This window comes from Cimex lectularius, unplaced genomic scaffold (assembly GCF_000648675.2).
Source record: "Cimex lectularius strain Harlan isolate CLEC.00 unplaced genomic scaffold, Clec_2.1 scaffold14, whole genome shotgun sequence".
Taxonomy (NCBI): domain Eukaryota; kingdom Metazoa; phylum Arthropoda; class Insecta; order Hemiptera; family Cimicidae; genus Cimex; species Cimex lectularius.
The window spans coordinates 2,859,042-2,929,167 of record NW_019392637.1 but is presented as its reverse complement, the minus strand read 5'-3'; the positions used below and the strand labels follow the sequence as shown (position 1 = coordinate 2,929,167).

At 38.3% G+C, this 70,126-nt stretch overlaps 7 protein-coding genes across 13 annotated transcripts in view; 5 read left to right on the top strand and 2 right to left on the bottom strand.

The window, feature by feature from the left end:
- The window catches only part of LOC106671927, a 2,531-nt gene extending 2,431 nt beyond the window's left edge, over nt 1-100 (top strand). Inside the window, exon 4 of one of the 2 annotated variants that reach the window (XR_001341185.2) lies at nt 1-86. This exon is cut by the window's left edge and continues 14 nt beyond it. Coding sequence is in view for 1 of the 2 variants with exons in the window: in XM_014402911.1 (XP_014258397.1) it covers nt 1-83 (83 nt within the window). In the remaining variant the exon portion in view is untranslated. The other variant, XM_014402911.1, reaches the window with a different exon arrangement.
- A 12,491-nt stretch (nt 101-12,591) lies between these two features.
- Nucleotides 12,592-17,568, top strand: LOC106671926 (gastrula zinc finger protein XlCGF26.1-like). Its single transcript, XM_014402910.2, has 6 exons — nt 12,592-13,008; nt 15,210-15,351; nt 15,420-15,535; nt 15,609-16,226; nt 16,338-16,608; nt 16,668-17,568. The coding sequence occupies exons 1-6, from the start codon at nt 12,923-12,925 to the stop codon at nt 16,866-16,868; spliced, it is 1,434 nt and encodes a 477-aa protein (XP_014258396.2). The 5' UTR covers nt 12,592-12,922; the 3' UTR covers nt 16,869-17,568.
- Nucleotides 17,569-20,824: 3,256 nt separating this feature from the next.
- On the top strand, nt 20,825-26,925 carry LOC106671928 (actin, cytoplasmic A3a-like). The gene is made up of 5 exons (XM_014402912.2): nt 20,825-22,539; nt 23,854-24,093; nt 24,152-24,290; nt 26,076-26,702; nt 26,768-26,925. Exons 1-4 carry the CDS (start codon nt 22,216-22,218, stop codon nt 26,699-26,701), a joined length of 1,329 nt encoding a protein of 442 aa, XP_014258398.1. The 5' UTR covers nt 20,825-22,215; the 3' UTR covers nt 26,702; nt 26,768-26,925.
- A 30-nt stretch (nt 26,926-26,955) lies between these two features.
- On the top strand, nt 26,956-37,447 carry LOC106671939. Of its 2 annotated transcripts, none has more exons than XM_014402940.2 (3): nt 26,956-27,264; nt 36,553-37,168; nt 37,234-37,447. In XM_014402940.2, exons 2-3 carry the CDS (start codon nt 36,586-36,588, stop codon nt 37,275-37,277), a joined length of 627 nt encoding a protein of 208 aa, XP_014258426.1. In that variant the 5' UTR covers nt 26,956-27,264; nt 36,553-36,585; the 3' UTR covers nt 37,278-37,447. The 2 variants fall into 2 exon arrangements, with proteins under 2 accessions (XP_014258426.1, XP_024082363.1); XM_024226595.1 differs by lacking the exon at nt 26,956-27,264 and adding an exon at nt 35,275-35,517.
- Nucleotides 33,867-53,698, bottom strand: LOC106671938 (rho GTPase-activating protein 39). 5 transcript variants are annotated; one of them, XM_014402936.2, is made up of 21 exons: nt 53,324-53,698; nt 44,949-45,050; nt 44,736-44,874; nt 44,026-44,175; nt 43,444-43,565; nt 43,302-43,389; nt 42,335-42,554; nt 42,073-42,278; nt 41,893-42,005; nt 41,166-41,410; nt 40,466-40,750; nt 40,299-40,412; nt 38,689-38,792; nt 38,187-38,294; nt 37,925-38,068; nt 37,619-37,845; nt 37,454-37,552; nt 34,834-35,268; nt 34,621-34,771; nt 34,399-34,481; nt 33,867-34,319 (listed from the first exon to the last, which is right to left on the bottom strand). In XM_014402936.2, exons 1-21 carry the CDS (start codon nt 53,335-53,337, stop codon nt 34,208-34,210), a joined length of 3,261 nt encoding a protein of 1,086 aa, XP_014258422.1. In that variant the 5' UTR covers nt 53,338-53,698; the 3' UTR covers nt 33,867-34,207. The 5 variants fall into 5 exon arrangements, with proteins under 5 accessions (XP_014258422.1, XP_014258421.1, XP_014258423.1 ...); XM_014402935.2 differs by having other exon boundaries at nt 43,293-43,389; nt 53,324-53,697; XM_014402937.2 differs by having other exon boundaries at nt 38,187-38,267; nt 43,293-43,389; nt 53,324-53,697.
- A 1,565-nt stretch (nt 53,699-55,263) lies between these two features.
- On the top strand, nt 55,264-59,603 carry LOC106671949 (RNA polymerase II subunit A C-terminal domain phosphatase). Its single transcript, XM_024226575.1, has 7 exons — nt 55,264-55,768; nt 55,825-55,984; nt 57,387-57,512; nt 57,568-57,809; nt 57,890-58,265; nt 58,330-58,780; nt 59,463-59,603. The coding sequence occupies exons 1-7, from the start codon at nt 55,560-55,562 to the stop codon at nt 59,579-59,581; spliced, it is 1,683 nt and encodes a 560-aa protein (XP_024082343.1). The 5' UTR covers nt 55,264-55,559; the 3' UTR covers nt 59,582-59,603.
- Nucleotides 59,604-59,850: 247 nt separating this feature from the next.
- LOC106671950 (45 kDa calcium-binding protein) lies at nt 59,851-63,334 on the bottom strand. The gene is made up of 4 exons (XM_014402962.2): nt 62,921-63,334; nt 60,450-60,853; nt 60,234-60,394; nt 59,851-60,165 (listed from the first exon to the last, which is right to left on the bottom strand). The coding sequence occupies exons 1-4, from the start codon at nt 63,154-63,156 to the stop codon at nt 59,989-59,991; spliced, it is 978 nt and encodes a 325-aa protein (XP_014258448.1). The 5' UTR covers nt 63,157-63,334; the 3' UTR covers nt 59,851-59,988.
- Nucleotides 63,335-70,126: the final 6,792 nt, after the last annotated feature.

Below are 70,126 nucleotides of genomic sequence, written 5' to 3'. Positions count from 1 at the left end.
TATGGCGTCAAATGTCCCCACTCTGCAAGCTTCCCTTCATCGAGCAAGCGAGAAGGGCAAGATGTCGAGGATATATAAATTAAAATGCATTAAAAAAAGACTCAGTTTTGAATTATTTTCCCAGCGTAAACTCGAATATAGCACAGTAATATGAGTAATTTTTTTAGGGGGGGGGGTATTTGGAAGAGTTCTTTAAAATTAAATTAAAGAAATCGATGATAAGGTTTTTCATAATTTTTTAAGCAGAATCTGAATCCAAAGTCAAAAATGTTATTCAACATATGGTCTGTGTTATACTTTTGGTCATTGGATTCCAGGACTTTTTAAGATTGTACTTAAGTTACGAATATTTTGTAGAGCTTCGTTTAAGAACTATTAAGGTTGGTAAAAATAAAAAATTATCCTGTGGCCACAGTTGTTTCTTAATTCCATTAATTATTAATGAATTTTATTGTGAATAAATGTAAACAGATATCGTGTTTGTTGATCGACCTGCAGGTAATCTATGTGGAGTTTCAATCTTCATGGAGGTCAGTAGACAGGTGAAGAAAGGAAAAGACTAATTGTTGGGTTCACCAAGCTTTTGGCAACTTATAGTGCCATCATCAGGGCTTCCCCAGGAGTGCAGAAAACGATTAACATGGTAAAACTATAGTATGGACGTCTTGGGCTTAAGGTTATGAAGCACATGGCCAGCAAATTACATTAAACATGGTGAAAACAGTCATCTCGCTAATAAAATCCGTATGATTGTGGTTTCAACTTTCAACAACATAACAGTGCAACCTGAGGTGACGGTGTTCGTCTCTCTCTCTCCCATTAATTTTAATCCTATGTACAGTCTTTATAAATAGCTATAATTCTNACTATCAATGAGATTGTTTAATAATTTAAATACAAAAACAATATCAAAGTATCTCTTCTTAGTGCCAGTTCGAAAAGTTTAAATTCAGAGCGGATTCCAGGGTAGGCAGAATTCGGAGGAAGATAGAGTTTGTAGGAAAATTTTTTAAAAAATTTGTTTCGTACAGATTGAAGAATTTTTTGATAATTTAGATAGAATGGGTTTATGTTGTAAACTGGTGTAGCATATTCTAGTATGTGTTGTACAAAAGCTTTATAAAGATGGACAAAACATAGAGGATTTTTAAATTCATAGGTGTTCCGGATGATGAAACCTAGCATCTTCATAGATCTATTTTTTATTGAAGAAATATGTTCTTTAAACTTGAGCTTTTGATCAAAAAGTACACCAAGATCCTTTTGCGACCTCAACTCGCGTTAAGAGAGCATCATGGAGAGTATAGAGATAAATAAAAATTTGTTTCTTATGAGAGAATGTAATTGTGTAGCATTTGGAAACATTAAGAGCAAGTTTGTTATTAGAGCACCAGGTTAGCACATTATTGATAGAATTTTGTAATTGTAAGTCTATCTTAACTCTTTCCTGAGATTTTAACGTTTTTGTGATTTTACTCCAAAAATAGATTTGTTTTTATATAAAATTGTAATTTCTCAACTTTAGCATAATTAAAAAACAAATCTGACCTTTATTTCAAAAACTACAATAAATTTTCCACAAGTTAACATTTCCGTTGAAAAATTTGCTCTTCTGAATACTCAGTAGCCGCTCAAAGAATAAAAAATGGCAAAACCTATGTTTTTTTGGAAATACTCAATTGTGGCTCGTGCAATCATGGATGTCACCAAAGTTACATTACTTTGTAAATATTTCAAGGACATATACATTTTTTTTTTTTTAAACTTTTCTTTGTGAAATATCCTTTGCAAGGTTGAAAAACATGATATTGAACATTGTGGAAAATTTAATGTAGTTTTTGAAATAAAGGTCAGATTTGTATTTTAATTATGCTTAAGTCGAGAAATTACGATTTTATGTTAAAAAAATCTGATTTTAGACTAAAATCACAAAAATGTTAATATCCCAGGAAAGATACCTTGTTCTGGTGGCACTGAACTAAATTCTATTTAGTGAATCAACCATGGCAGTATTGACATTTAACCCTGTAACACCCTGTACGAGGGCCGCGGTAGCCGAGTGGTTAAGGCGTCAGACTCTCGGCTAGTAGATCCTGCGGTCGTGGGTTCGATCCCCACCGTCGCCTCTGGACTTTTTCTGATGCCTAAGGGGACTCGTGGCTGTAATTGAAAGAAATTGACACAATGGAAGGGGCGGGATCAGATCTCGGCGACCCTGAATTTGGTCCCAACCCCCTTCAAAAATGAGTTTCTTCGATGGAAGAACACCGGTACAACGGGGGCTCAAGTTCACATATGTGTTGCGAGCCCTCCCCCAAAATATGGAGCCATGGTTAAAGTACAATAAGCTGCAGTGCTCAGGAAGGAACTCCTCCAGTCCCTGGTATCCAAGAAAAAAAAAACACCCTGTACAGAAATCTCTCTCATACACTCACTCTATAGTTGACACTATATAGGAATCTTTCTCTCATTCACTCACTCTCACACTCACTCACTCATTCTTTCATTTTTTGCTCACACTACTCACTCATCTCTCACTCACTCCCTAACTCTATAGGTATCTAGACAGCGAAGTAGAGGTGTAAAAATTTTTTGGATAGAATTCAAACAATTTAATCGATAAATTCGAACAAATCAGTCATTAATAAAAAGAGGACATGTAAGGATTTTTAAAAAAATATTATATTATTTTTATTTTAGGAAGGGAATAATAGTCTGAAGAACAGGAGGATGTTCTTGACTTTGTCTTCTACTCAATTATGCCAGCAAGTCTAATTAAATTTTGAAAAGTTCAGCCCAGCAGGAAATAAATTAACTAGTTAAAAATGTCAAATAGTGTGGTAAATAGAGTACATAATTTAATTAACTATATAACTGAACATGTGTTTATTAAAAAAAAAATCATAATAAAACAGTACAACTGATCACATGTTGGACAAACTTACACCATTACATCTATCACACTTTTCAAGTTCCACAGAAATGTACTAAACAGTCACATCTAACAATCAATATAGATAAAATAATACATAGGTGAGAACTGAGACTGAGGGTCAGATATTTCAACGGGGGTAAGTGATTTCTGATATTGTCAATATGAGCTGTTGTTGCAAACCATCACCACCACCATGCTGTTGTGGAAGCAGTACAGCAGGCGGGAACAGCAAGTACCCGATGTGCGGCCCGAACAATGAATGTACCAAATCGTACAAGCCGGGTTGCAAATGCGTCTGCGAAGAGCAGGATGTCTACGGAGCGCACATAGTCAACGGGCGAGTGAGGCATATATGCGCCAGCACCGGGCGCAACGGGCTCAACAACGACTGCCCTTGGTGTAAGGACCCGCCACCGGTTATTGACCCGCCCGATAAGCAGTGCTGCGTCTGCTACCCTCAGCCCCAGCCCTTCCTAACGATGCCCCAGTACTGCTTCATGCCGTCCAACTGCGGTCACGGCAGATAGGGAGCAATCACAACTGAAACCAATATTATCCTATCAATACAATCAGTATTACGTTTGTCCAAACAGTAATTAACAAAACTTTTCAAGCATTTACTACTAGACAGAACAATAATGTTGCGTCCCTTGTGAACGTCTTGTGCAAACAACAGATATTTATATTTTCAAAAATGACAATAAAACAATTTATTTTTAAACATTAGCTTGACTTTTATTTATATTAAAATTTTTATGGTTGGTTAATTGTTTCAGTTAATCCAATAACTATCGATTAACGGTCACTAATCTCTACACATTATTTTAATTGGTTTCATTTATCCTTTTAATTTTTTTATAAACTATCTTACTTTTAATTTTATGTTTGGAATTAATTAAAGAAATCGATGAACGGTCTACTGACCTCCATACAAAGCAGAAACCAATTCTGAGTTTCTGTTGGTAACACAAAAAAATGAGTGGTATTTAGTGACTGTTAAAGATGTCATCATTTTTTCACACCATACGTGTATTTGTATAATTTAAACAATGTTTATAAATCCCAGGCCCTGAAGATATCTCAATAGAGATCAAAACGTTGGTAAATACAAAGAAAATGTTTCTCTAAACCTACGTTACATAAAAATTAGTGAATGCATCCAAAATCTTCAAAACCTGGGGAAACACAACAACCTGATTATATCTTGGGTGCCAGGGCACAGGGGAATTTTGGGTAACGAGAAGCAGACAGACCGGCCAGAGGAGGATCTACAAGACCGTACATAGGCCCCGAACCTATTCTTGGGATAACAAAAACAAATGCACAATCCTCCATCGCAAAATGGATCCAAGCAAAACAAAAGGAGAAGTGGATAAACTCTAGCGGAGCTAGACATAGTATACTCATGATGAAACAACCCTCACTGAGACTGGCAAAAGCACTGCTGCAATTGGAGAGGGCCAAACTCAGAGGAGTGGTAGGACTACTAACCGGTCACTGGTATCTGAGAAAACATCTTCACAACATGGGCGTATACAGCGATAACCCCATTTGCAGATTATGTAACGAGGAGGAGGAAACAGCCACTCATATCATCTTCGAATGCAAAGCAACAGCTCAATGGAGGTTTAACCTAACGTTTGATAATGCAGACACTTCTTGAATTATATAAGCACTAAATAGATACAATGTAGACCAACATCTCACAGGATGGGTGAAAACCTACCTGAAAGGACGGATGGTAAATATGTGCTTAGGTAGTAGCATTCTTAGAATCAATGTCACAGGAGGCTGTCCCCAGGGAGGCTGCTTATCCCCTATTCTGTGGTTAATCACAGTAAACAGTTTAATAGAACTTCTAAATAATTCAGGTTTCTACAGTCAATTATTTTCAGATGATGGTACCATAATGATCACAGGCAGAGATCCCCTGACTCTTTCACTGCTGATGAAGGAGGCTATGGGGTTGCTTTCTGAGTGGTGTTGTGATAAAGGTCTTTCAATTAATCCAGCTAAACTGGAACTGATAATGTTTAGTAGGAGAAGAATACTAGGTAATTTCAAAAACCCTAAATTTCAGGGCGTCGAATTAAAATTAAGGGATTCAATCAAATTTTTCGGGGTGACGCTTGACAGGAAACTTGTTTGGAAAGGACACATTAAAAACATATACAGGAAAGGCACATTATCTATAGTGCAATGTAGGAGAATTGTTGGTAGAACATGGGGTATCAAACCTTGGGTGGCCAAATGGATATATACCGCTATTATACTTCCTAGATTTCTATTCGCAGCCCTAGTATGGTGTAAAGGGCTAGAAAATAAAGGGACTATTAACAAATTAAGGTCATTTCAAAGACTAGGTTGGTTGATGATGACGGGAGCATTTTTTACTACACCCACCCTAGCACTTGAGATTATAACCAATACTACACCTCTACACATAGAGATTAAGGTCAGAGCACTAACCAGGTGCTATAGATTAATTAGTGAAGGCAGTTGGAACCATAAGGGAAACAACATAGGTCACTCGAAAATCCTACAATTATTGAGTAAGGTCAACGGCCAACTATTAAGCGTTAGCGATAAAAAGGTTAAAACCCCTTCAGGGAAAAAATACTTCCAGGTAGTTACTCCGCGTGAATATAACTACAGCGTGGATGATGACCATAACCTAGACTGAGGGAATCAAATTGCAGCAGCGATAGTCAATGACCTGATACTTCTAAGAAGAAGGATTGAGCCTATTGACTGACTAAGGAACTAGGAAACAATAAGCCAGAAGGCTGCAGTGCCTGGGGAGTACAAACCCCACTTCCTAGTATCCTTTTCTACCATACCATACCAAACCTACGTCACACCAGGCCGCATCTGACAATCTCCGAATAAACAGAAAAATTTTGTTGTTGAATTTTTTGGGCTGACATGTTTAAAATGATATGTCTAATAGAGACTCGCTGGCATGATTGGGTCGAGGACAAAGTCGAGAAGAACGTCCTCCTGTTCTTCGTTCTATTATTCCCTCCTAAAATAAAAAGAAAATTCATGATTTTAAAAAGAAATCCTTACCTCTTGTTACTGACTGATTTATTTGAATTTACTGATCATATTTCCAATTTTACCACCCGAGAACAGGACGATTGAGATAATTGGATAACAGCCACTCAATCAAAGATGCCAGAAGCCTGAAGTTGGTAGCTTTAAGTCATTGTCTTTAAGGCTTTCAGCATACTTGTTTTTAGTTGATAATTGATTACAATCATCCATCTAATGAAGAGGGTATTTTAATAGACATTTGAGGATATTTGGAGATTTTTTTAAAAAATAAGAGAGCTAAAGAGTGAACTAAAAGCTATGGAACTTTTTGAACCAGGATTAGACAAGTAGTTTTAATTTAAAAAAATACCATGTTTTATGCAGGTTCGACTAGAAATAGAAAGGGGTATTGGCTATGATGCAAATACTTTGGATGAAATGTTTGGACTCATTTCATGTTAGAATACTCAGAAGAGTATCAAGTCTTAAAAACCAGATGGAACTGACAATAGTTTTGTAATTAAGCTTATTTTTCTAATTTCGATTTACTTTGTTTTCCTAATAGCGTAGAGGTCCCAGTCGTCTAGAATGAGAATTCCAGTTTTTTCGTCAAGATAGATATGAATGTAATTGGCCTGTGTAGATTCAGAAATGGGTGGTATGGTCAGTTGGGGTTGAATTAAAATGGGAAAACCTTGTCACCAGCATAAGTGTGGTCAGTTGCATCTAGGTGGGTACAAGTATAATGAAAATATGAAGATACTCTCCTCCTAAAAGATTGATCCTTGAACATAATTCCTTCGACCTTCTCTCTGACCACAATTTGCTTTTTGCTCTCAACACTTCACAACTATGTGCATCATGTTGTATACGACATATCCTTTGTGCATAAAGAATACTGTAAGGGAACCCTGCTAAATGTGTCACAGGCTATGATATGCTGTGACATGAGGTTATCCTATACAACCTAAAGCATGTCCCACCTGATACTTAATCTTTCGCTTGTACTTCACTGGATATTTTTGAGTTCACCAAGAGTACTACTGTCCTGATGGAACGGAGGGCCACAAGGCAGTGTGCTCAGACCAATTCTGAACCCCCTACACTTTGCAGTACTATTAAAGTCCAAAGTTTGTGCTTTAAGTCAATTTCAGACTTTGCTGGTACTGCCGTACTCCAGAAACCTGAAGTCTGTGGCTTGAAATCAATTTCAGGCCTTTACGGTACTGCAAGTACTGCTAAAAATTCTTTTTCTAATCATTTTTATATTACAAAATATAGTTTTTGAAAAAGTATCAAAACTTAGTGGGTCTCATTAGAAAAAATAAAGTCAATACTCAAAGTGGTTGTCACATTGAATATAGAGAAATTTTCGAATAAATTGAATTGAATAAAGAAATTTGAACTTTTACTTGGATTGTAACAATTGTTTCCCCCCGACAAATTTTACATATTGTAGAAATATTTTACAAAGGGCGAACATGATTTATATTGAACTATGCTACATTTGAGTGCAAAAGAGATGAATACTTTAAAAGAAATAATTTTTGAAGAATTTGTATCATGTGTTTTTTTCTTCTGTGTTTAAATGATTAAATAATTTCATAACACAAACATTTAAAAAATATATATACTGTTTTTTTAAGCTCTCACTATTGATTACACTAGACAAAAAGCATATAGATGCAATTTAGCAGTTTGGCAAAGTGAAATTTCTGAAAATTATTGAGAAGATAGTTGAAGTAAGTTTTTTTTTTTTTTCTTTAAGTGGAATATAAAAGATGGCTTGTCAGGGCCAAGTAGAACAAAACACGAATGTCATGCCCGCCCAAAATATGGTTTCTGCCAACAAGGAGGATGTCGCTCATCCTTATTCTCAGATGCCCGTCGAACCGAATGGCCCTGTTGCGCCTGTTGTGAACCAGTGGCATCCTGTACAAAATACGAATGCTGAAAACACAGTCGGACCAAACGGTCCAAGCCATCAGATCCAGTCGAATCCGCAACCGCCAGCTTTAAACGTGCCTGGCAATGTAACCTCAGGCCAGCCGGTTTCTGTTCAAGAAATGAACCCAGTACAAGTAAAGGAAAACCAGGCGCAGCAGCCAGCTCAAGAGGCGCCTACAAACCCAGGCAACCAGACGCAGAATGCACCTCAGCCTTGTGTTCCGATGCCGGTGCAGAACAATATGTTCTGCCCTACGACACCTAAGATGACTCCGTACCATGTCGTACAACGTGGGCCACCTCAGGGTCAGTGCGTACAGGTTCAACCTCAGTTTAATCAATTGCCGCCTCAGGAAATAATACCACAGGGTCAGTGTGCGCAGGTTCAACCTCAGTTCAAACAATTGCCGCCTCAGGAAATAACACAAGGTCAGTGCACGCATGTTCAACCTCAGCTTAATCAATTGCCACCTCAGGAAATAGTACCGCAGGGTAAGTGTGCACAGGTTCAACCTCAGTTCAATCAATTGCCGCCTCAGGAAATAATACCTCAAGGTCAGTGCACGCAGGTTCAACCTCAGTTCAATCAATTGCCACCTCAGGAAATAGTACCGCGGGGTCAGTGTGCACAGATTCAACCTCAGTTCAATCAATTGCCGCCTCAGGAATTAATACCTCAAGGTCAGTGCATGCCGGTTCAACCTATGTATAAACAGTTAGCACCTCAAGAAATTATACCTGTACCTCAGGGTCAGTGTGTACAGACTCAGATGTTGTGTAAGAAGATGCCTTCTCGGGACGTACTTCCTCAAGGTGTACAGTCCCAAATGTGTAAGAAAACCCCTTCTCAAGATGTTCTTCCTCAGGGTCAATTTCATTGCAAGAAGACACCATCCAGGGATGTAATTCCTCAAGGCCAGTGCATACAGGCCCAACCTCACTGTAAGAGGACACCATCTCAAAACTCTCTCACACGGGGTCAGTACATGCAGAATCAAACTCAGTGTAAGAAGTCGCCATCTCAGAATTCACTGGCCCGGGCTCATAGAGCAAAATCTCAATTATGCATGCCATCAGTGCCCCTGGCTGGGTACGTGTATCCTCCGGGACAGACCTACATTCCAGTGGCTCAGTGCATACCTCAACCCCAGTATATGGAGGGTATGCAGAACACGATGTGTCAGGCGGTACCACCTTCGTTTTTCTTAAGTCCTCCGGTGAAGAGCCAGTCGAGAAGCAGCCTGGCAAGCAATCTGAATGACGTGAATGCAAACAATAATATCAACGTTGTTAAAATGAAAACGCAGCGTTTTTGCAACTGCAACCGGCGCAATGGGTTGCAGGACATTTGCCCACCCGGAGGTTGCACCATACATTCTACATCCACCAAGTCGACAACCAACATTTACCATCCAATTCAGAAAATGAAAGCTGGAGATTTCTAATGTGAAAATTTAACTGATAAAATATAATTGTGTCTTGTGGATTTAATTAATTTGGAAATATTTTAAGCTAAGCGCAAACATTTAGGTTAGAATTTTAGTAAATCAGTAAACATGACTTCAATGGTACTCTGAATGAAAATGTTTTAAAATAAAAATTTCAGACTTTGATGGTACTGGAAGTACTCCAAAAGAAATTGATTTAAAATCACAAACTTCATGTGTACCTACAGTACCAGCAAAGAAAAAATTTCATCTTTAAACAATTTCTGGATTCTGGAGTACTTGCAGTACTATCAAAGCCAGAAATCGGTGGCTTTAAGTCAATTTCTTTTTGAGTACTTGCAATACGTAAAGATCAAACTTCAGGCTTTGATGGTACTGCCAGTATTCCAGAAGTCTGAAGTTTGGTGTTTAGTCAATTTCAGGCTTCTGAGGACTACTGACAGTATGAGCAAAGCCTGAAATTATGTTAAACCATGAACTCCATTCTTCTCAAGTACTGGCAGTAACTGCAATGCAAGAAATTGACTTAAAGATCAAATTTTAGACTTTGCTGATAGTACAAACACTCAGAAGCCCAAAATTGACTTAAAGCAACAAACTTCTGGCTTTGATAGTACTGCAAATACTCCAGAATACAGTACTGCATGTACTGTAAAAGCATGAAATTGGCTTAAAGCCACAGACTTCAGGTTTCTAGAGTTGTGGCCTTAAGTCAATTTCCTGATTCTTGGGATTACTGGCAGTAAACTTAAAACACAATCTTCAGACTTTGATGGTACTGCAAGTACCCCAGAATCCTGAAATTGACTTAAAGTACAAAATTCAGACTTTAATGGTACTGCCAGTACTTTAGAAATCTGAAGTTTATGTTTTAAGCCAACTTCAGGTTTTGCTAGTACTCCCAGTAGTCAGAAGCCTGAATTCGACTTAAAACACAAACTTCAGACTTTGATGGTACTGCAAGTATTTCAGAAGCCTGAAATTAATTTAAAGCACAAAATTCAGACTTTAATGGTACTGCCAGTACTTTAGAAATCTGAAGTTTGCGTTTTAAGTCAACTTCAGGTTTTGCTAGTACTCCCAGTAGTCAGAAGCCTGAATTTGACTTAAAACAGAAAATTCAGACTTTGATGGTACTGCAAGTGCCTGAAATTAACTTAAAACCACAAACTTTAAATTTTATTGGTACTGCAAGTACTTCAAAATCTTTAAACTAAAATAACATGACATAAAATATTTTTAATTAAGAATTAAACTAGTATGCAACACCCTGCCTGGTGTTTTAAGATAGTCAGAAGAGATTTTTAATGTCATGCAATCTTAGGATCAAGTATGATCGATGTATTGTGTGTGTCCATGAAGAAGTGTAATCTTAAATTAAAAAAAATAAACCTATGCATGGCGTTTTAAACCTGGTAATTTTTGGATAAGGCCTTCTGTGTAAATTAATTTAAAATTTGAAAAAAAATTAATGACCCTAGTCTGGGTTAAGTGATTTGAAGTTATCAGAAAAACTGGCATGCTAAGGGACATTTAACTTTAATTGAAATATTCATTACCGATAATTATAATTGTATTTTCTATATTGAAAGAAAGGCAAATCATTAAGTTGTTTATTGTCGATATTCAAAATAACATGTTCATTGGGTGTTCATACAGCCAGGGACGCGACACTTCTCCGTCAGACCGTTCTTCCTCGAACAGATACACCTTCGGTGACATTTGCCCGCTACTATCCTGAACTTAGGATTCGCCACTTCTACGATACCTGCACTCGTGTCAAGTGTATCAACCGCCGGTGATTCCGGAGTGGAAAGAGTCTTTGCATCGTTCAGTGAAGCCATCTTGTCCTTTTGTGTATCAGTTTAAAAAAAAAGTTGAAATTTTTTTCAGGTTTGGTTTTTTTATGTCAGTGATTGATGTAGTGTTGTCGCTTGAAGTAAAAATTTACAAGTGTTTTGTAATGAAATATGTTTTTTTTTGTTTTTTTGGTAAGTGTATTTTTTGTTTTTAATTATTTATGAGCATGTGTTTAAAAAATTAATCACATGTTGCATTATTCACATTTCATAATTACAATATTTTATTAGGGATCACAGACACAGAACAATGCAAAACTCTCCACTATTCTAATACTTCAGAATATACTATTAAAAAAAAAAAAAAAAAAAGAACAACGGTTGCTGCACACATTAAAAGAAGAGTAGACGAAAGAAGAGGCAGAAATTTGAAGATTTGAAAGGGTAATAAATATAATTTCAATATAAAATGGCAAATATGATGTGCTCTCAGAATTTCCCGAATGTTCCTTGCAATGTAATTGCTACTTCTCCTACGGTGCAACCACAGTATCAGTGCTTTCAGCCTGTGCAACAGCAGCAGCAGCAGCCTCAGCAGCAGGCTAGTTTTATCCCGCAGAGTATGGCACAGGCGATGCCAGCTGTGAGCCAGCCGGTCAGCACTGTCATGGACTGGCAGCAGGTGCCAAAATGCTGTGCACCGCACATTCACCCTATGACGGAAGTGCACAATATCGAGCCCGTTCAGAAATTCCAGCAGTACATGCCGTACCAGGGCCACTACCAACAGGTGAAGAGCTTCCAGCCGAACCAGCAGATGGAAAACTTCCAACCGAGCCAGCAGATGGAAACTTTCCAACAGGCCCAGCAGACACAGGGTCAGACGAAGCAGTCCAACGGCCCCAACAAGTTCATAATCGCCGGCAAGCTCCAGTGCGACTGTGTCTGTAACAGGCGCAACGGTCTGCAAGACGACTGCTTCAACTGCGACAACCCGCTCTTCGTCAAACCTGTGCCTGGACAGAACGACAACTACCAGGTCGTAAACCACATCCCTTCTCAGAACGTGCAGTCAAACCCGATCGTACAATACATGGCACAAATTCAACCATTGCCGCAACACATGCAACAGCAGATCCAGCAGCAGATTCAGCAGCCACAACAGTTGAAACCCATCCAAGATATGACAACTGTTCAAAATCCTGCCGCTATGATGTGTCAATACCCACTTAACGTCCAAACCGTCCAGAATTTGTAACAATACACTGTCTTGACAACAAATCTGTTTTTTTACTGAACAATTAGGTACATAAATAAAGTTTAAAAAATAATTTTTACCATTTTTATGCGATTTTTCAGGCAAACCGAGTACGATATTCTTGGCCCTTCGTTCACCAGACTCCCGCCTTATTACGTCTGATAATTGTTTGATAAAAGTTTATTTTTAAAACACCCCTTTAAGTTTTTCTCCCTGGTTAAAACTAAATATGCGAAAAATGATTTTTCTTTTAATTGGGACAATTTATGGTTCTTTTATATTACCCGGTTGACGAGTCGGATTTCGCCCCAGTCTTATCGCGGAGGCCGGTTTTCTTTAAATACAGGCTGAACACGAACCGGCCCTCTGTTTTAGGGGGCCTCCTCCTGGGCCTTGCAGAAAAGGGTTGCCGCCCCTTTCTCCCCATCCTCATTCCTCGCAGGACCTGAACCGGGGGTGGAACTCGGGAGATGAGCCCCCGTTGAACGGTGGACCAGAGATGGACGAGTGCCAGACAGTCAAAGAAGAACCGGACCTGAGGTACGGGACAAGCGAGGACGACGATGAAGACACGGACATCCCGAGGTAAATGCCATATAACAAACAGGTTGGATATGGTTATGGAATAATGGCTATTGATAACTGAAAACATAGCTTTAAATTAACGCCCCAAAATAAAAATGGATAAGTCGTAATAGAAGACTATGGCAGGGAACAATTGAAAAGACTAGTTGAGTCCAGTGGTCCCCAAACTTTTTTGACCCATGGACCCCTTTTTATAGTCAAAACCTGCCTACGAACCCCCAAGTGAGTATAAAACTTACAAATGAAAAAAAAAAACATTGTTGAAGTATTTATTGAAATTATACGGTATATATTATGCAGGGTGGGCGACCAAGACCCGATGTATGGTATGGTGGAAAGGATACTATGAAGCGGGGTTGGTATTCCTCAGGCACTGCAGCCTTCTGGCTTATTGTACCTTCCTAGTACCTTAGTTCAGCCAATAGGCTGCAAATGGGGTCATCGCTGTATATACCCATGTTGTGTAGATGTTTTCTCAGATACTAGTGACCAGTTAGTAGTCCTACCACTCCTCTGAGTTAGGCCCTCTCCAATTGCAGCANAACGTAGATTTAGAGAAACATTTTCTTTGTATTTGCCAACGTTTCGATCTCTATGGAGATATCTTCAGGGCCTGGGATTTACAAACATTGTTTACATATAACAATTACATTTTGGATGTGGAAAAGTGAATTTATACAATGCAAAATATATTTTTTTAACTTACAATTAATTAAGGTTTTTAGTTGAGATGAAAAGAAGTTAATGGCACGAGAGGGATTCGAACCCACGACCTTCAGCTTGATACGCCGCTGCTCTACCACGAGCTATCGTGACCTCGATCCACTCGGACATCAACTCCCCATCTCAACCCCACCTTATGAGTTTTCCCTCCTTTTGCCATTTTTCCATTAATGATTAAAATGAAGTACACTTCACTAAAGCTCTCCATCGCCATTTCAATTGTCGTCGAGAATCCAAACCAATTACACAACAATTGAAAAATGACAAAAGGAGGGAAAACTCATAAGGTGGGGTTGTGATGGGGAGTTGATGTCCGAGTGGATCGAGGTTACGATAGCTCAGGTGGTCAAGCAGCGGCATATCTAGCCGAAGGTCATGGGTTCGAATCCCTCTCGTGCCATTAACTTTTTTTCATCTCAACTAAAAGCCTTAATTAATTGTAATGTATTAATTGGTCAAGCGGACCACGAAATTAGCGAATTTAATATTTTTTTAACTTAACTTCAAAATAGCTTTCAAAAATTATAAAACAATTCACACACTTTTTTTCCATTAAAGATCCCATACTAATAACAAATAAATCTGACGTAATCTACAAGATCAACAGTTTAAACTGTACGGCAACTTACATCGGTCTTACATCCCAATATCTGGACAAGAGAGTAAAGCAACATATCTATCATTGCAAAAAACCTAAGTAAAATCTTACAGCACTCGCTACCCACCATCTTGAACACCAAGACAATTTCGACTTCAAAAATCCAAAAGTATTACACACAGAACAAAACAAACAAACGTAATTTCTTAGAAATGGTTTATATCAACAGAGATAAACACAGCATCAATTACAGAATAGAAACATCTAAACTCAGTCGCAGCTACGCCAATATAATCAAATTCAATACAGATAACATACCTATATCATCACATTACATTCCACACATCAAATATTTTTCACATAGTCTAATTTCCCAACAATTTAGCTTTCCTTTTCTTATTTTATCCCTTTCTATATAATCCTGAAAGGATAATCTGACCGAACCATTACCAACACATTTTTTCCCTTAGTCGGCTCTTTTCACCTCAAAGAAGCCGACGCCTTATACAAAAATGTCTTTTCTATACCGACATCCTTCACCACCCCTTCAAAATCCAACGCATATAAACACAAAATAGCAAAATCTCACTGACACTCTCGAACACAGAAGAAAAACACTGAGTGAGTAGAAATACTTTGAATATATAAAAAATATATTTTGCATTGTATAAATTCACTTTTCCACATCCAAAATGTAATTTTTATATGTAAACAATTTTTGTAAATCCCAGGCCCTGAAGATGATCTCAATAAAGATCGAAACGTTGGTACGATAAAGAAAATGTTTTTCTGAAACCTACATCACACCAGACCGCATCTCACGATTTCTAAATAAATAAAAAATTATATACATAAATTTTCCTTCTAATTATAATTTCAGATGCGGCATATCATTAGAGCAGTTCAAGACTCGCATTAAGGAAGAGATGGTCGAGGGCTTGGCGCAGGATTGCGAAGGTTTCACCAAGGACAAGTCGCAAGAAGAAGAAGGCGATGAGAAAGACGCCGAAAACGATCTTGAAGTAGGAACCATTTGATTCAAAAAGCAGTTTACTTGAAAATTCAGGTTTTTTTTTTGCCTTTTTTTTAGGATGAGCTTGAGTACAAAGTTGCACACTTTCTCGCAGAGACAAGTGTGAGTAGGCGCAGGCAGAAAAAGTCAGGAAAAAGCTCGATTAAATCGGCGTGCAAATTCAAATGCAACCAGTTTGTAACTAATTTGAAATTTTTATAATGAATTTTTATTATAAAAAAAATTCTCGATATTTTATTTGTTCAGGTGTTCTGCACTGTTTCGTTACAAGTCTACTTTGACGTATCATATGAAGTCGGAATGCGGTACAGGAGTGATAATGGCAGGTTCGAAAGTGGTGAGAAATTCGCCCGCACTGTGCAACATATGCAACAAGCAGTTGTCGTCGCGCACGTCATTGATGGTCCACCTGCGCATCCACACTGGCGAACGGCCGTTCGGCTGCGCCGAATGCGGCCAATCGTTCTCACAGAACGCCCACTTAAAGGACCACGTCTCCCGGCTACACTCGCAGGGGCCGCATCATGTTTTCCTATGTCGGATATGCAACAAGACGTTTACGGAAAGGGCGAGCCTCCGGCTCCACATGGACGAGCATGTTGGCCAGCAGCGACCGTTCCAATGTGACATATGCAAACGCCGCTATCAGACCCAGGAACGCCTCTCCTCTCACTCTTGTCTCACTGAAAACAAGACAAATCGCAGGAGGGGGCTGTTGTGCTCAGCATGTGGGTTCATCGGCTCATCCCGCTCCTCATTGAGGGATCATCTCGCAACACATCCTCTCCCAGTAACGTGCCCGCGTTGCAACAATTCTTTCGAATCACTACCAGCCTGGAGGAAGCACAACAGGAGATACCATAGGTAAAAAAATATTTCAAGTTATAAAAAAATTTGCAGGTTCTGTATTCTATACTCTGATAATGAGTCAAAGAGGGTGAAAATACATGAATAGAATATTAATACTTTTTATAGGTCAAGGCAGAGCAAATGTTCGTACTGCTCTAGGACTTTTCCCTCTGAGTATGATGTGAGAGTACATGAGAGGACTCACACAGGTGAGAGGCCTTACACTTGCACGTTTTGCGGCCGGTCTTTCGCCCGTAAATCTATTCTTGACGTTCACACCACGTTGCACACGGGTAGGTGCGATTACGTTTGTTCCGACTGTGGGATGGCGTTCAACCGCAAAAGCAAACTTGACGTACACAAGGCCGAACACACGGACATCCACGTCGAATGCGAGGTGACACTTTTATTTTATTATTATCATTATGAAAATATTTAAAGGAAAATTCTGAATAGATGTGCGGAAAGACATTCAAATGCAAAGCTTATCTCATGACGCACCTCAAGACGCACGACAGAGGTTTCTTGACTTGTTCGCGGTGCTCTAAGGTCTTCACGACGCGCCGGACACTACGTACACACCTGAATAGAGGAAACTGCGTGCCGCCGGTTCAACAGGTGCCTGCTGACCTGTCTGCCGAAGCGAATAAAACCTAAGTAGAAACACGGTCAGATTGTTAAGACGATCCCTTTGAAAGTTTGTCCTCATTTTATCATTGTTACTTTTTACTAGTCTTATTTTTTAACGTTTCAATTTGGGTTGACGCATTTTTGCTTTCTCCTCTGGGTCTGAAATAAAGGGTGAGAATGTTCAAACATTATTATTGGTCCAAGAAGAAATGTATAATTTTTTTCTCCTTCTAAAAGTTTATCATTGTATATGTTCAAAAGTGAAGTTTGACTTTATTCAACTTGAACTCACCCTGGGATGTTTCCTGTGATGTGTGATGTCCTAAAGAAAAAACCTATTAGCTTAATTGTAGTTGAATTGTTTAAAAAGATATTTTATATTTGTTAAACTAATATATAAATATATAGGTAATTTGTTTAAAATTTTTGTCATTAGGGGGCAAAAAAAAAAATCTATAAATTATTTATGAAACATACGAGTGAGTGAAGTTTGTTCTTTTGTTATCATTCGACTCTAGACATTTTCTGTGATAATTTAAATATCTCTACACATTTAAAACAAAAGTTACCGCAAAAAAAATTAAATAAATAAAATATATTAGATAAAGTACCATTCGTTTTTTTTCCCTATGAGAAAGAACGTAAAGGTTACTTTTTCTGGGTAGTGGGCGGGCTTATTGTAAAATTTAGTGATTCCCCCATATATGTATTTAGTAGTCATAATTGACTGTATTAATTATTTCAATTAATTATACTTTTAATCTAAGGTCTTGGTCGTGACGAAAATGTAAGTGTCACATACGGGTTCGAACCCACAACCTTCGGCTCACTCTCCAAGTGGTTAGAGTAGCGGCATGTTGAGCCCCTCGAAGTCATGGGTTTGAATCCCACTCTTGACACTTGCTTTTTCATCACAACCAAGACCTTAGATTAAAAGTATAATTAGTGATTAACATTGACAAAATGTCCCATCGAATCAAAAATATTTTAAGATTGTTTGACCTTTTTTTTAAATTTATTATTTTGTTTTTATTGATTACAAAAGTTCATTGAAAGTTGTTAGAATTAGATGTTTTTTGGTCTTTACTTCCTTTTCTGTTCTTCCAAGTATGAGAATTGTAAAATATCATTGGTTAAATTGGCTCTAAATAAATATTAGATATTAAATATACGTTTTGTTTTTTTAAATTTTTTTTTTTATCATCAATGAAAGAAAATTTTTCTTTATAGTGGCATAAAACAAAAAGAAATTTATGTAACGATTTAAATCTGTCAGAGGCCAGCGATAGAAGCCTGCTACTGTGGTGATTAAGCGTGGGACACATTTTATGCCCTCCGAATCCCTGCCGTAGATTCCACAGATCCTACCTACCCACCGAGCCAACTTTTATAAGATGACCAACAGTATTAAATATGTGGTGTTTAGTGACCATTACTTAATGATTATTTGGAGGAGATGCGGTCTCACATTTTTGGGGTTTTTTGCATTTTTCTTGAAAAAAAAAACCTGTCCTATGAGCGTTTTACATCCAAAAAGACAATAAATTTTTTTCGATTTTTTTTCGTTTTTCTTGAAGAAAACTGTCCTACGAGCCTTTTACATCGAAAAAGATTTTAAAAAATTCGATTTTTTGCGTTTTTTTCGTTTTTCTTGGAAAAAAAAGTCCTACGAGCCTTTTACATCGAAAAAGACAATAGCATTTTTTTAGATTTTTTGTTTTTTTTGCGTTTTTCTTGAAAAAAAAAAAAAATAAAAACGTGTCCTACAAGCCTTTTATATCGAAAAAGACAATAACATTTTTTAAAAATCTTTTTGGGGTTTTTCTTGGAAAAAAAAAAAGAACCGAGCCTTTTACATCGAAAAAGACATTTTTTTCGATTTTTTGGTTGTTTTTTTTGCGTTTTTCTTAAAAAAAAAATTAAATAAATAAAAACGTGTCCTACAAGCCTTTTACACCGAAAAGACAATAAGATTTTTTCGAGTTTTTTTTTTCGTTTTTCTTGGAAAAAAAACGTTCTACGAGCCTTTTACATCGAAAAAGACTAACATTTTTTTGATTTTTTGGGGTTTTTGCGTTTTTCTTGAAAAATAAATAAAAGCGTGTCCTACAAGTCTTTCACACCGAAAAAGACAATAACATTTTTTCGATTTTTTTTTGCGTTTTTCTTGGAAAAAAAAGTCCTACGAGCCTTTTACATCGAAAAAGACAATAACATTGTTTCGATTTTTTGGGAGGTTTTTGCGTTTTCCTTGAAAAAAAAAAAAAAATAAATAAATAAAAGCGTGACCTACAAGCCTTTTACACCGAAAAAGACAATAACATTTTTTCGATTTTTTTGCGTTTTTCTTGGAAAAAAAAGTTCTACGAGCCTTTTACATCGAAAAAGACAATAACATTTTTTCGATTTTTTGGGAGGTTTTTGCGTTTTCCTTGAAAAAAAAAAATAAATAAAAATAAAAGCGTGTCCTACAAGCCTTTTACACCGAAAAAGACAGTAACATTTTTTTCGATTTGTTGGGGTTTTTTTGCGTTTTTCTTGGGGGGAAAAAAACGTCCTACGAGCCTTTTACACCGAAAAAGACAATAACATTTTTTTCGTTTTTTTTGCGTTTTTCTAAAAAAAAAAAGTCCTACGAGCCTTTTACATCGAAAAAGAATACAATTTTTTTCGATTTTTTTTCGTTTTTCTTGAAAAAAACGTGTCCGAGCTTTTTACATCGAAAAAGACAATAAAACTGGTCCCTTTGGCTCTTTTAGCCAATTTACAGAATTATCGATATTTGATACATTTTTCACCTCCTGTTATCCTGGACTAGGCTGAAAAAACATTTCATAACAAGTGTAACGATTTACAAATGTAAAAAGTCCTGAAATTAGAACGTAAAAAAACGTGTCCTACGAGCGTTTTACATCCAAAAAGACAGTAAAATTTTTTCGATTTTTTTTTTTTTTTTTTGTGTGGACTTCGCAATCGATCCATCCCTTTCCATACCCGGAGCCCAGTGTCCTGAAAATCGCTCAAGGGCAATCTCTCCCTCAGTAGAATGGTTCAACGGAATTAACCTCCAATCCTTCGCCCTTTAGGACTGCAGGAGAATCCATTCTTTCAACTACAACTTCAATTTTTCTAAAAAACATTGGAGTTGTTTCAGAATGCTTTATATTAACTGAATAGACGTAAAGTATAGGCGATTAGTCACGGATGGGTGGGCAGTCCATTGGATTATCCTGATTAACCTTAATTAACCTGATCTCGATGGATTTGTCATAAAGGGATGTCTCCATTGATATAATTATATAAATAAAGTCGAATAAAGGTGAAGGGTGAATCTTTTGTAATGGGTCATCTTTCTTGATAAGTAGTGGATCGGGGTCGTTCTGCCGTGTAGTGCAAGGCCGCGGTGCGTCTCGTCTCGTGGGAATTAGTGCGCTCATCCTCCTCATAGTTAATTGCCCCGATGGAATTAACATTGACACGCTCTCCAGCCCCGCGCGCTGCGATTGTTGTTGTTGTTTTTTAAATAAATTGTTAATTAATTAAACGACGAGCGACTTTCCCCGCCAATTAAGCCGCGATAAGTGCAAGCCCTTTTACACATCACAACGATTTAGTTTCGTTCTTCCTAAGAGGAAAGTAGGAAAGTGCACTAAGGCCAAAAATAATAAGTTTTAAGAGGGAGAGCAAGGAAAAAAGAATAGAGAATGAGTGAGTGATAATAGAAAATACAGTGGGCGAGAGAAAAAGATAAGTCAGGGAAAATCCGTAGGAGATGGGAGAAAGAATAATGACGAGAAGGGAAACAAAATTAAGGACTGGAGAATGTGTAGTGAGTGACGGTGAAGTGGGTGGGTGGGAGGGAGAAAGAGAGAGAGAGAGAGAAGTGAAACATAAAAGATTAAATGTAGAAAGAAAGGAAGGACTAGAGGTTGAGAATTATCAAGGGAAAATCATATGTCAAAAGAGAGTCAAAAGAAAGCTGGGAAAATCATGTAGCCTAACCCTACTTAACCATTCTAAACTTAACTTAACCCTAACGAAGATCGTCCTTAACCTTCTAACCTAACCATCTGACCATTTAGGTGCCGTCCTCTTTACAACCGGGTACCGCACTATTTAACTAACCATTACTAAACATTTTAACTTAACCCTTCTTTACATAAGCCAACTCTAACACTTTATAACTTAGCCAAACCATTCTTCACCTAGCCATAACTATTCCTTACCTAACCTTAATCAACCTAACCCTAATAATTTTAATTCAAATGCGCTTTACATAATCTAACCCTAACTCTATCTGACTTAACCTATACCGTCCCTAACCCTACCTAACCCAACTTAGCCCAGCCCGTCGCTAACCATTCTCGACCTAACCCTTCTAACTTTACTCCAGCCCCACTTTACCCCCAGGGCTTTACTAGCCCCTCCTCGGCCCTAATGATTTTAACCAAACTCTTCTTTAAATAACCCAACTCTAACTGTAACTGACCTGACCAAGCCTGCCCCTAACCATTCTTAACCTAGCCCACACTATTCCTTACGTAACCTTACCCAACCTTACCAAACCTAGCTAACCTAACCCTTCTTTACATAATCTAAATACACCTCTTATCTAACTTAACTTAGCTCTTCCCTAACACAACCCAGCCCGTCCCTAACACTATCTAACCATCCTTAACCTAGCCCACACTAGTCCTTACGTAACCTTACCCTTCTTTGCATAATCTAACCACAACTCTTATCTATCTTAACTTAGCTCTTCCCTAACACAACCCAGCCCGTCCCTATCCCCTGAACATTTTGAACTAACCCTTTTTTACACAGCCAAACCTAACTCTAACTTACCGGAGTTTTTCTCTAACCCAACCCAGCCCGCACCCTGACCCTAACCATTTCTTACCTAACCTATCATTAACCGCAACCTAACCTGACGTTTAAAGGGGAGAGGGTATACAAAAGACTGAAGGTAAAATAGAAATGGAACGATTAAGGTTGAAACAAAAGAAAAAACGATGCTGCTTTAATCAGGTAGATGGATAGATAGAGATAGATAGACAGATAGAGATAGAGAGAGAATGAGCGAGAGAATAAAGAAACGGTCAGAAAACTGTGTTTAAGAGAAAGATAAGTAAAGAGGGAGAAAGAGAGAGGAAAACTAAAGGTAGAAGTGAAGGGGCAGTAAAAAACTAAAGAAGGAGTGATGTTGTGTTAAAGAGGGAAAATGTTTTGGTAAAGAGAGATAAAAAATTAAAGAAAGTGAGATGCTGTATTAGAGAGGAGAGAGAGAGAGATCTGTTCAGGACAGCATATGACAAGGGATAAAAATTGTCAATAGGAGGGATTTGTGTGTTAGAGTGTTGTGCGTGTTCCACGTATGTTCGGGTGCATCTGCTCATATCTCTCGCTCTCTCTCCCGTCCGTGGGTCCTCCTTTCCTCGGAGGTGGCGGCGCGTATCAGAGCGTGTCCTCTCGTATAAACGTCCGACTCCCGGTGCCGGTGGCCTCAGTCGATCCCCGAGGCAGCGCGTCCAGAGTGGTTTTCATATTCTACAGGCAGTTTTCAACTAGCGACATGTGTGACGAAGACGTGGCTGCGCTTGTCGTCGACAACGGCTCCGGGATGTGCAAGGCCGGGTTCGCCGGTGACGACGCCCCCCGGGCCGTCTTCCCGTCAATCGTCGGAAGGCCCAGATACCAAGTGAGTTGGATATTCCGAAATAAATCACATATGATATCCTAGACATCCTATAATCGATTATTAATAAGTATATATATATATACCCATATTGTCGATGATTATGACCTTATCGACATCAGGGTCAAAAATCGTTTAGTGCTATTTAAAATTAAGAGTATCGATAACCAATTGTTTCGTATATTCAGTTATTGACAATCTATCGATACTTCAGGTTAATATCGACAATTCATCGAATATCGGTGTTTTATAGTGTACATCGACCAGTTTAGAGTGTGGTATGGGCGATGATTGACGTCAAACTAACGGTAATCGATTATTAACTATCGATTTTTCGATATTTCATAGTCTAAATGGTTTCAACGATAGATATGGTTACAATATCGATATTCTATTATTAACAATCGATTTTCCCACTTTTCATAGCCTAAGGGGTTCTAAGAGCAATAATATCAAAATTATCGATATTTAATCATAAGGGATCGATTTTCCAACATACATAGATAGCCTTATAGATCGATGATATAGAAGTTTATATATATTCGATTATCGGCATCGATTTTGTAACTGCAATGATCGATTAGAGAGAATCGATTTTTCAACTTCTATCGATCTCCTATAATCTGAGGCTTTCATGATCGATAATGTAGAAGTTGTCGATATTCGATTATTTACATCAATTTTGCAACTGTCGTGATCGATAATCGATTATAAACAATCGACTTTTCAACATATATCGATATTCCATAGTCTGACGACACGATGATCGATAATATATTAGTTATTGATATTCGATTATCGACATCGATTTTGAAACTTTCTACTTTGAAATCTATTCATCATCGATAATCAATCAATTATCCAACCCCTATCGATAATCGAAAAACTGAAGCTTCTATGATGGTTAGTTGAGAAGTTATCGATATTCGATTATTGACATCGATTTTGCGACTGTAATGATTGATAATCGATTATAAACAATCGATTGTCAACCTATATCGATACTCCATAATCTGAGGATTGATTATCGATCATGTAAAAGCTATCGATATTCGATTATTGACACCTATTTTGCAACTGTAATGATCGATAATCGAGTGTAAACAATCGATTGTTCAACCTCTATCAATACTCCATAATCTGAGGCTTCCATGATCGATAATAGCGAAATTATCGATGTTCGATTATTGGCATCGATGCTAGAAACTCTTCAAGCATATTTTTTAAATTATGTTTTCTTTTTTCATTTTTATTTAGTTGTTTTGGATTTTGATTTTCTATGAAGCGTCGTTATTTTTGAAATGTTTCTTTGCCTAGGGTATCATGGTCGGCATGGGCCAGAAGGACTCGTACGTCGGAGACGAGGCCCAGAGCAAAAGGGGGATCCTCACCGTCAAATACCCCATCGAGCACGGAATCGTGACAAACTGGGACGACATGGAGAAGATCTGGCACCACACTTTCTACAACGAGCTCCGAATCGCGCCCGAGGAGCACCCCGTCCTCCTCACAGAGGCACCGCTCAACCCTAAGGCCAACAGGGAGAAGATGACACAGGTGACGAGCTCGAAACTCTCTCCGACGAATCGTAACTCACCTGGTCCTTTCTGTCCAGATTATGTTCGAGACTTTCAACACACCGGCTATGTACGTCGCCATCCAGGCCGTCCTCTCGCTCTACGCCTCAGGGAGGACGACGGGCATAGTCCTCGACTCCGGCGACGGTGTCTCGCACACGGTTCCAATCTACGAAGGTGAGGTCATCGGCCCAAACGGCGGACAATTAGTCACGGATAACGCAGACAACTCGCGAGCGGTTTAATCATGCTAATGGGCCACGGGTTATGGAAGTTCTAATTTGGAAGAAAACCGGGTCAATTAGCTGCACCGCCAAGCCGTGAAAGCCAGGGCAGTCGTGAATCAGATAAATATTAACTGCACGGTGATTAAATGAGTTCAAGGATGACGAATTCATTCAATAGAGGCTCTTTAAAAAAAAAAACTTCACGCAACCTAAGTTCTTTATAGGTTAAGTCCTACTTGATAGGTTAAGGTTTCAACTCGGGTCATTCTAGGTTAGGTCAGAGTAGACCTAGTTCAATGATTTCCTAACCTAGAAAAGCACGCTGAAAATCGAGTTTCCAAACGGCTACGACAATATTTAACAACAATAGTATCATAAATAATAACATCAATTGCAAATAATCGATATATCAATATGACAGAGCATCGGAAATTATATAGAAACAATCAATTATTATTTCAGCGATATTGTTCGGCCACTGAAGATTTAGTTTATGGATAGTTGTATAATCCATTGTTATAATGGAATACTGATAACTTCGATATTATCGATCATTAGAGCCCTAAATTACAGAGTTTGAAAATCAAATGTTATAATCGAATATCGATAACTTCAATATTATCAATCAATGAAGCCCTAAATTATAGAGTTCGAAAATCAAATGTTATATTCGAATATCGATAATTTCGAGATTATCGATAGTTAAAGATTACATGTCAACACTTCCATATTATCGATCATGGTACTATTTGAACAGGAATAATTGGAATATCGATTGTTGATAATCTGATCGATAACTTTTATCTGATCGATACTTGAACCCTTAGTTAGGAAAGTTGGAAGATCGATTGTTACCAATCAAATATCAATAAATTCAAAATTATCGGTGATAAAAGCCTTAGATTATAGAATATCAATAGAGGTCAACAAAATCGATTGTTAATAATCGATAATCGCTACGTTCACAATATCTATACATAATTAAACCCTAGAATAATATACAGTTTTGGATAGGTTATATATTGGAATATAGATAACTTCTAAATTATCGATCATAAAACCTTAGATTATAGAATATCGATTGTTGAGGAAAATCGATTGTTGAGGAAAATCGATTGTTAATAATGAATTATCGCTACCTTCACAATAGCTGTAAATAATTAAACCCTTGAATAATATACAGTTTTGGATAGGTTATATATTGGAATATAGATAACTTCTAAATTATCGATCATAAAGCCTTAGATTATAGAATATCGATCGTTAATAATCGATTATCGCTACGTTCTCAATAACTATACACAATTAAACCCTTGAATATATACAGTTTTGTATAGGTTATATATTGGAATATCGATAATTTCTAAATTATCGATCATAAAGCCTTAGATTATAGAATATCGACTGTTGAACAAAATCGATTGTTAATCATGGATTATCGCTACGTTCACAATATCTATACATAATTAAACCTTTGAATAATTTACAGTTTTGGATAGGTTGTGTATTGGAATATGGATAACGACGATTATTCGTTAATTGGAATATCTATAGATGTTGGAAAATCGAGCGATTATCGATCATTAATGGTTTATAGAAATTTGAAAATCGAATATCGATAAGTTCGATGTTATCGACCATTGAAGCCTTAGATTATGGAATATCAGCAGGGGTTAGTAAATGGATCGATTATTGACCTAGCTGAGAGTACATTGATGGTCCTGATTTCCTTCAGGTTACGCCCTTCCTCATGCGATCCTCAGGTTGGACCTGGCCGGAAGGGATTTGACCGACTACCTCATGAAGATCCTGACGGAGCGTGGCTACTCGTTCACAACGACGGCCGAGCGTGAGATAGTCCGGGACATCAAGGAAAAGCTCTGCTACATGGCACTCGACTTCGAACAGGAGATGGCCACGGCGGCGGCCTCCTCCTCGCTCGAGAAGAGCTACGAGCTGCCCGACGGCCAGGTCATCACCATCGGTAACGAGAGGTTCAGGTGTCCGGAAGCCCTCTTCCAGCCTTCCTTCCTGGGCATGGAGTCATCGGGGATACACGAAACGACGTACAACTCGATAATGAAGTGCGACGTCGACATCAGGAAGGACCTGTACGCGAACACTGTCCTCTCCGGCGGGACGACCATGTACCCGGGTATCGCGGACAGGATGCAGAAAGAGATCACCGCTCTGGCCCCGGCCACGATGAAGATCAAGATCATCGCTCCTCCAGAAAGGAAATACTCCGTCTGGATCGGTGGTTCCATCTTAGCCTCACTCTCCACATTCCAGCAAATGTGGATCTCGAAACAGGAATACGACGAGTCTGGACCTTCCATCGTACATAGGAAGTGTTTCTAAGGTAAAAACAACCGACACACATCGACATCAAACAAAATTACATCTCTTTTCCTTTCTATTTTACAGAGTCTTCAGTTCACCTGGCCGTTCCGTCGCAACCAATTACTTATTTATTTTTTAAAACATGAACACTTGTATTTATTTATACTTGTATAAATTTATTAATATAAGTGAAAATCTTGCCTAAATCCCACGCGCCTTTTAATACAACTTTTATCCATTTATATCGATAAGCCTTTCAAAATTAAAACAAGATACACCAATCGCATTCCTTTTTCTCTCTTTCAGCAACACTTCGGGATTAGTGGATCTTCCTATGGCAGGATTTAGTCATCGCACTGTATAGAGGATACGTGAAAGATAAGTAAGGACATGTCAGAGTAGTTAGAAAATGACAGTTGTGGCGCAGATGGTCAAAGTCCACTCGTGGGAGGCTATGCACTTTGCAGGGATTGTCTTCGTCAGTGTAATCTCAAGAGGTGAGGCAATTGGATTCCGAGAGGGGTCTGCTTCATCAGGGGGTCTATAGCCTCGGTCACAGTGCTCTCCGTGCTCGAATACATGTAAAAATTTCTTTAAATGCATGATCTCAAAATCTTAAATCGGGTGATAAGATTAAAATTGTATTTTAATTTTAATGAAATAAGTAATAATATCATAGAGTCCCAGGCTAAAATGTTTGGATCCAATCCTTACCTCTTATTCCTCCACTCTACATTAACAACCAACCGATTTCCTCTTATCCATCTGTCAAAAACCTTGGGATCATCCATGATCAAACCCTACCCTGGAAATCCTGGCTCAAATCACCACTGTTTCTCCATCCTCCGCCAATTCCATCGTGCAAGCCGACTCTTCCCAAACTCCCGGTCTTCTCTCTTGTGCTTCCTCATTTCGATTATGACTGTTTGGCCTAAGATATGTGAGCTCTTCTACCCACACTCCCTCCATGACTGATGTTTTCTACATCCTTTCGTACAACTGCTAGTCCGTCGCCTTAGGTAGCCCTTTGCGCGCGGCATACGGTGCTTAATGCGGACCCGACCACTCGGAATGGGCAAGCGGGGAGCGAGGTTGTCTATGGAATCGATTTTCCAGCACACAAGATGATGGCATTTAGGTCTTCTTGTTTTTGAAATTTAAATGTCGTCAGGTGCAAAGGAGAGGTAGATTTGAAAGACAAGCGCATATCATTAAAATCATTAAAATATCAAAAGAGGGAGGCAGATAAACTGGAGGCTTGAGTAACTCCAGAAACAACTGGCAGGGGAGAGGAAGGAGGCTGGTGTGTTATGAGGACTATTGCGAAATGACTAATGTGTAGATGGATAAAAAGAAGACCTAAAGATTCGGGGGAATCCCCTGGGCAATGGACACTAAGTCAACCTTTCTCCTTGTAGAATATCCCCAAGTCTTACTGGTGGTTGAGCACGAAGATGCCATCCAGGAGTAACTATTAAGGGAGACGGAACAGGTTGAACGTTGAAGGTACAAGAAGCCTTCTTTTATTGGGCTAATATACAAAAAAGGGTGGGCAGCATTACAGAGACAGTAGGAAAAAGACTTCCCACAACCGCAGACAGTGATGGGATCCTCAAATTCTGACATTATAAAGAACACAAGTGAAAAGATCCTCGTCTTCCTGAATAAGCAAAACAGCTTCTCCAGAAGGAATGTCCGCCTCGAGCGGGGGCAAGAATCCAGTCTCTTCGGGGCTAGGATTCGATAGTCCAGACAGAATGGAAGACCGTGTTAGTCCCACCCTTAGGTCAGATTTTTCTGAATCGGGCCACGATAAGAATGCACTAAGTTTGAATATTGAAAATTCTGTCAAACAAGAAAATCTTTTTTCGTCTTTTACGGGTCCTTATCACGTTTATTTGGAGGTAGAACAAATTAACGACCAAGGATTATCAGGATTGTATGCTTTCCCGTATACTCGGTCATCCTAAAAAGGACAATGAGGATCTCTAACGTCCGCATCTAGCCTATTCGGCCTTATCGGACCTTTTGATTCTCAAGATGAGAGCTGACGCACCTCCGCGTACGACAGAAGGATGTTACTGCTGCAGCGTTGGTGTAGAGGCAGCTTAGCCCCGAGGGGCCAAGATAACCTCGCTCCCCGCTTGCCTATTCCGAGTGGTCGGGTCCGCATTAAGCATCGTATCGTATGCCGCGCGCAAAGGGCTACCTAAGCCGAAGTACTCCCAGAGTATTGGAGCTTCCCCAGCGTAGAAACTACCGGATCAACTCCGGCCGCGGTTTTGTTTAAAATGGAATTGCTAACCACCAAGCCTCCAATCGAGCTCAGCTACACCTACGTGTAAAGCATACTCGAATAGGAGCAACCGATTCACTACCCATTCCCATCCGCCACTACTCACGCATTTTCAACGTAATCATAGCGTCCTCAACGCTTATACGCTGCCGCCCGATCCGCCGTATCCCGTGAGGCTGGGTGTATAATGATGGCCATGCGCAAGTTTCGTGCGAAGGTCACTGGTAGAAAACAGCCTCTTCTCTAAGTACCCGCCAGGGGTCTCACCACGGCCAACTACGAGTCCATTCCCATTGTAATAGGGGCTGAACCTTGGAACATTTCTGTTACCCCGTAGTACATTCGTTCCCAACCTTGCTCAAGGTCCAGAGAAGGACATGAGGATCTTTTAAGACCGCGCCTAGCCCTAGGGCCATATCGGTCCCCCGTGCAAGCACAGGATCGTTTCTCAAGAAGGGAGGCGACACGCTTCCATCTACGGTGGGGTGTTCAATACCGTAGATTTTCACGTAGAGCCTTGAAAAAGGCTCTTCCCCGCTTGGCCCTTCTGCAGGGCTGGGTCGGCAGACCACCCGTCCAGCGTCGCAGCCGAAGCTACTCCCGCTTGATAGAGAAGGCAACTCTATCGAAACCCCGAGTGGAGGCGCACCTCTAACGTAGCTACTTCTGACAGACGGGTCGGCACCAGCTTTTTATTTAAGTGGAATACTAACCACCGTCCAGAAATATTTACCTCTGGGCTACTCTCAAGGAGTCTCACCACGCACCACTACGAATCCAAACCCACTTGCAAGCATTGGCTTGAGACCTGCTTGCGCCCGTAGTTCAGTAATTCTCGCATATAGGACTCGCATACTGCTGTCTGTGAAGTGTAACTGATCTCACACCCGACAGTTAACTGTAGCAAACCCCCAAATAGAGACTCGCTGAACTGTCTACTGGTTTAGGGTGCTGCCTAACACCCAAGGCTGCAGTTCACCTGGACCCCGTAGGACATAGTTTCCCTTCCTTTCCCTTTGTCCCTTCGGACTTAGGGTTTATTTAACGTCCGTCCCTGCCTATTGCTAGGCTCACCGGACTTTTTTGGTGGCTTCCAGTATTTCTACCTTCAGCCACCCGCCGGAGAGGTAGATAAGGGTACGCTCTACCTCCGGCTCCGGTTGGCCGATACCCTTCAGCTAAGGTGGTACGAGTTGCTGTTAAACCACGATCACCACGAGTCTAACCTCAATTGGGGCTACTTGGAATTACCCCCTCCCGTGGTTCAGTATTGTTTTTAAGGTGAGACTGATCGCCCACCCGGGGGTTGCCCCCTACTGTTTTCACCCGTTACCAGAGGGGTGAAGATTCAGTAACCCAGAAGCCTCCACCAAAGAGGAGGGGGGAGTTGGTAGGAATAAGGAAAGGTACAGGAAGGTAAGGGATTTGCCTCCATCATCGGTTACCCCTAGACGCCTGAACTGATGGTAGGACTTGTCTAGGCCCATAGGGAAATAACCCTATGGGACAACCCCGTAGGACAGATGGTTATGCGGTTATGCACCCTCCCTCGACTATGCAGACAGGATCTGGTACCCTAACCTTCGTGTGCCTCTGATAAGGCACCCGCCGCCTCATGCCGACCCGAGTACAGGTTGTGCTTTAGAGAGGGTGCCACTCCCTCAGGGCTACACCATTATTTTACGCCCGGACACCCCTCTTGTAGTCAAGAGTTGGGAGGGGTCATAGGGAACAATGAAGGAACCTGGAGTGAGAGAGGGGGATGAGAATACGAGGTACACCTTTCTTGGGCCCCGAGCCTTAACCACATTGCTACACATTAAGTGGGCTACGACTCCCTGGGTGGATCAGGATTGCATGCTATGACACTCGAAAAATTAATCTACGAGAACCACCCAAAAATTCGACAGGAAGTGATCGCCATAGATAAATCGGGTCGGAACAGAATCAGAGTCATTCTAAAGACATACTAGGCTCCAAACCTGCTAGTTAAGTCTGAATATTAAAATTTAAAAAAAAAATTGGGCGTATATTCCCTCATTTCTGACCGTTAGAGAGGGCAGAGGAGTAGATACTGATTTCAGCGAGGCGGAACTTTTGCACACAATAAAAACAGATAATCAAAATGCAAAAGTTTTACGAGTTAAAAGATTTAAACGTAAATTAGACAGACAAAAACCGCCATGGAAGCTGGCAATTTAGTAAACACTGGTACGGTTTTAGTATCATTTAGGGGGTCAAATTCTACCCGAATCCGTTACTATACATTATGTAAAATGCAAGGTTGAACCGTTTATTAAAAAACGTGGTCTTATGTTTTAAATGCTTACACGGGGGGCGTCGGTGGCCGCAACGTCTTAGGCGTTGACACGGCGCTCACTGTAAGGTGAAGGTCCCGGGTTCGAATCCAGCGGCCCTGCATTCGAACCCGACATACTTACAAATGGGCTTTTTTTTCAAAAACACGACCCTCAAAAAAAGGCTTACGCTACGGTCACGCAAAAGAGCACTGCAAAAGGATGCTAAATCTACCGCGACACTGAGTTAGCTTTACAAAATAAATTTGGATTAATGACCGCTCTGAATAGTGGATTAATGGTTGGACCTGGATTAGTGATAAAAAATATTAGATTAAGGATAATTTTGACTAGTGGATTAGCTGTCGACATGGACCATTGATTAAGGGTAATAACGGATTAAGGATATATTAGGGATCCAATTGGACACTGGATTAGTGATATAGATTAAGATACTATCTGAACATTGGATTAGTGATCTAACTTCTTGATTAGTGAATGATTCTTACATATTTTAAGATTAGGAAACATCCTTAAAGATTAGCGGTCAATCTGGATTAGTGAAAGATAATTATGAGTTTAAAGATATATCCGAATACTGGATTAGAGGTCAGGATTAAGGATTTATCTGGTTGTTGAATCAGCAATAAAGATCAATGCTGGATTAAGGGTAAATTTTATTATTAGATCCATTGGATAGTGGATTAGTGATAAAGATAAATGGCTGGATTAAGGGTAGATCTGAATGGTGGATTAGCGATCCCATGAACTACCGGATTAGTGAATTATCTGTACATAAGATTATGAAACATCTTAAAGATTAGCAGTCTGGATTAGTGATCCACCTGGACACTGGATTAGTTGGTGAAGAGTAACACTGGATTAAGGATAGATTTGAATTGTGGATAAATACAGTATTAGTGGTCTATGGATGTATTGGGCTAATGAATTTTAGCGATCCGTATGTGACGAGATTGTCCATTATTATTCGGAGATCGTGTGATGCTGTCTGGTGTGACGTAGGTTTTAGAAAAACGTTTTCTTTATCGTGCCTACGTTTCGATCTTTATTGAGATCATCTTCAGGGCCTGGGATTTATAAACATTGTTTAAATTATACAAAAACATGTAGGAAGTGTGTAATTTGTAATTTTGTATAATTTAAACAATGTTTATAAATCCCAGGCCCTGAAGATGATCTCAATAAAGATCGAAACGTTGGCATGATAAAGAAAATGCTTTTCTAATACCTACTTCACACCAGAACATCTCACGATCTCCGAATAATCATTGACTAACGGTCACTAAACAACACACATCGTCCATTATATTAACTAACACTTTATCAATGTTGTTGGTAGTATACATTTTTTTTTTTTGCCATAAGTTCATAACATATTAATGCTTTATCTACTAAATGCTCGATTAGAGGCTCAACAAGGTAAATGTTTTACCATTGCATTATTATTTGTTTGAACAAGATGCGCCTCTTTTGAATATGATGAGTTCATCGACCATGAGCGTTCGAATGTTTGGGGAGGGGGGGAATACAAGAGACACAACAAAATTTTGTAAAACACTTTTTTTGTTTGTTTATTGATTATATTATATAATAATACCAAATGTAAAAACTTAATAATATATTTTTATCAGATACAAATGAGAGAAAGAGAGAATGGGAGGGAGAGAGAGAGAGAGAGGGAAAAATAAAACAACAATTTTTTTCAGCGTGCAAAAACAACACAAAAATTATTATAAATAGGTAAATTTGTTCTTGTTTTTTTTTTTTTTAAATTATTAATTATTATTTTTGGTAACTCGCTAAGAGAAAAAAATCAATTAAACTAGATTAAATAGAGCGAGGCGGGGGTTGATTTTTTAAAAAAATAAATAAATAAATACAGGAGACAAGGAAGGACAAAGGATGTGGTTTGGCACAATTGAAGAATTCATTTGTTTTATTTTAATTTTTTTTTTCCGTCTGCTCTTTTGTGCTAATTGATTACTGCCGATAGACTAGCTATGAGGATGGGGCGGCGAAAAAAAAAAAAAAAAAAAAAAAAAGTGGCTAATAAAATAAAGTGGCTAAGGACCCGCTCTGCCTACATACGCTCTCTCATAAATTAATACTCGGCCATGATGGGGATGGGGACGAGGGCAACGAAAAAACAAAGGAACGTGCTGAGCGAAAACAATAATTTTTTTTCTTTTTCTGTTTTCTGTCTTACTAACACACATAAGCTATAAACCAAGCGACTTAAAATGTACAGTAATTTTTTTTTTGTTAAATTAATTTTTTTTAAACAATATTTACAGGTAAAAAACGAAGAAATTGAGTTTTAGTCTTTTAATAATAATTAATTTTTTATTATAAAACATAAAGCTTGGTTCTGCGCTTACTTCTTAAATATTAAAAAAAAGAAAAAATCCAAAACGAGGCTAAAACAAAAATCAATATTTACAAGCAACGTACTTATGGTTTAAATATGAAACAAACTTGATTTTTTTTGTTCTCTCTGTTAATGTCACAAAGCCTAATAAATTTAATCAATTAATTTATTAATTTTGATCATTGTTGACTTTTTCTTGTAGTTTATAAACTTTCTTAACTTCTTATACGACTATATTTTTTTCACTGTTAAAAATCCATTTATACTTTTTTTTAATATATTTATTTTATTATTACTTTTTTTCTTAAACGCTTTTAAGATGAAAACTCTTGTCTTATAAATAATAATAAAAATCGAGCCTTACAACCTATGCTTTGGTATGTACTAGAATTGGTAAGTTTTTTGTTTTTGTTATTTTAATATCTTCCTCTTTGAAAAAAGTTTTTTCTCAATTTTTTTTTCTTTTACCGAAAAAAAAGGAAAAAAGATGAAGAGGAAAAAATGAACAAGCATAAATACGGTCTCGTCCACGCCACCGCCGACTACAGTATACCAGTCATGAACGCCGTGTCCATGTTGAGTATGAGCGTACGTATGAACGCCATTTCCTTGCGGGCGTTCTCGTACATCACCCTCGGCTCTTGACAATAGCACCTGGTGAAAGAAGAAAAAAAAAAAAAAATCAGTTTGAATAAAAAACCCATCAGAAATGACTAGAAGAAACCAGGTCTACCTTAGACAGTTGGGCGCCATCACCATGGCGAGGTTGCTCGCGTCCATTTTCGTGACGGCAACCACTTCAGGCCTGGCGAAAATCTAAAAACAAAAAACAAATTTTACATTTACGAATCACGATTACAATACTGGATAATCATAGATTTGCCATCCTGTTAATATATTAGCCAATATATTTAAGGATTAAAATAAAAGATTAATTACTAGGTCAATACTTTACCTGTAGGAAGCGTATTAGGTATGCCAGGACCATTTTGTTGAGGTGTGGTAAGTTTTCAACGATGGCTGCAGCTTGTTCGGCATCATCGTGGCACGATATGCAGTCCTCGTACAGGTTGTCGGGTATGAGAGGTTCGTAAAGCTCTCGATACCTTTAATAAAAGATTCATCGTTAATTTTGGTTTATGACTTTATTAGATATGCACTGACGTACCAGAGTTTTAGAAGGCTGGCTGGCGTGTGCGCATCGGTGTACTCAGTTGGCCTTTCCCATTTGTCAAGCTGCTGTTTGAGGCTGGTCACCTCATCCATGTCGGCCGAGACTCGGAATATACCTTCTGTGTGTGTCCCCTGGAGCCTGAGCACCTCGTCGGAAAGCGTCGTCTGGACCCAGGGCAGCTTGTAATGCGGGAAACGACCCTTCTGCAGTTCCATCACTTCTTCCAGCGTCGAGCCGAACATGCTCGGCCTGAAGATCTGCACCCGAGCCTGTTCGATCTCCTCGAGCGTCGGCTTTCGAACCGGCCTTTTCCCGTTCGACCCGATCCGCTCGAGCCTCTTGCACGCTACGCTCGCATAATGGCTCACCTGAACGTGGATAGGCCATTTACCGACCTCCGGAAATTTGTCATAAGAATTGTCCCTATGTCTAAAAATAAAGAATTACAAAATAAAAATTAATTAAAAATTCAACATTGAGCAAGAAACAAATCTGATTAACCCAATATTACTGAGACTGTGAGAGCGCATACTCATTTAAATTCCATCGACCTCGTTGTGAAATATATTTCCGTATAAAAAAGACCTGACGCCACAATTTCCCAACCATAACACTCTGTACCACCCAAAAATGACTCATAAATTTGTCTGTTTCTCGCTATTTCTGGTATTACACCAGGTAAGAAGTTAAACTAGAATGTAGTTACAAAATGATTATAAGATAATAAGTTACTCAAATGAGGTTAGTTTAAACAATATGGTTACTTTTATACAGTCTAGTAGTTGCAAATAATAATTATTTCTAGGAGGGTTGAATTATTTTCCTTGAAAATTGTAAGGTTACTTTGTGCATAAGCTAATAAAGATTATTTAAGGTTACTTTGTACACAAGCCAATAAATGTTATTTTAAGGTTACTTTGTACACAAGCCAATAAATGTTATTAAAGGGTACTTTGTACACAAGCTAATAAAGGTTATTTAAAGTTACTTTGTACACAAGCTAATGAAGGTTATTTAACTAAGGTTACTTTTAAAAAGGTCATTTTCTTTGAAAACTGTAGTCACAACCAAGGTTAGTTTACATTGAAGGAGCTTAGCTTTGAAGTAGTCAATTAACTATTAGTTATTTCTTAAAAGGTTGTTTCTTTGAAAACTGTAAGGTTACTTTGTACAGAAGCTAGAGGTTATTTCTAGAAGAGTTAATTAATTTTCTTTGAAAGCTTTAAGGTTACTTTACCCTAAGGCCAATAGTAAAAAGTTACTTCTATATACGTTCTACACTACTTTCCTTATTAGTTAGAAGTATATTTTAATTAAGGTTTTTAGTTGAGATGAAAAAAAATTAATGGCACGAGAGGGATTGGAACCCACGACCTTCGGCTAGATATGCCGCTGCTCTACCACCTGAGCTATCGTGACCTCGATCCACTCGGACACCAACTTCCTATCTCAACCCCACCTTATGAGTTTTCCCTCCTTTTGCCATTTTCCAATTTATATTTTAATTTAATTTTATTTAAAAAAAAAAAAAAATTATTTTTTTTATTTAAGGGAAAATGTGTTAGGCTACTCGATGGGTTGAGCGATGAGAATATGGTTAAAATTTGAGAAACCTTAGATAATGAGGTTATTTTCCTTAAAAATCATTAGGCTACTCGATGGTTAGTGAGGTTCATAATTTATGATTAAAATATTTCATTGTTTCTATGCAAGGTTTTGTGCTCGGAAGATTATGATTTGAGCACGATGGAGATACGCCAGGAGATGAACGGCCTTAACGACGAGGTGGCCGGGACCGAGCTGGAGGTCCAAATGATGGCTGAGAATTTGAAAAACAGCATTCCCGTACCCAAGCCCGTGTCGGACCATTTGCAGTCAAGGAAGGGCGAAATATACAAGTGGTTCTCGTCAAGGCCGAACGGGAACTCGAGGAGGTGCCTGTCGAAGCAGAAGAACGTCGAAATGATACGCAACCAGTCGTTTGAAAGCGTGATGCGATGCGGTTCGCTCATCGGAAAGATAACGACCGCCCTGCTCGACAAGGCAGCCTTGCTCAAAGGCCTTGTAAACAGGCAAGTCGTGGCGTCGTTCAACCTCACTATGCCCTGCATTGCGCTTTCGAAGAAGGACGATTGCCTCGGGCAGGCTCGCGAACAGGTGAAGCAGCGCCGCGAATCGGTCGAAGCCGCCTTAAAACGGTTCGGCATTTTCAAACGGCTCAAGGAGCGCGAGGCAGAGATCAACTGCGAAATGTGCCGGTCCATCACAGACCTTTATCGGCAAGCTCAGGAAGATGAAGAATCTTCCTTGAAAGAGTGCATCAAAGAAGGTCAGTAATTATTCTAAAACTTTTCATTTACAATTTAGCCAATTTTTATTTGTTGTAACTTTCAGATGAAAAATACGAAAATACAACGCCACAGCCTGACCAAGAATGAAATAACATTTAAATAAAAATAAAAAATTATGTAACAGAATATATATTTTCCAATATATTGAAAATTGTTTGGATTCTTTTCTTCCTCTAGTCTTCTTGTACATTCGTTCATTCGTACATTCTCGACCTTCATCCATCAATCAATCAAAAATTAATTAATAAACAAGACGCACTCACTTGTTCATGTAACCTTCAAGGTAAGACTGGAATTTCGGCGAAGGAGGAAAGAAGTAGAGGCAGATCGCCATCAGTTCCCATCCTTTCCGTAGGCTGTCTCTGAAAAAAAAAGTTGGAAATATGAACGACCATCGTACAGCAAGTGATTAGTCATGTGATTCTTACTTCCTCGGGTTCTCGGTCGTCTGCCGGCAAATCTGTATGTACAGCTCGTCCCGCAGCGCCGCCTTCTGGTGAGCCAGGTTGCACACCTCAAGTAGGACCGACTCTTGCGTGGCGCCCTGCTTTGCCTTGCGGTCGCCCATGTACATCTGGACCATCTTGAACACCTCGGTTGCTTCCTTCTTGAGGTTTTTATCCGAGAGGACAAGCATCGGCTTCCGTATCGGATCCTTTTTTTTTTACAAATAATTATTTCAAAAGTTACTAAAAATATTTAAAAACATAAAATTAAAAAAAAAAAAAAATCACCTTTGACCATGACAGCAACTCCCTCACAGAGAACTTTTTCCTGAATATACCTTTTTTATGTATATTTAAATTATCTTGAGCATATTTTTCTATATCACTATCACTTGGAAGCTTCCTCTCCCTGTTTAAGACTAACCGCGACAACTGTAAAAAAAAATGAAATAAAAATCATCAATGACAAGATGACTTTGCCTCAGGAGAAGGGAAAACAAGATAAAATTATCTCTTTAGCATTTTTTAATTTTTTTTAACGAAACCATACCTGTTCGTACTGCAACGTCGCCGACATCGGGGAGGGGCTACTTGGTAAAGACTGGGCCGATGTAATTCGACCGTCGGCCGACTTTGGAAAATAATAAAAATAAAAATACTATAAAACAAACAAAAAGAAAGGAAACTACGTCAAAAACCAACCAAAGAAAAGCGGTGCATTCATATAAATAATAAAATAATATGTTTAAAAAAATTTCTGTTTTAAATATAAAGTACTCATGCAATAAAGTAAAATAGATATAAAAACAATAATAAAAATTGATTTTGTGTGTTGAAAAAATCTAGAAGAGGACCAGTTGAAAGAAAAGAAATTCACTAAACCACTCACTCTGTCAAGGAAGTGAGTTATATAAGTATTTTTCTTTTCTTAATTGTCTTCAAAAAGGTTTTCAATATATATAATCATCTAAATCTTAAAACTATAAATACTAAGGAATTAGGCATTCTCTGTTAAGATGCTGGTTAAAAGAAATAACCGCGATCGTACTGACCTCAGATCTTTCAAGGATCGGTGAGTAGAGGGGCTGTTGGGGAGGTGACGGCTCTTTCATCCTTTTCAGGGAAGTGTGTTGCGTCTCGAGCGGTACGGTGGGAACTGGATTTAAAAAAAAAAAATAACGCCGTGTTAATACCAATTGTGATTGTGCAGTAAAACAATGGCTCACCTCTTTCGGTACATGCCTTTTCAAACAGTGATTTACTTATATTACTCTCAATAGAGGAAGATCACACGTTCACTCTTAGTTGGTGAACACTCACTCATTCACTCTCAGTTGAGAGGGGGTTTCACTCGTCCAGTCTTAGTTGATGAGCAGTCACTCTTTCACTATCAGTTAAGAGGGCAGTCAGTTGTTCACCATCAGTTAAAGGGGCAGTCAGTTGTTCACCATCAGTTAAAGGGGCAGTCAATTGTTCACCATCAGTTAAGGGGGCAGTCAATCATTCGTTCTTATTAAGGGGGGGCTTCACTTGTTCACTCTCATTTGGGGAATATCATTCGTTCATTCATATTTGGTGAACAATCACTCCTTCATTATCAGTTACGGGAGCGGCTCATTCACTCTCAGTTGAGAGGGGGTTTCACTCGTCCAGACTTAGTTGATGAGCAGTCACTCTTTCACTATCAGTTAAGAGGGCAATCAGTTGTTCACCATCAGTTAAAGGGGCAGTCATTCATCCATTCTTTTTTTTTTGGGGGGGGGGCTCCACTTGTTCACCCTCAGTTGGGAGGGGGTTTCACTCGTCCACTCTTAGTTGATGAGCAGTCACTCATTCACTATAAGTTAAGGAGGCAGTCATTCATTCGCTCTCAGTTGGGGGGTTCCCACTCGTTCCCCATCAGTTCAGAGGGCAGTCAATTGTTCACCATTAGTTAAGGGGGCAGTCAATCATTTGTTCTTATTAAGGGGGGCCTTCACTTGTTCACTCTCATTTGGAGAATATCATTCATTCATTCATATTTGGTGAACAATCACTCCTTCATTATCAGTTCAGGGAGCAGGCTCATTCACTCTCAGGTGAGAGGGGGTTTCACTCGTCCAGTCAGTTGTTCACCACCAGTTAAGGGGGCAGTCATTCATCCATTCTTTTTTTGGGGGGGGCTCCACTTGTTCACCCTCAGTTGGGATGGAGTTTCACTCGCCCACTCTTAGTTGATGATAAGTCACTCATTCACTATAACTTAAGAGGGCAGTCAATTATTCACTAGACAAGCTCACTAAGTTGGAGGGACAGTCAGTCACTCATTCACCTTCAATTGGTGAGAATTCACTCATTCAATCATTTATAGGAGTTGATCTTTCTCAGTTGGGTCATTCATTAACTCTTGGTTGGTGAATACTCACTCGTTTTCTCTGTCAATAAGGGGGCATCACTCGTACACTCAGTTGGTGAGCTGTTATTCATTCTATCTCAGTCAGTCATTCATTCACAAAAGCTCTTTTCACTCATCATTTACAAACTTTCTCATCCCCCCTCCTTTGAAAGTACTTAATCATTTGCTCACTGACACTCACACATGCACCTCCCTCAGATCATTCAGAAACTCTTAACATGTTGAATAAATTTGTGATTTTAAAGTGGGGGGGAAAAAAAGGCTCACCTCTTTCACTCCCAGAAGTTATCGGTCGTACAGTATGCTGGGAGACCCTAGTGTTGCAATAAAGGCTTGAATTGTGATCTATGATCGAAGGCGTTTCAGCGTAGTCGGCTGCATCTGTAAAATGAGTTTGCAAAATTACCTCTGCTTGATAAAACACGGGCTTTTACCTGAGTAGTGCGGCGGCTGGATGTAACCGCCGAGCCCGGCGTTCATATACGTGTGGTTGCCCTGCTGGTATCCGGGCGGCTGGAGGCAAGGCGGCGTCAACGGCGGGTTGTCATCCGGTATGAACTCACGCGATGACGAATCGTCCTGGTTGCTCAGCACAGCCTCATCGTCCGCAAACTCATCCGAGTCATAGTCCCTTCCACGCGGTAGGCCATCATCATCCTCTTCGACTGATGAGTCCTCATCACCATCCTCCTCAGGCAACTCTCCGAACCTGTAGCATCCTGTATCAAAATAAAATTTAAATTAGTAATTTATTAAATTGATAAATTCAGATTAGGATTTTATTTATTTTATACCTAAACAGTCTAATAAAACTTGAATAATTATTAATAAAATGTTTATAATAAAAAATATAAAGAAAATATATTGATTGTCAATTGACATCCTTGGTTTTATATAAACTGAGTTTTATAAATTATCCTTTAAAGATTTTTTTAAAAACAGTTTTATCCTTTTTAATATTCTCTTTGGACTTTTTATTTTAATCTTGTAAAGTCAAGAGTAGATAAAAAAATTTAAGAGATTAATCGGTTAAATCGTTTACACCCCCTCTCCTCCTGTCTATAATTCCCAGAGGGCCGAGGTCGGGCGTGAATTGAATTTAATTGGCGTTGATTGGGCCAATTGAACACCGACCTGACATCTTGGCCTGCTCGAGTATGTAATGGTGGAGCGGGAGTATGTGCGGCTCGAGTGGGACGTTGCTGCGCCACTCCTCGATCGACTTGTTACGATCGATGTTTTCGACACCTTGGCCGAGCTGGGCAAGGTTGAGACGTTTCGAGTCGAGCGTCGAACCCTGGTCAGAGTTGCTTTCACTCTTTTTGAAACTGCTCACGCCCCAAGCGCCGTTCGTCTCTTCTACATCGCTGTTCACATCTCTAAAACGAAACAAGGAAACAATTAAAAACAAACTTTTAATTTTTTTTTTTTTTTAAATAAAAAACCACATATGTTGGTATCTGTCCTACGCACATTCACTCAATCGACCTCGCCCACTACCACCATTATTCATTCACAGTTCTTCTTTTAGACACTGACTCATTAATTCGCCAACCGACTAAATCTCAGATATAAACAAAATCGGCGGCAGTTTCAACAGGGATAATGTAAAAACTGTGTATTGTGACAAATATAACGGCAGAAGGATAATCAAAGAAATGATATACATACATAGAGATGGACTACTCTTACAACTACATATAGAAAAAGATATAAAAAGTTTGATTGTTATGAAGAGTCTAATATTAAAATATCCAAATCGGTTATTTATTATATTTAATAATTATAATTCTTTATTTATTAATTATGGTCAAATTAATAGAAAAGTCGTCTTTACAGGAGGTTATTATATTTTACTGACCTCAATGAAATTTTATCTGAAGGCAATTTCAAAGGCGGTGGAATAAAATTTGAGTATTCAGGGCTGAGCTTCGACACAGAGAGATTCTTCAGGGCTGAGCTTTCTTTATCCATCTGCGAGAGAAAATAAGATTAAGATTTTTTTTTTTTTTTGGGGGGGGGGGCTTTTGTTAAAACTTACAGGGCTGTCGACGGAGCGCCTTCCGGACATGAAATACTTCTCGTGCATCGAGTCCTCTTCCTCCTCGGCGGGTACAGCCGTGCTCTGCTTCTGGGCGAAGGACTGCGACCTCGATATTCCGTGGTTCGACGAGCTCCCGGTCAGAATTCTCTGCGGCCGGCTCGTCGATCTGTTCTCCTGCCCGAGGCTGTAACCGCCACCTATGCCTGTAATACAAAAAAAAATTAATAATTAGTTGATTGATACCACTTCTATGACTTACTTATATTCGTGTCGAAGCTATTGGCTTTCGTGCTCGAACCAGGTGACCGCTTTTTCAACAGAGGGGTCGACGGCGATGGAGCGAGTGACGGTTTGGTGACACCGGGAATGATGGACACAGTGCCGCCAGGTGTTGTCGTCGTCGAAGGCGTCGTGTTCATGGTGTTGTTATCCTGATGGCGGCATGATACGCTACTCGAATCTGAAGACCTCCCCGAATCCTGAACACAAATTATGCATTAACCTGTTGTCAAGTTAAATCTAATTAATAGTTTTTTTCCTTCTTAATGAAATAAATTAAACAATAAACGTTAACACTAACATTAATAAAATTGTACGTAGCTAAGTATAAGGCCCTGAATAAGTAATCTGTCAGACCAAATTTGACAAAATTTTGACCGAACATCCAGATAGAAATGGGAAAAAATTCTTACAATTTTTAACAAATTTGATCCATTCATTGGTGAGATTATGCGACCGAAATAAGCTTTCCAACAGAATGATTCCCATTTAAGGCTCTAATCTTGCTCTGATTCCTTTCTTTACAACCGAATTTGACCAAATTTTGCCAAATTTTCAACCGATTTTGTCTATTAGTAGGGGAGATTTTAGTATAAATGCATCCGGGTTATATATGATAATATGACACATTTAACTATGTTATAACGATTTCATTACATTTTTAAGCCTTGGTCAAGTATAACAAAGAGAAATTACCAAAAATATCATTATTTATATTCTTGTAAATTGTACTATGAAGTTACATTTTTGTTTTTTTAAGCTTGAAAGCTTTGTAAATTGTAAATTTATCATATAGTAAGTTGATTGGAATAACCTAACCTTGAGATAACTTAAGTGATGTTTACATTTTTCATCCAATTGATAAATTATTTATATATTATAATAAAATATGGCTAATTATTATTTATAATAGAAAAAATAATGAAAAGAGGAGTTACTTTAGTAACCTGGGATTGGGCATTGCGCCTCCAAGAGCTCTGGCTGCTCCTGCGGCTGTTCCTCGACGCGTCACCAGACCTGCAGCCTTCGCCGTGTCTAAGGGAAAAAGTCAGTTATTTTTTCTTTTTGTGTTTTTTTTCCTGCTCGTACCTGTGATGGTGATGGTGGTGGTGGTGCGGCCGCGACGTCCTCGGGCTCCCGGCCGACTCCTCCTCGCTCGCCTTGTCGGCGCTGTTGACCGCCCTCGTCCCGGCCTTCCCACAAAATATATCCTAAGTCGAGTAAACGGGGGGGACAGATCGAAGTGTGATAAAAAAAAAGAAAGAAAAGCAAATCATAAACAAAATGAAAAATAAACAAAACAAAAACAAATTAAGAAAATTACGAAAGGAATGGAAAAGAAGCAGAGTATAAAAGAACAAAAATTGAAATATATAAAAACATCAAACCTTTTTTTTGTTTAAAACATCGATCGAATCAACGATTGTTTTAAACAATAAATTTCATTTGTCTTTTGCTTTAAACAAAAACCTGACAAACCTGAATTACATTTTGGATTTTATAATAAACTAATTTTTTAGTTGTTTTGCACAATTTAAAATGGGAGAGGGTTGGGAATTGTGAGGACAGGTAAGGATGTAAATAAAATATAAATAAATAATAAAATAAATAAATTAAAATAAAAGGAAAAGAAAGACAGCTGACGAAATGAAAAGAGCTAGGATTACTCACATTCAACTTAATGTTCGTAGGGGGTAGGGTTCGGATGGACCGTCCCGGGGTTTGCGTTGCGACGCTCTCTTTCGACTTTCTAGAGCTTGCCGTCGAGCTCACGTCGTTTCCATCCTCGGGGACGACGGGTTCGGTGTTTTGCTTCAGGGTCTAGAAAAATGGAAAGAAGAGAGGAGAGAAAAAAAAAAGAGAGAGAGGCGAGTATTTTTTGATCTCTAGGTCGGCAAGAGGGGGGGTCGCGGTTAATACACGGAGGTCCGCGTGAGGGGGAGACGAGTACGTGCTGTTAAGATGGCAGGATCGGCTGACGGCTTCAATATAAGGAGTCCGAAAAGTAGAAACTTGAGAAATCTTTTTAATTTATCTTTCACGAACCAAATTTTGCACACCTTTTTCATACTTTAAATGGAAAAAACCCAATGTGCAAATATTTTAAAATAAATTATAAAAACAACTTGTGATGTTACAAAAATGATGGATGACAAAAAATAACTGGGAAGGAGACCAAAATAAACAAATAAAATAAAAGTGAAAACAATAAAATAAAAATATGGAACAACTTAAATAATGAAAAAAAAAAAAAAAAAATTAGGATGAAATGTAGTTTGAAGGGGTGATTTTTTTAAACTTATGTAATGATCTTTTTTTTTTTTTAATAAAAGTTTTCAGTCTAATTCTAATGTAAAAAAATGACATGATTTGGTGCGTACCTGCAGCTTGGCGAGAGGTATGATGTCGCAGTTCTGCGGCCTGTGCCATACTGTCTTCTGCGACGTCGCATTGTAGTAGTAAAAGCGGCCTGTGTTGTGGTCGAAAAGCTCCCACCATTGTTTGTTATCAGTCTTTTTTCTATTTTGGAATGGGTAGAAAGAGGAAAAAAATTAGTTCAAAAAGCTTTTAGCGTCGAGGGTTTCGTTACGTACACAGGCACGCCGGCGGGTGGATCCCAGACGCACTCGCCAGTCGCCAGGTTGGCGTACATGTGCTCCTTCGTCTTGGGCTCGATTATTTCGACCCATTCCACCCTGGAAAATTCAGAGAAAAAATTAACAACCTTTCAAAAAGAGAGAAAATATGGGAAATACATTGAAACACAAGAGAAAATTCTGCCCTTAATTTGTCTCATTGTTTTTATCAACAAAAATTTATTTATGCTGTTTAAAACTGGGAATACCAATTAGAGGTAAACACAAGTAAATCCTTAATGCCAAAACAAGGATAAAGGATTTTTCAATGTTTACTTTTTACGGAATTTAAAATGTTTATTCAGTTTCATTTGAATTCTGAAGCAATAAACTGTTTAGTGTATCATATTTGTTTTCTTAATTTCAATTTTTAAACTTAAATATGCCACTTAGTGCTGAAGATGATGGGCATGGTGTGGCACTTATTGATGATGGATGTTCTATCAGGTATGCAGCTATTGCCATCACAGTTCCCTACGAAACTCTGTGCGACGCTGTTAGATGTTTTCGAGAAATAGGTCCTACCATAGAAGGCCCAGTTCTGGACACCCTAGGGAAACGGAACCTCAGGATGACTTTTTTTTTTACTTTGAGAATTTTGCGAAACCAGCACCTTCCTGTTCATGCGATTCATCAGCTCCAGGGAGTTCGAGGTGTCCAAATTGCTAAATGCATTGCTTAAAGAAGATTAAATAAGTATGGACTGATGGCTTTCCCCCGTTAAGAGAACGAAAATTGGAACACACAGAGTTGCACGGCTCGCATTTGCTCAAGAACACAGCTATTGGTCTTTGGATTGGTATGCTGTACTTTTTACAGATGAGAGTAGATTTGCACTAAGATCTCCAGATAACATAAAAATATACAAACATATCCTACATAACAATCACTACCATAAACACATAATCAACATTTTGCATTTTCATTTGCAAAGATCTACATTAGCAAAATTACTTATATTTCAAGATTATATATTACAATTTTTTTCCTAAGGACTACAAGTTGACTGTATTTACACCGACTTTTCAAAAGCTTTTGTTAATGTGATCATATGATTCTATTACAGAAATTAGAAAAATTAGGCGTGATAAATTATTGCTTTGGTTTGTATCCTGTTTAGAAGGTCGAATGCTTAAAGTAAAATTAAAATCGGTATTGTCACGTAGTTTTCTAGCAACTTCTGGAGTTCCTCAGGGGCTGCTCTTAGGGCCTTTTCTGTTTAAAAGCTATATAAACAATACCTCTCATTTTCTTCCTCTTGTTATGACATTACTTTTACAGATGGTTTAAAAATATTCCTAAAAATTGATTCTGTTTCTGACTGCTTAGAACTTCAAAATGCCTTAGTAAAACTTAATAATTAGTTTTTTTTTTTTTATTATTATTATTTTTTTTATTGTGCCATTTTCTTTATTTAGATCATCTTCATGGCCTGGGATTTACAATCAGACGTGAAATTGTTAAAGATCTTGGCTTCATTACTAACAATCTGTTCCACTTTCACGCACACATTAATAAAACTATTGCTAAAGCAAATAAAGCTTTAGGATTTATTGTGCGTCATAATAAACATTTCCATGATCCAGATGCACTTAAAATTGCATACCCTTCCACTGTAAAATCAATATTAGATCACTGTTCATCGCTTTGGGCTCCCTTTTAATCCACTCATATCAGTAGCTTAGAAACAGTTCAAAAAAGATTGTTACGCCTGATAAATTACAGAATGATTGGAGAAAGCAGAGAAAGACCGTACTCATCGTTAATGTCGGATCTGAAATCGACGACTGTTCTGTACAGAAGGGATTTCTTTGATTGTATAAATTGCCCATTACTGCTTAACCAAATTAACATTTATGTTCCATCTTATTATTCCAGAAGTCAATAACATTCTCCATTAATTGCCATAGAAATAATTACGCCAAATTCAGTTTTATACCATGAACAACAAATTGTTAAACTCGTTCAAAAATGTAGATATATTTAATGTCAGTTTAAGCAAATTTAATTAAAGAAAATTAAATATTGTATCAGTAATATTGAATTTGATTATAATTAATAACTGATAATTATATAGTGTTAATACATTTTCAAATTGTTTATTAGAAAATTAAATATTTTATCATTAATATAATTAATATTACCGAACCCTGAGGAATCCCATTTTCTTGAATTAACGTACCGGATAAAGGAGTACCTAATTCAATCGGAATTTCATTTCTCGAGGAAGCTTTTTAAAAATTTAGCTATGTTCCCTCTTAAACCCCAATCATAGAGTTTTTAAGAATTCAAATCTCCACGTCGTATCATACGCTTTTTCCAGATCGAAGAAGACAGCTGAAGTATGCTCTCTCTCAAAGAAAGTGTTCTGAATAGCACTTTCGAGTGCTACATTATCTTCAGAGCAAAAGCCAGCCTGATATTGACCGTACAAACCTTTTTTTTTCTATAAATCAATTTAACCTTTTGTCAACTATAGCTTCCAATGTCTTGCTGATACGTGATGTTAGAGAAATAAATCTGTAATTTTCCGGGAAGCTAGGATTTTTACCCGGCTTAGCAATGGGTATCATGACTGGCTCCCTCCAGTTTTCAGGATAATATCCCACAACCCAAATTTCGTTAAATAACTCCAAAAGCTTTACTTTTCTTTATGGAGATAAATTTTTTTATCGTGGAGTATGTGATTTCATCTCTTTCCAGAGAAGATTCTTTCACCGAACTCGGAACAAGATCCAGTTCAGCCAAAGTGAGGGGAGCGTTCCAAACTTCTTCTTTGTCAGATGCAAAATTTAAATCGTGTCTTTCTTCCTCCTCCTTTATCTGCCTGAAAACGCACTCGATACCAGTTGGAATTTGAAACAGATTCAAAATGATGAGCTATACGCTCAGCAATTAGAAACGGTTCAGTTATGACCATGACTTCTGCACGAAGTATTGACATAATTGGGGTTTTTATTTGGCCCGAAAAATATCAAATTCAATATTAATCTTATTAATGATATAATATTTAATTTTGCAATAAACAATTTTAGAAAATTAAATATTGTATACATTTGTAATTAGGAAACCGTAAATAAATAAATAATTAAACACAAACACCATCCTCTATCACTAATAACTCTACATCAATTCTATCAAACACAGACAAACCAACATACCCAATCCATTCGTTTAAGGCCTATCACACAAATTAAACACATTTATTTCTTCTGATAACTTTAAAATAGCCTTCAAAAACTATAAAACAATTCACACTCTTTTTTTCTCTCAAAATTAATGAACCTACACAATTAACAAATAAGTCTAATTTAATTTACAAAATCGATTGTATAAATGGAATTACGTCCCAATATAAGAGGGTAAAGTCTATGATTATATATATAAAAAAAAAGATAAAGAATAAGAAGACGGTTCCTACTGACAGTAAGTGGAGTAGGAACTATCTTTTTAAAAAGATTGAACACCGCACTCACTCCACCATTCATAATTTCTAAGATAAAGAAGTGTTATTGTTTCTTATTATTGTGTGGTGTTTAGTGACCGTTACTAAATGATTATTTGGAGGTCGTGAGATGTTGTCTGGTGTGACGTTTTAGAAAAACATTTTCTTTATTGTGCCAACGCTTCGATCCTTATTGAGATCATCTTCAGGGCTCATAGTGTTCATTTTCCGTGTAGATGTGTCATTCATGTCTGTTGTGTTGAGAGTGCCAGTGAGATATTCAATATCTGACTGGCACACTGAAGATGATCTCAACATAGATCGAAACGTTGGCAAGATAAAGAAAATGTTTTTCTTATTATTGTTAAGCAGTAGTTCTTATTATTGTTTATTTATCATATTTGATTGGAAGAATAATAGGATAATGGTGAGCCTATACTCATGCCGAGACTTTTGCTAGTCTGATTCCATTATTATTGGCCATACAAGCCTATGGGAAATGTTTAAATTATGGAACAATTAATTAATTAAGGCTTTTAGTTGAGATAAAAAAGTCAGTGTCACGAGCAGGATTCGAACCCATGACCTTTGGCTTGATACACCACTTCTCTACTACTTGAGCTATTGTGACTTGGGTTTGAATCCGGCCCATGACACTGAATTTTTTTATCTGAACTAAAAACCTTAATTAATTGGAGGTATTAATTGGTCAAGCGGACCACGAAAAGTAGTGAATTTATGGAACAATATTCAAAACAAAAATTTGAAATTCTAATTAACGAACAGGAAGAAATTTTATAATTTAAAATGGTTTTGCATACATTTGGCCTTCCAAATGAAGAATTTTAAAAGGATAAATTAAAGCCTTGGATGGCAATAGGATAGATTAATTTATGAGAATGTTTGGAGTCAAGAGTTTTATAGCACTCAGAAGGGATATAGCTAACGTAGAAGATTTAAATGTTAGGGCGTGAAATGTCCTTAGCCGTTATAACGCCCTTAAAAAATAATAATAATAATAGTAACAAAAATAAATAAATGATAATGGAGTCCCTTGATCCACTTTTTAGGAGAATTGGGATTTTTTTAAATTGTATCTAGCCATCAAGATGTATTTTGTGTTTCTGTGAGGGTATTTATTAGAGTGAATGGGGCGGGGCTGATAGTGAAATAGCATCCACATAGCCCCTCGAGCAGTGTACGTGACTTGGGTCTTTGGCGGAATATTTATAAAAAAGTACCCCATCGGCCCAAATTAGATTAGTTTGTTATTGTTTGCAGGTTGATGGAGGAATATTGAGTATTCCATATGCTAAATAGAATAAATGCAATGTACATTGGTGTGAACATATTTATTTGTATGAATGTGTTGTTCATGTATTGTTATATTTTGCATTCACTCGGGGCTGAAATGACCAAGCTGTTGGATGCCCCTTAAAAAATTTAAAAAATAAAATAAATTATTAATAAAACAATAAATGAATAATATATCTCTCCTTTCCCTGATAATCCCCGTCTACAATAATCCTGAAAGGCTAACCAGGTCCAAATGACAAACCATTACCTCTTTTCTTTTTTCATTTTACCTTAAAGAAGCCAATTCCTCATAGAAAAATAAATTTCTATCCCTACCTCATTCCCCACTCATCAAAATCAAACATAAATAAATAAAAAATTATATCTCACTGACACCCTCAACACGGCACAATGACACATCTACACAGAAAACACACAATTTGAGTGATTACAAATGCTTTGATAAAACATAAAATTTCTGTAAGTGTGTACATCCATTGTACAAAATTCATTTTCTCATCTTACATGTATTTGTACAATTTAAAAAATGTTTGTAAATTCCATGTCCTGAAGATGATCTCAATAAAGGACCGAAACGGCACAATAAAGAAAATGTTTTTCTAAACCCACATCACACCAAAGTGCATCTCTAAATAATTATTAATTTAAAATATTGAAGATATAATGTTAATTCAAGCCATCTATATGCAATGCTAATAATTATATTTGAAGTGTACATAAATAATGATGCTTAAATAATACCATAATGATTGCAAAACACATGTAATATGTCATATGGAGCATGTGGTAAATAAATTCCCTCTTATTAGGGTACTGGTAAGAAAAAACACCAAGAAGCCAGGCAGAATTTGAGTGAGTGAGTGAGTGAGTGAGAGTGAGAGTGAGAGTGTGAGTGTGTGTGTGTGTGCGTGCATGCGTGTGTGTGCGCACGCACATTTGTGTGTGTAACCCTACGAGACAGGGAGTTTATTTACTACACCTGCTCCTATTGCAGACTGCAGATGATAGTATTTACAGTATATTTACAATTGACAAATAAACGTTTTTTTTCATTGATTTTTTCCTCATTTATTCTAGTCTGTCAATAGATTGAAGTTCATTTTATTAATAAAGTTTTCAAATAGTTTCACTGTTGTTGGTTTAAGATATTACTTATGTGAACTGGCCAGCTGATGCCCACTTGAATGTCTCGAATCAGTACACTAGACAATATTAGGTGGTTCCAATTGGTATAGTTGCGCTGCAGGGACAAGTCGAGCCTTCAGCTAAGCGGAAACAAAGGATATTGCGTTTCCCATGCCCGCTAAGCACCTGTTTCAGTTTAATTTTGAAGTCTGAGTCGAGCCTTGATTGGATATTAGGGAAAAATGCCTTCGTGTATCTACTGTTTTTCGTCTCATCCCAGAGGGCTTCCCATGACTGAGTGGTGTGTGTGTGGCCACTCGAGTTTTCAGAAGACCAGCCATCACCCCGACTACCTAAATCTTCTCTTGATACACTAACTCCATCAGTTATCGTAGCCTGTCAGAAATTGGAAAATTTTTGAAATATTCTCCCGTTTATCTTGAAAAGAGAAAGGAATAATGTGTTCAGGTTGCTGCGTGCGTTGTGTTAAAGCTCTTGGTAATACTGCAATGCTCAATTCTCAGCTTACTCAAGCCTTTTCCCTCATCAATTTATACGACAAAGTCTAGTAAGAGGTGTAATTTCATCTAGTCCCTGATTACTTATACAATTCTCATTGTTGGGAATATTCGAGTCACCAGGGGTGAAGGAAAAAGTACTTGCTTTCCCTATTACTGGAGGCATCTCAGTGCATAATATGCACCTTCCACTATTGATAAAATGGTGGTTCAAGGCTTGCAGACCCAACCTATATGTATTAATTTGGCGGGCTGAAATAACCCTTGAGTATGCATGAAAATGAAAAAAAAAAATGCTTTTCACTGGTGGAGAAACCGGTATTATAAAAGGGGATGATTTAGAAGGCAGAATTCACAGAGTCAGCCGAAGGCAGCATAACATCAATTGTCCAGGGACGAGTCTAATAGGCTGTCAAATAGCAGCCCGATGTGGGATGAGTTAATCGGGGGGGGGGGGGGGGGCTCAAAATCATCGGATAGGACTGAATCAGCTAGAGTTGGTGCTCAGCAGTCTCACCCCAATCCGGTCCCACAAATCAATGTGAAAAGTCAAATAGAGATGACTGTCGAGGAAGAGGGAAGTCGGTTAACGCCTCCCAAGATCAGGCTCAACAATTTTTGCTTTTCCTTTCCTCGCCTACTCTGGTTGGGAAATAAATGGGGGATTTAAAGGGGATGATTTAAAAAGCGAAAGTTGTTCAACTCGAGGATTCAGCGGCGCACAGAGACAGCCGAAGGTAGTGGTCGAGACATTGTTGACTATTCAGGGATGAGACGAGTCCTAATAGGCTGTCAATAGCAGCCCGAGGTAGGACGAGTTGGGTGCTTAACTCGAAGCGTCATTCCAGTCCAGTCAAGGACGAGCCAATGTGAAAAATCAAATAGAGACAACTATGGAGGATGTGGGAAGCTGGTTAACACAAACTCCCCAGATCTGGCCCAACAGTTTTTGCTTTTCCTTTCCTCACCTACTCTGGTTGAGAAACTGGTGAAAGTCGTTAAACTCGAGGGATTCAGTGGCACTCAGAAACAGCAGAAGACAGTAGTCGAGACATAATGTCGACTGTCCAGGGATGAGACGAGTCAAATAGCATCCTGATGCTAGTCGACTGTCTAGGACGTAGGAAGCTGCAGAAAGAAGATCCTGTATGACATTAAAGATGATGTGGCAGCTTGTACTGGTGAGGATAGTTTAATTTAAGTACTGTTGTGAATAAGCTCATCCCATTTGTAGCTGACTCGCTGTAATTTGACTTTTTGTTCGTTTGCTGCCGTATTAAAATGAGCTAGTGCAGGAAATGTTTATGAATATATCTAGTTTACAGTGGATCTTACATGTTTTGTTTTTTTTGGTTTTTTTGTCAGGTTCGTCTTTATTTTCGTCTGTTGGGTGTTTAAAAAAAAATCATAAACTTCCGGCTTGATATTCAAATGAAAAAGTTTTTTTTTTCAGAAGAAAACGAAAAAAAAAGAAACAAAGAGGACATGGTGAAGTAGACATAAAAGATTATCGTAACAATCTGTGGGCGTTGAATGAAGGTTAATGAAATCGTTTTTTATTTTTGTTTATATTTTTTAGTTGTTTATTTGTTTTAGGTCGGATTTTTATTGTTTGTCCTTAAGGCGTTTAAAGCGCGATAGGGTTGTAGTCCATGGGGGATGGCAACCCTCGGCGGGGGTGGTACGTCTCTAATGGTTCTGACTGTACCAGGGCTGCAGTGGTTACCCGAGCCGTCAGTTTTGACATCAAACGTACCTAGGAGATGATTGATTAAAATCAGTGTGTTTATTGTTGTGTTGAAGGGTCGGGAGGACTTGACATAGGAGTGGTCGAGTATCGATTCACCGGACCCCGGCCCGTTCCTAGGCCGGTTTTTCTCGTGTGGTCTTTAAAATTTTTTTTTTTTTTTAATTAAATCTGTACTCACTTTTCGCTCGACATCCTCTTCCAGCTGGTTTCAGAACATGAAAACACACGGCCCCCGGGCTCCGGTCAGAGGTGTGACGAACCGATGCTGTTGCTGCCGACGGCCATTTTCAACGATGGACCACCCCGTCCTTATCAGGCCAAGGCCTCTTGGGTCGGACGGTCCGCCGAACCCTGGCACGTACGGTCTCGATTGTTAGTCGAGACGTCGCTGTTTTAATCTCTGCTGGATTTACACGGTCGAGGGTCGGCGATCCTGGTCCCGAGAGGGGAATAATCGGTGTGAAACGGGATCGAGCAACGCCATCTAGGGCCACGAAACGGTCGGAGGGCTTTCGAGGAGTTTTCGAACTTTTCACTTGCCACTGTGGGCACAAGCGAGAACAAACGGACCACATTTTTTATTTTAATTAAAAAAACTGATTTCTTGTATTTTGATAAGAATTGCAAATTGTAAGTTTATAAATATGTATTGCAAAAAAACTGAGATTTTTTCTTCATATCTGGCAGCCATTTTCTTTTTTCCTTTTAAACTGTAACCTTCCTGTTATTTGGTGAGAAATATAAGAAAAAGTTTTACAAATAAGAAAGGAGAAGTATTATTTTAAGAAGAAAGTTTCTTTTTTCGGTTTCGTCAAAGATTGCACATTAAAGATTTGAAATGTATGAAAAAAAGCCATTTTTTTTCTTCATATCTGGCAGCCATTTTCTATTAAACTGTAACCTTCCTGTTATGTAGTGAGAAATATAAGAAAAATCTTTACAATTAAGAATGGAAAAGTTTTATTTTTAAAAGTAAGTCTCTTTTGTCTGTTTAGATAGACATTGCTGATGAAGCTTTCCAAAATTTTAAAAACCGTCTTTTTTATTCATATCTGGCAGCCATTTTCTTTTTTTCTTAAACTGTAATCTTCCTGTTATTTAGTGAGAAATATAAGAAAAATCTTTTAAAAGGGTGAAAGGAAAAGTTTTATTTGTAGTAGAAAGTCTCTTTTTTCGACAGAGATTGCACATCGAAGCTTTGAAAAAAAGAAGACTTTTTTCTTCACATCTATTACTCGTTTTCCTTTTTCTTTTAAACTGCAACCTTCCTATTATTTGGTGAGAAATATATTTTTTTTAAATATGAAAGGACAAGATTTACTTTTAGAAGAAAGTCTCTTTTTTTCTGTTTTGACAGATATTGCACACTGAAGAATTGAAAAATATGTAAAAAAACCCTACTTTTTTCTTCATATCTGGCAGCCATTTTCTTTTTTGCTTTTAATTTTTTTTAAACTGTAACCTTCCTGTTATTTGGTGAGAAATATGAGAAAATGTTTAAAAATATGAAAGGGAAAGTTTTATTTTTAAGAAGAAAGTCTCTTTTTTTCTGTTTCGTCAGAGGTTGCACACTGAAGATTTGAAAAATATGAAAAAAAACCATTTTTTCTTCATATCTGGCAGCCATTTTCTTTTGAACTGTAACTTATGTTATGTTGTAACTTCCTGTTATGTGCTGAGAAATATAAGAAAAATCTTTAGGATTAAGTATGGAAAAGTTTTATTTTTAGAGGAAAGTCTATATTTTTCTGTTTCGACTGAGATTGCACATTGGAGCTTTCCAAAATTTGAAAAAAAGTCCTTTTTCTTCCCATCTGGCAGCCATTTTCTTTTTTCTTAAACTGTAATCGTTAAATCGCCCCTTTTAAACTTTTTAAACCGTAACCTTACTGTTATTTGGTGAGAAATATTTTAAAAAAAATATGAAAGGGAGTTTTATTATTAGAAGAAAGACTCTTTTTTTCTGTTTTGACATACATTGCAAATTGAAGCTTTACAGAATTTGAAAAAACACACCTTTTTTTTCATATCTGACAGCCATTTTCTTGTTTCTTTTAAACTGTAACCTTCGTTATTTTCTTTTAGCTCGCCCAGTTTCTTCTGTTTTAGCAGGAAATTCGCAGTGGAAGCTTTTTTTTTTTTTAAATGAAAATAAATTTCTTGAGATTTCGTGGTTGCTCAGTTAATTTCCGGTTTTTCTTTTTATCGTACGTCACTGTTCAGACGTCACTCGCAGTCAGACCAGTGGCAGTCAGCGCCATAAGGCAGAGGTTGAACGGTTGTTAACTTGTAACAGGCTTTGTTTTTTTTTCCGTTGCCCCCTTCGTTTCTCATTCTCGCCACCTTTTTAGTTTATTTTATTTTAAGGGACCGGGATCCCGCTTAATCGCATCAGGTCCCGGCCCTGGTCAAAAATGCCCGACAAAGTGACAATTCGCCTCGCCACGGCCGATACCGTCAAGATCACCAAGTGGAAAGTGGAAGAGGGGACGATAGTCTACGATGGGAGGATCCTCATGCTCTACGAGGAGTCAGGAGGCGGGAAACAGTGCAAGATGAAATCGAAGAATGTCGGCACGGTTGCAAAACTGCTCGCCAAGGAAGGCGATACGGTCCGACCCGGGTAAGTCTAATTCCCGATCTACGAAGTCCTTGTCTTATTCTCTTTTTAACCAACAGCGAGGAACTGTTGGAGATCGCGGAAGGCTGCAGTCACCCGACGGTCATCAACGACCTTTGCGCCGAATGCGGGGCCGACCTGCAGAAGGAGGGCAGCTCGGAGTCGCAGGCGACGATACCTATGATACACAGCATACCGCAGCTCAAGGTCAGCCACGAGGTGAGTACATGCCACGTTTAAACTCGAAAAACTTTACATCTTAGCCGACAAGTTTGTTCCATTTCATACTTTTTTTTAACAAAAAACATTACAAAAAAAAGGTACAATATCGGGGGGGGGGAACAAGCAGAAACAATGTCAACAAGAGACTTATTCCAGCATAAACGATGGACCTTCACAATGGCTGTTAATGCTGTATCGTCGCAGAGACTGGATTTGTATGCAGTAAAAATTGCCAAAATATGCCTGAAATATACAGTATTAATACGTTGCAATATGCAATAATATGCAGTAAACCAGTTTTTAACTATCATAGTAACTTTGAACAGAAATATAGATAATTAAATGAAAAAATAGATATTAAAACTTTTTCTTTTTAATGAGGATATTTCAACTATGAGGTTATTTGAACTCTCGGGGTGTTGGTTTTTGAAAGAAAAAAAAAAAAAAAAGCCCATTTGTAAGTATGTTGGGTTTGAATGCAAGGCGACCTTTACTTTACAGTGATGAGCGCTGGGTCAACGCCTGAACTGTTGCGGCCACCGATGCCCCCTGGAGTTTATTTACATTTTTAATGAAAATATTTTATCACATAATTATATATTTTGTATTAATTGAGTATTCTTTGGAAAAAAGGTACTGTAAGTGTAAGTAAAGTACTGTAAAACTTCATTTGTCTGAATAGGTCAGTGACGATAAATGAGCTTTTTTGGTTGATATTGTGAAAGCTTTACGAGTCTATACAATGCTCTCCTAAAAAAAAAATTGTAAAGCTGACAAACAAGATTTTTTCATAGACGGAGTCAAGTGTAAATAAGGTCTACAAATGCCAAAGTGGTTATAAAACCAATAAATAGGTTTTTTTGTACCATTGTTGAGGTATACCAACGATTCCAATATACCATAAAAGTTCATTTGTGCCGAAGACGTCAAAGCTAATAAATGAGATTGTTTGGTTGATATTGTAAAAACTTTACAAGTCTATACAATGACCCCCTCAAAAAAAAAAAAAAAAAAGTTATAAAGCTGGCAAATAAGGTTTTTTCATAGACGGAGTCAAGGTTTTATCAAGGTCTACAAATGCTGAAAAAGCTCTTCTGTCCCAAAGTGGTTAAAAAGCCAACAAACAGGGTTTTTTGTACCATTGTTGAGGTATACCAACGATTCCGATATACCATAAAAGTTCATTTGTAAATGAGATTTTTTGGTTGATTTTAGATTTACAAGTCTATACAATGCTCCCCCCCCCCAAAAAAAAATATATATATAAAGCTGACAAATAGGCTTTTATCAGACAGAACCAAAGCTTAACAGGGTCTACAAATGTTAAAAAATCAAAAAGCTCTGTGCTAAAGTCAATAGAAATCCAAAAAATAGTGTATACGATTTATTTTTTGTTTAGCAAGCTCAACTGATAGGCAAAGCAGATACGGATAGGCTGATAAGGGACCGGAAATTGGTGCTGCTTGTCGACCTGGATCAGACTCTTATACACACAACGCACGACAACGTCCCAAACAATATAAAGGTACGGAGATTTTTTCTTTTTGCAAGGTATTTTTTATTTATTTATTTTTTCCCAGGACGTTCACCACTTCCAGCTATCAGGTTCATTCCACTGGTACCACACGCGGCTAAGACCCGGGACAAGAAAATTCTTAAAACGCCTGGCGCCATTGTACGAGCTTCATATATGCACGTTCGGAGTCCGTTCTTATGCGCACACCGTGGCGAGGATACTTGATGAGAACGGCTCGCTTTTCTCCCACCGCATCCTCTCTCGAGACGAGTGCTTTGACTCCAACTCGAAATTTGCCAATCTCCAGTATGTATGTTGATTTTTTTTTTCCGTCTGTTATTAGTAAAAAGTGTCTAGTGTTTTTAAGTAGTACATTTTTGTATTAGAGCACTGTTCCCTTGCGGCGACGAGCTCGTCTGTATAATAGATGATAGGGAAGACGTCTGGAACTACTCACCCAACCTCATACAAGTCAAGCCATACCTGTTTTTCAAGAACACGGGCGACATACACGACCCGAGCCTAGCTTGCCCACCGGCTGCGAACAATGCCGAAGACAACTTCTTAGCGTCAGGGCTAAGGGTGAAGGAGAAGAAAGAAAAAACGGAAGAAGAAGGCAAAGACAACGGGGAGTCGGTTGTCAAGAAGAAGAAATTGGAGAAAAACGATAACATCGAGGTCGAAGACAGCGACGATTACTTACTATACTTAGAATCAATATTGAAAAGAGTCCATAAACGATTTTACAGAAATTACGACAAGGTGAATAAATTAAATGAGATTTTTAAAAAATAATAAAATAAATTTTGTTTTTTTGCTTTGATAGAAAATTGAAGGCGGGGCGGATGTGAAGAAAGTGATTGTTGAGGAACGCTCCGAGGTGCTTAAGGGTTGTGAGATCGTTCTGTCGGGTCTCGTACCACTCAAGGTTCCCCTGGACGAATCTGTAGCGGCTCAGATGGCCATGAAACTCGGCGCGACCATTGCCCAGGAGCTCGGGCCGAACACGACCCACTTGATTGCCGCCGTGAAGGGAACGGCGAAAGTACACCAAGCCAGGAAGATGAAGGGTGTCTCTGTTGTCAGCCCGCACTGGCTCATAGCATCTGCCCAGCGTTGGGAGAGGGTCGATGAACGGCTCTACGACGTCGGGACTGGCGGGCCGCCGATCCCATTTTGCAAGTCGCTCCAGCCAAAGGGGATACCTCAGTTTATATCGCTGTCCCAAGAGGAAATGGATGAAATGGCGCTGGAGGTCGGAGAAGACAGCGACAATGGTAAATTTTCTTTAACTATCATTAACGAAATATGAATATGAAATACAATCGGAATACTAAACAAATTAATTGGCCTGCACTAGACTCTTTTTGGGAACCACAGTGCTTGGTGATTTAAGCTCTACATCATACCAAAAAGTCTAATTTGCTCCAAAGTTGTTTGATAGCCAACCATTTATAGTAATTATGATTGTTTTTTTCTCCTTTTGAACTACTGAAGGTTTTTTCCTTCCAAATTGCTGAAGGTTTTTCCCTTTCCGAATTACCGAAGTTTTTTTCTTCTGAACTACCAAAGGTTTTTTCCCTTTCAAACTACCGAAGGTTTTGTTTCCTTCCGAACTACCGAAGGTTTTTTTTTAGGCAAACAGTATATTGAAAAGGCGGTGCCAATGTTTTTTGGTTGTTTTTATTTGAGTCGTTTTACTTTTATTGTGGCTTTAATTTTTTTTAACTTAGTGATTGTTTTTAAGTCTACAATGTACCAAAAAGGCTAATTTTCATGTCTTAAGTTATACCAAAATCATAGAATATATATATATATATATATATATATATATATATATATATATATATATATATTTTGGTAACTGTAGCGTTAGGTTATAACACCTAGAGTATATCAAGAGCACTGTGGATTTTTCAAAATAGGTTATTCGCTCAGTCTTTCTTTGTTCTATTCCAGACGAGAACGACGACGATAAAGAAGAAGAAATCGTCACCGATACGACGAACAGTGATGGCGAGGAAGAGTGGTCAGAGCTGGGCAAAGAGATCGAAAAAGGCCTGTCGGACTTTATGTGAATGAATATATATATAAAATCGCTGTGCGCCTTAATGAATATTTTTGTGTGTAAATAACGTCTTTTTGTTGTCACTTTTCTCATTTTTACAATTTTTTGTTATTTATAATGTACATTAAAGATCGGGGGAAAAAAAAAATAATTTGAAAGAAAATTTTGTTTTTGGCTAGGTTTCATAGTTTTGAAACCTTTTCCCGATGCCAGCATAGTTTTACAGAAAAAAACCGTATTTTTTCCTTTGAAAATTTCTTTAAAAATATATTACAAGGATATTAAATAGAATAATATAATTTTTATTGTTTGAAAATTAATTATTGACTTTTTTAGACTATTGTCGGCATTGATGTTTTGTGCAAAGCCTTTATAAAAAAAAGTTTATTGTCTCTGGTAGATGTTTGCGCCACCGTATCAAAACTCGTCATGGAAGCTACGAGCAGTGTTGACCATTTTGGATCCAAGGAAGAGATCCATTTTGGACAGGACTTCGTCGAGGGAGAGCTGGCCGTCTTTGTCGGTGTCTCCGAGGGTCATAAGCGTCTCCGCTTCCTCCCTGGCATGTCTTGGGTTCTTTGGATCAATGTATTTCTTATTATTAAAAAAAAAAAAAGAATTATATAAAGAACGTATTTGTTAAAAAAAAAATTATGTCTTACGATAAGCTCTTTTCTGTCTGCAACTGAATTTTTATCGATGTCGATTATATTTCTGAACTCTTCGCGCCGTTGCGCTTCGCCTTGAGATACAACTGTCTCGCTGCCACTGACTTGAAGCATGGCGAACTCTTCTTCGGTGAGAAGTTCATCGCCATCTCTATCTTTTTAAGGGGGGAAAAAACAAGATAAAAACATACACAAATTTATTTTTTATACCTAGCTTGTCGAGAAGGTCGTCGACGATGGCCAGTATGGTCGTATGGCTCGACTCGGGATGTCGGAACGTCAGGAATTCGTCGAGCGTGAGGAAATCCGGGTCGCTTTTGGCCGCCTCATACCACGATGCCTTGTCGCGAGCGATCGCCTCTTTCAACGACCTACCAAGGCCCTGGTGCTTCTCTGTGTGCATCTTTATATAGTCCTTGTCGAGTCCATTCTTCTCAAGGAAGTAAGCATGGTACTCTTCCCATGTCACAACACCGTTCCGAGGCGATTTATCGATTGACATGAAAAGGCCATAGTTCTCCTTCGTCGCCTGCTCTATGTGAGTCTTTGTCCTGTGGTGGATATAGTCGGACAGTTCTTTCACAGTAAGTCGACTGTTGTTGTCTCTATCTGCCCTAATTTCATAAAAGAAAACGGATTGAACTACTAAATCACAAAATTTTCTAAATACAGACAGTTGGTACTTTATAAATTTCAAAATCTGTTTAAAAGCCACCTCAATGCTAAATTATTTTTTAATTAATAGGATTTTCCATTTAGATTGATTAATAATTGTGCTTTTTAATAAGTTGTTAGGCTTTTTCAGGCAGCCGGTACTATTATATTTTGTATAATGATGAGTTTTGTACTTTTTCATATGAAAACTGCCTGAAAGCTAATTCAAATGGAACATTCTTCGAACATTTTCAGCGTTTTTTAGACAGACGTCTTTTTTTTTTCTCTCACACCGTGAGTTCCTTTATATGTACATATCGATACACATTTAAGGTTTAATTATCATGTACTTTTATGTAAAATCGACTCCAGACAGCCAGAAATGCAAAGTCCCTTTGAACATTCTTAGCATTTCAAGACTTAACAGGAAGAAGTCAGCAAGACCAATTAATAAACTTTATTACTAAATTATTACATAGTCGGTAGATGTATTTTTATTGGAGTATAAGTTTTACTTTCTCATATTGAATTAGATCAATTTTGTAGCATAGATAAGCTGCACTTCATAATAAATAAGTATAAAATAGGAGTCTTGGAAGAAGTATTGTTGCGCAACAACTTCTATAAATCTGTGGAACATGGTGTACAGGGCTGCAGCAGGCAAAATAAAGGCTGCGACTGTCCTGACAAAGACATGAAAATGGGGAACTTACACGAATAATATAGAAAAGAAGATTGATGAGACTTAACCATCCCTACTCTACCCTGGATGCCCTAGGGTAACAGAAACACAGAATGACCCCATTTTTAGACTTTGAGAGTTTTGCTAAACCGGCACCTTACCATTCAAGCGATTTATCAGCTCTAGGAGGTTTGAGGTGTCCAAATTTATAAACGAACTGCTCGAAGAAGATTAAATCAGTATGGATAGATGGTTTCTTGCCCAGGACCAGAATCGACTGGAACACACTGAGTTACATGGCTCGCATTTGCTCAAGAAGATTGGATGATTGGTCTGCTGTACTTTTTACAGATGAGTACAGATTTGCTCTTTGATCTCAAGATGGGTGTGAAAGAGTGTGGAGAAGGTGAAATGAAAGGTACAAAGCTTAATTTTTCCCAGAGCCAACCTTTTCAATGTAGTGATGGTGTGGGCAGGAATTTCAACAAGGCGTCTTTGAGATATAATAAGCCAAGAGGAGGAAACAAGCAATATTGAAATGTTAATTAAAAACCTAATTTAAAATTTTTTTTAAAACTTTTTTAGACAAAGACTCAATTATTAAATGTTAAAAAATCTGAACTTTGAGTAATACATAAACTTATGATTTTTTCTTCTTGAAGGTGGGATAATAGGTCATTTGATGACCTATTATCCCACCTTCAAGAAGAAAAAATCATAAGTTTATGTATTACTCAAAGTTCAGGTTTTTTAACATTTAATAATTGAGTCTTTGTCTAAAAAAGTTAAAAAAAAATTTTTAAATTAGGTTTTTAATTAACATTTTAATATTGCTTGTTTCCTCCTCTTGGCTTATTATATACAAATCAAGTTAAATTACAAGTGGGTGGAATTTTTGCCAGTCAGTGTATTTTGTAATTAAATTCAAATATGAGGCCATCTGAGCAATAAAACTTATCAAAATAAAATAAAAGTTAAAATATACTATTAATTGTGTAATAAAAATTAATTATTGTATTATATTTGTAATCAATAAATGGAACTGATGGAAAAAAAAGATAAGCTGCACTAATCTCACTAATTATCGTGGTCTGAAGAAAAATTGTTTAGTCACGGTTAAAATGCCGAGACAAAATTGGAATGAAAGAAAAAAAAATTGAATTCGCCCAACCAATAAAAGTTCTATCGGATTAATAAAATCCTTATCTGCGAAAAACACTTAGCGGATGATTTTTCTATTTGAATCAGTTTTGTACGAATTTTCATTTAAAAAAAGTGCGACAATTTGTCATTATTTAATTGTATAGTAATGAATATTTATAACTATTATCTTTTTGAAGTAAACCTTTTGAAAATTACTGTTAGCAGTTGGACGGGAGGTAGGGTCCTGTTGACCTCCTGGTATTCGACGATTGCCTCTTTCACTTCGAATTTCTTCTTCCTCATCCGTTCGAGTATGGTGTCGAGGTCGAGCTTCTTGGGCCTGAGGGGCACCGAGGAGCGTAGGGCGAGGAGTAGAAGAAGGAGGTAGAAGAGGGCCGGGGCGAGGACGGACAGCCTCAGCTCACTCAGAAGACGCATCTTCAGCCGGTCTGGGCCGGAAGTGAAAGTCCCAGGGCGAAGGCGATTTCGCCATTCGAAAGCCGAATTGTTTACTGGACGGGCTTCGTGCAAACTAAGTCCGGACGCGGCTTCTGCACAGACGCGGGGCTTGCACGCGGTTCCTCTCACGACCAAGAGATAGCGAGGTGATCGAGGTTTTTACGGGCTTTACACCGAAAACAGCGAGATCACACGGACCCATCATCCAAGAGGAAAATGATGAGGTTTCATGAACCTCTAAGCCAGTTACCAGGAGAAAAAATGAACCAGGCTTGGTTTTCTTTAATAATAATAATTCGATATAAATATCGAACAAAATCGAGCAAAATTAAGGAGAAATTAGCGAGGACCAAGGGAGGACTAAAAATTTACAGCTTCTCTGTTTCCGCCCATTTCTTGATACAAGACAACCTACATCAAGGCTATACCATAAATCTACGGACCATAGCATTATACTATAGTTTGGTTCTAAAAATAAATCAATGTTTGCCTGGATTTGAAGGCCGTTTTTTCTTCTTTTTCAGAATATACAACCTACATTAGGACCATAACACACCCCAACATAAAAACAGCGAGATCACAAGGTTGAAAATGTTAAGGTCTGATGATCGTCTAATGGAAGGAAAAAACGAGGCAAACGTCTACTAGAATAGATAGTTATTCAAGAACTCCATATATACTTTTTGTTTCTTTTTTTATTGAAAGAAAAAAAAACGGAGAAAATGCGAGAACAGGCGGACTCATCATCCGACAGTTAAGCATCATGGTCTGGAAGGCATCTAAGCCAGTTAACAGGAGAAAAATGGACCAGGCTTGGCTTTTTTAAATAAAAATTCGATATCGATATTCAACAAAATCTACTGGAATTAAGAATTAGAACAGAATTAGAAAGAACAGCGAAGTAGGGCGGACCCATCAAGGGAACAGTACGTATTCACATGCTTCTCAATTTCCAACCATTCCTTGATACAAGCCTGTGAACCGTGGTATTATACCACAATTTTTGACCATAAAATAAATCAGTGTTTTCCTTACGAGTCGAAAGCCGTTTTAAGTTAAATTTCGTAAACTTCACGATTTCCCAAAACTTTTTCATATTATACAATCGTATCGGTACTATTCCCTATAAGATGCAGGTGCAAAACAGCGAGTACATGCGGATGCAAAATTTGACCAGTAGCCAAGTGGAAAATTAGGTTTGAAGAAAGTCTAAACCTGTGACCGGTAGAAAAAAATTGTACCCGACTAGATTTTTATTAAATACTCGATACCAACAATAAACCAAATTTAACAAAGTAACGTAAAAGCAGCGATGAGGGGCGAACCCATCATGTGACCTTTAAAAATTTCATTTGCTTCTTAATTTTCAATCATTCCTTGGTATAACACAACTTATTTCAGAACCATACCATAAACCTATATACCATGGCATTATACCATACTTTTGTACTTATGAGAAATTAATATCTATCTAGATTCAAATCTCAATTTTCATATGTGATTTTCCAAAAATTGTTTATATTATATAACGTACCTCAGGGCAACACTATAAATAATGGCGAAAAAAGCGAGGAACAGCGGACCCAACGTGATCCCCCCAAATGATAGGGTCTGAACCTCTTATTCGGTGAAGAGAAGAAAAAATGGACTAGTCTTGGTTTTTCTATGAGAGTGTGATGTCAGTGTTATACAAAATCGAATAACTTCGGTATAAATAGCGAGAATAGGCGGACCAATCATGGTAAAACTGAAAATTTCGAATGCTTCTCAATTTTTAACCATTCCTTGATACAACACAACTTATATCAGGGCCTTACTGTGAACCTGTGTACCATGGCATTATACCACACTTTGGGATATAAAAGAAATCAGTCTTTACCTTAGATTCCAAATTCAATTTTATTTTGAATTTATATGCTTCTCAATTTCTAAGTATTTCTTTATATTGCACAACCTATGTTAAAATTGTACCGTGAAATTTCTAGGTGAAAAACAGCGAGGGAGGCGGACCCATCAAGCGACCAGTAACCAAATGGTATTGAAGTCTGGTCAGTTGTGCCAAGACATGTTGGACAAGACTAAAAACTAACAATAAAGTTTGGTATAGTATATGATCAATTTTAACATGTAGGACTTAATCTTGGGTCCGCCTTGTCTCGCTCCACGATCCTTCAGTTTTTAGCCGTTTGTTCAATATTCTCGTTTCCTTTGCCTGTAAAAGTAAAACGGGGGGGGGGGATCTTTTTCAGTACGACCAAAGCCCCGGCCGTGTATGCTTAAGCACAATCGGAATACGGACTTTTCCGCGAAATTTCCCCCGCGGCGGCCGGTGTCGACGTTGGGGGGAAAAAGAAGAAAAAAGGAAGTAAGACTGTAAGAGAGAGAAAAAAAGCCGGCGGTGAATTTTTTTCCCCTCCCTCTCGCAATTATTCGGCCGGGTGGCTTTCAACTTGAGAAGCCCGCCCGCCCCCCGCCCGATGACAAGTCCCTGGGACTTATCTAAGCTTTTGTCCGCCACCTGCAGCTCTCGCCCCATCGCGGATCTGCTTTCAACTGCGTCATACATTAAAAAACAAAAAACTTATCGAGTCTTAATAGTGTGAATTTCGAAGGTGTAGAAAAAAGGACGTTTGAAAACAGGGATGTTTAAAAAAGAATCTAACCAACAACTAGACAAGGTGGACCCAAGATTAAGAGCATTAAGTAAATATTAAAATTTATAATATATTATACCAAACAGAATATTGATTGTTTTAATCCTATCCTCCTCCGACAGTTGGTCAGATTTCAACCACTTGGGGTACCGATTGAATTGTGGATGACACTCACTCATTCAATCGCTTTCATTCAGTCAGTCAGTCACTCTCCCCCCTCCCAATCTCTCTCTCTTATTCACTCACTCTCTATATTTCGCTCTCATTCAGTCAGTCAGTCACTCTCTCTGTCTCATTTACTTACTCATTCACTCTATCTCTCTTTCTCCCTCTCAATCGCACAGTCAGTCATTCACTCACTCTTTTTCTCTCACTCTTACTTTCTCCCTCTCATTCACTCAGTCATTCATTCACTCACTCTCACGTTCTCCCTCTCGTTCATTCAGTCAGTCTCTCTATCTCTCTCATTCATGAATGCACTCAATCACTCACTCTCTCTCTCTATCTCCTCTCACTCACTCACTTATTCTCTCTCCTTCAGTCTTCGCTGTTTTTTCACCTAAATACAGTGCAATCTTGACATTTGATGAAATACAATGTCAAGAAATACTTAGAAATTGAAAAACATACGAACTTCAACTCTAGGTAAATACTGATTTGTTTTTAGTTCCGAAGTGTTGTATAATGACATGGCACATAGATCTATGCTAAGGGCTTGAATGAGTTAGGTTGTATCAAGAAATAAACGAAAATTGGGAAATATGTGAAATTTTCAGTTTTAACATGATCGTCCGCCTTTTTTCGCTAATTCTACCCCCCCCCACGAGTTTATTCCATTTTATTTAATTCTGATAACGCGCTAGAAAAACCAAGTTAGAACCAGTCAGGTTTTTCCTGTTCAGTGAGTGGTTTACACCTTCTTCAGACCTCATTACCAAGAGGCAATGATTATTGGTCACGTTATTCTGTTTTTCACCAGAGTTTTATAGTGTCCTCTTGATATAGTTACATAATGTGAAAAAGGTTTGGAAAATTGAGAGGCTTAGATAATCTTCTAACAAGAAATGGGCGAAAACAGAGAAGGATATGTACTTAACTGTTTCTGCGTCCGTCTTTTCTCGCTATTTCATTTTAAATGTCAGTCGATTTTGTTTATTATTGATATCGAATTCTAAAACTGATTCCTTTTTAGTACCAAGTGTAGTATAATACCATGGTTTTATAGATTTATGGTACAGCTCTGATATGTCTGGCATCAAAAAATGGGCTGAAACGGAGAAGCGTGTGAAATTGTTGGTGTGTCCACCTGTCTTCGCTGTTTTTTTCTTAATATAACCAATTATGTTTAATATTGATGTGGAATTCTTATAAAAAGGCCTAGTCTGGACCCGATTTTTTTTCTCCTGTTCATTGGTTCAGACGTTCGTCAGAACATTTTTCCCTTGGAGGATGGCTCCGCCTGCACTCGCTGTTTTCTCTCAATAGAAAAACCTACCCTGAACAATATGTTTTTCGCTTTTTATCATCCCTCGTCGGAATGAAGTTTGTCTGGCAATTTGTCTTAATTTGAAGTTAGACTTCCAGCCAGAATGATGAACTGATGACTTTTGAATATTTTTGACGACTCTTGAATGATGGGTCCGCTTGTTCTCGCTAATTCTTTAATTTATAAAAATTGTACAAAACCCAAGTCTGGTCCAGTTTTTCTCCTGTTAACTGGATTGCTTAGACGTTCGTGAAACCTCATCATTTTTCTCTTGGAGGATGGGTCCGCCGCCCTCGCTGTTTTTGTGTTGGCATGTTTGCTATGGTCTTGATATAGATTGTATATTATGAAAAAGAAGAAAAAACGGATTTCAAATACATGCTAACACTGATTTCTTTTTAGTACCAAACAATAGTATAATGCCATGGTACGTAGATTTATGGTACGGCCCTGATATAAGTTGTCTTATACATATCAAGAAATGGGCGGAAACAGAGACGCATGTGAATTTTGACGAAATTTGTCAGGCCGTTTTTCTTATTTGAAATAGCGAAAAATGCGATATATTTATTAAAAAAAGAGAAATTTAGTTTTTGTCTTATATTTTACTGGTTCTAACTTGGTGTTTCTACGAGATTGTGATATCAATATGAAATAAAATCGAATTAATTTCGGGTAAATAGCGAGATTAGCGGACCCATCAGGGCAAAACTGACAATTTAACATGCTTCTCAATTTTCAATCATTCCTTGATACAACACACTTTATATCAGGACCTTACTGTCAATCTGTGCACCATGGCATTATAACATACTTTTGGTATTTATGAGAAATCAGTTTATCTAGATTTGAAGTCCGACTTTGTCTTAAATTTCGTTTGCTTCACGATTTTCCAAAAATTTTTCATATTATATAACGTACCTCTGGGCAATACTATAAATAACTCGGTGAAAAAAGCGAGGAACGGCGGACCCAACGTGATAAAAAAAAACAAAAAAAAACAAAAACAATAGGGTCTGAAGACCTTTAAGTCAATGAAGAGAAGAAAAAATGTACTAATCTTGGCTTTCCGAATATGAGAGTGTGAATGGAAATAGCGAAAAATGCGATATTTTGTATTAAAAAAAGAGAAATTTAGTTTTTTCTTATAGTTTATTTATTTTGTTAGTTATTCAGTCAGGTTTTGGTCGGTGTTTTTTGGTTTTTTCCTTCTGCCCTTTTGGCGTAAGTCCTTTTTGTTTACAGGAATTGTTTAAAAAAGGCGGCTTCTCGTATAAAAAGAGGCCCTGTCGACTTGGAATGGGCCACACCCTGGTAAAAAATCACGAGTTTGACCCGTTCCGAGATGGCCCCCTCGGGAGGTGCCGGGCCCTGGTGCGGATTGTCGAAGGGGCCAACTCTGATTTGAGAATTTCTCGGGCTGAGAAAAATGTCCTTGCGGTTTCCAGGGAGTGACAAAAAAAGAAGAGGACGTTTTTCCTGTATGGAAATCGACTTTTCCGTTTGCCGGAACGGGCCGTGGCCCTCAGGCCCGAGAAGAGGTTCACCTTCTTTCTCTCATCTCTTTCGGCCTCGCTCTCTCTCTCTCTCCCTCTTCCCGCCGAGTTATTGTTTACAGTAGGCGTGGGAGGGCCGAGGGCTATCGGGAGCGCGTACAAGGGCTGAACGGTGGCGAGAGAGTGAAGAGGAGGCGGACGGGGGGGCAGGGGGATCGAAATTCCGCGAGGGCGGTTTTGGGGTCGGGGGCGGCAGCTGGGCGGGGCGGGGGTGGAAAGGGAAAAAACCGGAGGCGCCGGGCATATAACTCCCCTCCGGCCTCGTGAGGCGGCTCTGGGGGTGGGTTAGAGTGGCTCACTAATGACGAGGGTAGGAGGCGGCAAGGGGGTCGGGGGCGGTAGAGAGCCGGGATGGGCTGAGGGGGTGGGAGGTCACCCACGGCCCTACCGACACAGCTACCCCTCTATGATACGTCCACGCAATCCGGTCCCAAAAGGGAAAAGTAAAAAGTCCATTTTTCTAGTCCACAAACAACAATAACCAAAAATAACATCACACACCACGAGTTACGACCCAACATACTCAAAACACTCCTCGGCTTGCAACATTTCAAACTGAGAAAAACGACTTTCAAAGCGATCCACTGACCATTAGTGAAATACTATTTTTCCTTATACCACGTCATCCCAAAAGAGGGAAACAGGAGGAGAAGCGGACCCATCACGCTACCACAATAATTCCATATGCTTCTCGATTTTCAACTAATACTTAATAAAAGATTACTTATTTCATGACCATACCATAAAGTTATGTACCATGGCATTACACCACACTTTGGTACTGAAAAGAAATCAGTGCTAGCCTGAATTTATAAACTGACAACCTACATCGGGACCATGGCATAAACATCCAGGTGAAAAACAGCGAGGACAGGCGGACCCACTACATGAACAATATAACCAAAGGGAAACTGATGAGGTGTGATAAACGTTTAACTTAGAGAACAGGAGAAAAAAAACACTAGGGTTTTTATAATTCCTCGATGTCAAATATTCAACAAATCGACTAAAAATAAAGAAAGAACAGCGAAATCGGGCGGGCCCACCGTGTTACCAGCAACAATTGCACATGCTTCTCTGTTCCCGCCCATTTCTTGATAAGAGACAACTTATATCAGTACCTTACAATAAACCTTCGTACCATGGCATTATACCACATTGGTACTAAAAAGAAATCAGCGTTAAACTGGATTTTTTCCTGAAATTTCATAAGCTTCTCGATTTCCAAAAACTTCTTTATCGGGACCGTAGGG

Excerpts from the sequence above, each read along its gene's own strand:
- LOC106671949 (XM_024226575.1), top strand. The coding sequence starts at position 55,560 with ATGCCCGACAAAGTGACAATTCGCCTCGCCACGGCCGATACCGTCAAG. Across the intron at positions 55,769-55,824 it reads GGCGATACGGTCCGACCCGG|CGAGGAACTGTTGGAGATCG; the intron begins GTAAGTCTAATT and ends TTTAACCAACAG. Across the intron at positions 55,985-57,386 it reads AGCTCAAGGTCAGCCACGAG|CAAGCTCAACTGATAGGCAA; the intron begins GTGAGTACATGC and ends TTTTTTGTTTAG.
- LOC106671926 (XM_014402910.2), top strand. The coding sequence starts at position 12,923 with ATGGACGAGTGCCAGACAGTCAAAGAAGAACCGGACCTGAGGTACGGG. Across the intron at positions 15,536-15,608 it reads TGCAAATTCAAATGCAACCA|GTGTTCTGCACTGTTTCGTT; the intron begins GTTTGTAACTAA and ends TTATTTGTTCAG. Across the intron at positions 16,609-16,667 it reads ACATCCACGTCGAATGCGAG|ATGTGCGGAAAGACATTCAA; the intron begins GTGACACTTTTA and ends AATTCTGAATAG.
- LOC106671938 (XM_014402935.2), bottom strand. Across the intron at positions 41,411-41,892 it reads TCAGATAAAATTTCATTGAG|AGATGTGAACAGCGATGTAG; the intron begins GTCAGTAAAATA and ends GTTTCGTTTTAG. Across the intron at positions 34,320-34,398 it reads ATGGCGCCCAACTGTCTAAG|GTGCTATTGTCAAGAGCCGA; the intron begins GTAGACCTGGTT and ends TTCTTTCACCAG.
- LOC106671950 (XM_014402962.2), bottom strand. The coding sequence starts at position 63,156 with ATGCGTCTTCTGAGTGAGCTGAGGCTGTCCGTCCTCGCCCCGGCCCTC. Across the intron at positions 60,854-62,920 it reads CTAACAGTAATTTTCAAAAG|GGCAGATAGAGACAACAACA; the intron begins GTTTACTTCAAA and ends TTATGAAATTAG. Across the intron at positions 60,395-60,449 it reads CGACCTTCTCGACAAGCTAG|ATAGAGATGGCGATGAACTT; the intron begins GTATAAAAAATA and ends CCCCTTAAAAAG.
- LOC106671928 (XM_014402912.2), top strand. The coding sequence starts at position 22,216 with ATGTTCGGGTGCATCTGCTCATATCTCTCGCTCTCTCTCCCGTCCGTG. Across the intron at positions 24,094-24,151 it reads ACAGGGAGAAGATGACACAG|ATTATGTTCGAGACTTTCAA; the intron begins GTGACGAGCTCG and ends CTTTCTGTCCAG. Across the intron at positions 24,291-26,075 it reads CACGGTTCCAATCTACGAAG|GTTACGCCCTTCCTCATGCG; the intron begins GTGAGGTCATCG and ends GATTTCCTTCAG.
- LOC106671939 (XM_024226595.1), top strand. The coding sequence starts at position 35,470 with ATGACTCATAAATTTGTCTGTTTCTCGCTATTTCTGGTATTACACCAG. Across the intron at positions 35,518-36,552 it reads TATTTCTGGTATTACACCAG|GTTTTGTGCTCGGAAGATTA; the intron begins GTAAGAAGTTAA and ends TTTCTATGCAAG. Across the intron at positions 37,169-37,233 it reads GAAAGAGTGCATCAAAGAAG|ATGAAAAATACGAAAATACA; the intron begins GTCAGTAATTAT and ends TGTAACTTTCAG.